This window comes from Thunnus albacares, chromosome 15 (assembly GCF_914725855.1).
Source record: "Thunnus albacares chromosome 15, fThuAlb1.1, whole genome shotgun sequence".
In the NCBI taxonomy this organism is placed as follows: Eukaryota; Metazoa; Chordata; class Actinopteri; order Scombriformes; family Scombridae; genus Thunnus; species Thunnus albacares.
In genome coordinates, this window is record NC_058120.1 from 29,811,154 (window position 1) to 29,872,101 (window position 60,948).

Genomic DNA, 60,948 nt, shown 5'->3' on the forward strand with positions numbered 1-60,948 from the left:
TAAAATGACTGTAAACCCAGTTAGTTCTGGGTTAAAAAGGCTCCATCATTAACTAGACCTGGATTAAAATGGTTTAAGAAACAATTAGTCCTGGATTAAAATGATTAGACTCAGTTAGACCTAAATTGAAATAACTCTCAATTCAGTTAGGCCGCAGTGAAATTGACCAAAAACATAGTTAGTCCTTAAAATAATTAAAAGCACCAAATTGTGGATTAAAAATGTTTAAGAAACAATTAGTCCTGGATTAAAATGATTAGACACAGTTAAACCCGGATTAAATGACTCTAGACTACATTAGTCCTGGATTAAATGAGTCTTCACAGTCGGTGCTGGTTTAAAATGATCATAGACACAGTTAGTTTTGAGTTAAAATGACACTTAAAACAGTCCTGGATTAAATTACTTTAGATTTATCAAATCTGAGACTGAGTTAGTCCTGGATCAAAATGATTGTAGACTGTAGAAAGAGAGGAGCCGTTTAACCCTGTAGTTAGTCCAGGTTAAAGCTATAATATGTAATTATTCCACATTAAAATGTGTAAAAACAACTAGACCTATGTTATATATGTTGTTGAGTTGTGTACTTACATTATCCCAAATGTTTCCAACAAGTTTCAAACCCAGAGAAATCTGTAATTTAATCAAAGTAACGGACCGTTTCATTTGGTCGCCTGTCGATGGCGTCATACCTCCTCTACCAAAGAGTAAACACGTACAAGATGCATACGGCGGCGCTGTGTTTGTCCGCTACAATGGCGTCTACCAAAGAGTAACTTACACACATACAAGATAATACATCGGCGTTGTGGTTGTTCCACACAAACTGTTATAAATGGACTTTTATTCAGTTTTAAGCCACATTTTCATGATAAATTTAGGTGGTTTTTAACTATATCTTTTAGCCGGAAGAAGGATTTTAGTCATTGGACGTCTGGATCTTAAGTTATCAGAGAAATAAACTGGACAAACGTTAGCAGCAGCTCGGCTAACAGCCTGTACCGGACGTCCGGTGGTCGCCGTACATCGTCGGAGAAACACTGATTTTTTAGGTGAAACAGTTTTATTCAGTGTTTTTACCTGTAATCTCCGGGTCCGTTTGTTCTGGAGAGGAGGAGACCTCTGCGGGTAAAAACATCCTGAATGATGAACACTGGTTATTTAACACATGGATGTATGAAGAGAACTGGATACAGCGTCGGAGGCGGGGCCCCGTTCATTCCTATGAAAGTTGCTCAGTGGCGCATGAAGCAATAAAAAAAAAAAAAAAATCGACTTCCCGGTACGAAAGCACCCAGATCTTCCGAATTGTGCGGCCCATAGAGCATGTGCACTGGTGACTTTCGCTCGTTCTCTTTATACATCCATGATTTAACAACGAAGACAACAACTCCCATGATCCCTTGCTACTTCACACCGTCCTCACACAGAGAGCGGCTGAAATTACATACTGTGTGTTTAAAGGGCTCCCCTCATACAGTGTAACACTGAGCTGGTGCTTTATGAGTCAGTCAGATCCTTTAATGGTTCTTACAGTGTCAAGTCTTCACTCTTTACTATAATATTAACTAGTAGTTTAATGTTTCCTGTTCCTGTCTTCTAGTTCAGAGCTGTCAGTCACTCAGTTGGACTCAGTGTTCTGCAGGACTCTACAGTTTTTCATCACCATGGGACCAAACCTCTCTAATTTCACATTTTAATTACAATAGAGAAGCAGAGACGAGCTGCAGAATACCAAACAGCCTCCTCCTCCTCCTCCTCCTCTGCGTGGAGCTGCAGTTCATCCATCCACACGTTGAAGAATAGCATTAATAACAGTGCGTTTCCCTGCAGCGCTGCTCCGTCAGGGAGTCTGCTCAAACAGCTGGGAGGCACAAAACTTTAATCAATACAATTACTACAGAAACCACCCAGCTACACTTCCTCCACCACTGTGTACGTTTAATTTGTACTCACATTTATCTTAAACACACTCTGGGAATTCTGCAGTATGTAAATAACCTCTCTTCAGTCTGAGGCAAAGAACAAGAGCAGGTAGTACCACATAGTTTCACTCTGTTTGTTTAGTGTATTATCAGCATTATTCTCTTTAACTCGGGGGGTCTGAGTCTGATTCTTTGCAGTCTGACAGTCTAAACACACACAAGGATTGAAATCCAGCATCCAGGATGACATGAACGCTGAAACAAAACAGCGAAATGGCACTTCAAATAAAACTACAAATTAGAGCGTGAAAGTTAATTCTTGAACTTGGTAACAGCAGTTTGACTAAATAATGTTTGTGATTTTTTTAAAAAGTGTCTATATGTGAATATGTGTTTCACCTGTGGTATAGGGGAACTTGCTTTCACATGTGATCTCTTACATTTCAGATTAACATGTGCCCACATCATTTGAAAAAAGCTCATGTTCACATACTTGCTTTTTGGCAGCAGAAGTTTCAGAGACAGATACGTCAAACCTCAGGTAAAGCAAAGGGAAAGTGAATGAGTTGACTCATTAAAGATTCTACATTCTGGTATAAAGTCTTCAGAGACAGGTGCGTCTGAAAGATAAGAAAAGATCCCGCAGACTGTCTGAAGCTTCGATTGGCTCTGAACAAAAAGTACCAAACTCTCCCAGGAGCTTGTTAATGGAAGAGAGTGTTTGGCAGAAGACGTCTGGTCGTAAGTGTGTGTGTTCCTGCAGAGACTGTTAACCTCTGAGCATTAGCAGAATAATGCGGCTGTGTGGAGGGTTTGACACAATAATGGTGCTCAGTCTTCTGACGGATGATGCGAGCTGTGTAATGGTCTCTGAAGAGGCCGAGGACGAAGCAATTAGTCAGAGCTGAACAGATGCTCTCTGCTTTTACAGGAGACGCCGCAACAGACGCCACGATGCAGGAAGACAGGAAGACATGTAGATGAAGGAGAGGAGGAGGAGGAGCGGAGGGAGCAACAGAACAGAGAGAAAGAAACAAAAGAAATGCAAGACAGACTCTAGTGTGGCTGTGCTTATAGGCACAAGGCTGATCTTAAGCAGGTATAATGTTTATCATGTCCACCATCTTACACTGAACAAAAATAGAAATGCACACATGTTTTTGCTCCCATTTTTTATGAGTTGAAATGAAAGATCTAAGACTTTTTCTATGCAAACAAAAGGCTTATTTCTCTCAAATTTTGTTTGCAAATTTGTTTAAATCCGTGTTAGTGAGCACTTCTCCTTTGCCAAGATAATGCATCAACCTGACAGGTGTGGCATATCAAGATGCTGATTAAACAGCATGATTACTGCACAGGTGTGCAGCCACTCTAAAATGTGCAGTTTTATCACACAACATAATGCCACAGATGTCACAAATTTTGAGGGAGCGTGCAATTGGCATGCCGACTGCAGGAATGTCCAGCAGAGCTGTTGCCCATGAATTGAATATTCATTTCACTACCATAAGCCGTCTCCAATGTCAGGACCTCCACATCTGGCTTCTTCACCTGCAAAATTGTCTGAGACCAGCCACCCAGACAAATGATGCATCTGTTGATTTGCATAACCAAAGAAACTATCAGAAACTGTCTCAGGGAAGCTCATCTGCATGCTTGTTGTCCTCACCAGGGTCTTGACCTGACTGCAAGTTTTTGACATAACCAACTTGAGTGGACAAAGTTTCACCTTTGATGGTGAAATGTTCTCTTCACGGATGAATACTGGTTTTCACTGTACCAGGCAGATGCCAGACAGTGTGTATGGTGTCCAAGCGAGCGAGCGGTTTGCTGATGTCAATGTAGTGAACCCCATGGAGGTGGTGGGGTTATGGTATGGGCAGGCATAAGCTATGGACAGTGAACACAGGTGCATTCTGAGGCCCATTGTCATGCCATTCATTCATTCATTGCCATCACCTCATGTTGCAGTATGATAATGCACGGCTGCATGTTGCAAGGATCTGTACACAATTCCTGAAAACATCCCAGCTCTTGCATGGCCCACATACTCACCTGACATGTCAGACATTGTTGAGAATGTTTGGGATGATCTTGATCGTTGTGTATGACAGCGTGTTCCAGTTCCTGCCAATATCCAGCAACTTCACACATTCCAACATTCCACAGGCCACAACAACCTGATCAACTCCATGCGAAGGAGAAGTTTTGCACTGCATGAGGCAAACGGTGGTCATACCAGATACTGACTGGTTTTCTGCTCCCCCTCCCAATAAAAAAATGCATATCTGTAGCCCTAGTCATGTGAAATCCATAGTTCAGTGCCTACTGAATGTCTTTTTTCAAAATAAAACTCATTTTATGGTGGCATTTTATTGTGACTAGTCCAATGCACACCTGTGCAATAATCATGCTGTTTAATCAGCTTCTTGATATGCAACACCTGTCAGGTGGGTGGAATATCTTGGCAAAACATGGATTTTACACAAATTTGTGACCAAAATTTGAGAGAAATAAGCTTTTTGTGCTCATATTAAAAGTCTTATATCTTTTATTTCAATGGAAATGGGAGCAAAAACAAAAATGTTGCATTAAAAATGTTTTATCAAAAATGTCCTCACTTTCCACAGCAGGGCTTTGAGCTAAATGCTAACATCAGCATGCTAACATGCTGATATTAAGCAAATATAATATTTTAGCTTTAGTATAACGTTTATGATGTTTGTCACAAACCGAGCCACACGGTCATGACGAAGAAGGGAGACGCACACAACAAAGCCAATTAATAACCAATTTATTCAGAAAAAGAAAGTAAGCTAAGAGAAAAACCCAACCTAACAATGGCATGTGTAGTCCATGAGATCAGTAGTGTAGGTGAGTGCATGAGTGGAACAGTGTGTGAATGTAGTGTTGTATGGTGCAAAAAAACAAATCCAATATCAACCCAAAAGCCAAAAGGTGTCTCAGGGAGGAGAGCACACCAGCAACTGCACTACAAAGGGTTTTTGAAGAGCCCCAGGTGTTGCCAGTGTTCCTGATGATGCTGCCACACCCAACTCCAGTACCTGCAGAAACAACAGAGAGCAGCCACACAAACTGAAGCCATAGGCAGACTGAGAGGGTCGTAACAATGTTCAACCTTTTAGTTTAGCATGTTAGCGTGCCAAAATGTTCTAATTAGCAGTAAACACAAAGTGCATCTGAGGGTGGAGCTAGATGAAAAGTCAGAGGATCAAAGTTATCACAATTCAGCCTGAGGAGAAAATGAATGTGTGAACCAAGTTTCACAGCGATCCATCCAATAGATGTTGAGATATTTCAGTGATGAACCACAACTGTCAACTTTATGATGACGCTAGAGGAAAAGTCAGAGGATGACCAAAGTTGTTAGGATTCTTCTTCTGGGGAACATGAATATCTGCACAAAATTTTATGTCAATCCATCAAATAGTTGTTGAGATATTTCAGTCTGAACCAAAGTGGTGAACTGATTGACTGACATCGCCATCCACAGAGCCGAGCAGCAAGCAGCAAGCTAAAAATAAAGGGTGAAGAGCAGAAAATAAACTGGACATATGAATGCAGAGAAAGAAAAACAGGAAAAAGGAAAGAAAGAAAGGTGTTTTGTTGTGTCATAACTATTACATATGAAAAACAAATGTATCCGCTGGAAGAAGTTATTTTGGGAATGTTCAAGATTGTTTTGAACAATTTATTTGAACTTACCAGACTCACACTTTCTGTGTTTGTACTGTATCTTCGTCAGGACCATTTAAATAATTTAGTTATGTGAGAAACATTTTAGAAAATTAGTATATTTTTAGAACTTCAGGACATTTTCTCACATCTTTGTCTAGACTGTCCTGTTATCTTACCTGCCCCGATTCACCCTCTCAGAATCTTCTGACCTTTTAAAGCCTAATCAATGATGAAAATAATTAGCTGAAAGCGTAGTTCCAACAGAAGACAAACCTGCATGTCTTTCTAAGCAGCAGTAACATTAACTGAAGACGGAGCTCCTCTGCCACTGGTCACACGGCTCCAAGGAAGCTAAAACATTGTGAGCTGAATCTGAAAACTCCTTCCTCCAGAGTTTTGCTGCTGTCACAGACTGTTACAGTGTTCACCGTCTCCCCCGAGCTGCCGCCCCCTTCAGCGCTGAAACACTGCTCTGTTCTGCATTTTATAGTTTCCATGGTGAAGCAAGGTGTCAGCCGATAACAGAAGAGATCAGCACTGTGCCGAGTTTGGTTTGTTTACGGCCCTGAGGGACACATGAAAGAGGAGACAGGGAGGAAAGAAACGTCAGAATCAGCATCAGCATCTCTGCATGGCGGCAAAGTGTCGGCTGGAAATCACCAGCGGCCCCTAGGCAAACTGCACACACTGTTTTAGCTACGACTGGTAAGTTGGTCAACTCTCCAGGCAACCGTTGCTGCTGAGCTGCAAACGTCCAGTCAGCTGCTGAAATTGGGGAGCAGATTCTTGTCATTATCAGCAGATTAACTGCAGTCCCAAAACACACAGGAGCTCTGCTAAAACCTGTTTCCTCAACCTGCACGTAACTCTGTATGTATTATATAATACTCTGTATTGTACTGATTCTTATGGTTATATTCTTAGTAAATTGTTAAACTTTCAGTGTTTTCTTTTAGTATTCCTGTAAAATTAAGATGAAACCCTTGTAAAAAGGATTTTAAAAAGACAGATTTTCGTGATGACTTGTGGTATTTAGCCATGCAGATGGATATTTGTCCAGGTTTACAGATATCTAAGGCTGTGTGTGTGTGTTTGTGTGTGTGTGTGTGTGGGGGGGATATATTTCATTGTGCCACTTTTCGATATGTAGTTAACCTGTTAACTTACGTTCGGGAGCAGAACCACACCTCAACCACACCTCTAATCACCTGCCAAGCCTACTTATGCCGGGTCAACCCATCCTACCCTGTTTCTCTCAGATTTCTCGTCCCACCCTCCCTTTCCTTTCCCTTCATCCTTCCATCCTCCTACCTCATCCCTACCCTCATCCCTTCATCCCCTCATCCCTTCATCCCTTCCTTCCTATTCAATCCGGTGCATACCTCTCCCATGTCTAATTCTAGGCACTGTCTGGTGGCCAGTGATCAGCTCGGGTGGATATATATGCCTGAGAAGGAACCCCCCGGTCTTCAATACATTCTCCCAGACCAGCCTAACAGATGACCTCTCCCTCTAGCTGACCCACATCCATTCATCTGTTCTCAACATTCAATAACTCCTGTATTCCATTAAACCTTTAAACGACATATTGTTGTGGCGTGGTTCTTGCTAGTGAAGTGACAGGTTACTCCTCAGGGTAGCACGCTAACAGGACCTGCTATCTGTTCCTTTTTTTAGCACATTTACAGTCTAAAAGTTTTCTTTAGTGTTGTGAGCTCACGTAAGAGTGAAATACAGGAGAAAAACAATAGAGTTTGATGCTACACAGGTTGGCTGTTAGTGAGAATTATCCGCATCGTTTGATGTCTTTGTCTAATGAGATTGGTTTGGAGGAAACTCAGAAACTGTGTTTTTGCTGCAGAGAATCAAAGATAAATTGACTGTAAGTCCGTCTCTGTTTGCAGTTTTGCTCTGATGTGATGTTTCCCCGCTGTGAGCTAATTAACCAACGAGCTCATCAGAAGAGCCGATGAAACGAGTCCTCACACAACAGATTTAAATCATCACATCAGGACCAAGTCTCTACAAAATGTTCGACTATCTTATTGTGTTCTTCTCCACCTCCACCTTCTCCTCCTCCATGTTTGAACTCTTATTGTTCCTCCATGTAACATTTCCTTCTGCTCCATCCTGTAATCTTTATCTCCTCCTCCTCCTCCTCCACCTCCTACATTTCATCGTTTTCTCCTCCTGTAATTTCCTCCTCTGCAATGAAACAAAGCTAATCCATCCTCATTGTTGTTCCCATCATGTTGTGTGCGTCACTTTGTTTGTTTCTATTGTGTTTTGTTTAATTAGTTCATAAATCATTCACTCTGAGTCACAGCGTTTGTCTGAAGGAAACAAAAGAAGAATAAAAGACGTCGTTCTGCTCATGAAGTGATCGGTTGAGTCATTTTGGAGGCTTGAAACCAGAGAAAATGGATCAAAGAGTTTGAAACGAATCGCTCATTTTTCTCCATTTTCTTCTCACAGCAGCGTGTTTGAATGGAAACCACTTTGAGTCAGACCTGGACCCAGTTCAGCATTTACTGTCTGAATATCCACTGAGTGTTTGTTTGCTGTTGTACTGTTGTAATTCATGATTTTGACCTTCAAAATGAGGACATATTGGAAAGTGGTGACATTTTTGGAAAGTTAAGACAATTTTGGAAAGTTAAGACAATTTTGGAAAGTGAGGAATGCTGTGATTGGATATGTATCAGAAGCCCCAGCTGAACTTAAAGTTTAATGCTAATTAGCAAATGTTAGCATGCTAACATGCTAAACTAAGATGATGAGCATGGTAAATATTATACCTACTAAACATCAGCATGTTAGTAAAGCCTCGCGGAGCTGCTGGGGCTGTAGACTCTTTGCCTGATTTAACACTCTCACATGTGTCTACTGGTGTTTTCTCTTTAAACACACTGTGCTACTGTGCTTTACTCATGAGCCACCCACATGAAACTGAGATCTTGTACAAACTGATGTGATGTGAAATCCTCTCTGAAGCTGCTGATGTTCATTCAGTATTCAACAAGCACACAGCCAGGTTATTTCTTCCTGCAGATGAAACCAGACGGACTCAGCTGGCTTTCATCAGACTCACAGCTCAGCAGAATCACAGAGCTTGTTAGGGAAGAAAAAGAAAAGAATAAAACATTTACAAGTGATCCTCTGAGTCTACAGGAGTGTGTAATCATTCAACTCTACACTGTGATATGGCTTAAAAGGATGTTAAAGATGACAAATAATGTCTTGATTTCACTTGTAAAAGATGATAGAAATAATTAAGAAATAGTTATTGAAGGTAATGATTGTCACAGCACAGGTAGTACTGCTGTCTGCACTCTGATAGGCTCATATGAGATAAACTTGGCAACCAATCAAAGATGACAAATTACTACCTGTGACTGTGACATCATAAACGTAGCAATTTGCTAAACTGCTTTAATCAAGTAAAACACGAACACGGAAAGACACAACAGCAAACAACAAAATGAAACAACAAGTCTTATTTGCAACATGGTGTGTGTAAGAACATCTTTACATAGAAAAACTGTGTCTAAGTGTATTTGTATGTGATTTGTTTCAGTGTTTGTTTCATCTGTTTGTTAAATCCCTCTTTTTCAATTGTAAGAATGAACGCAAGAATTTACCCATTACAACACGTCCCTCCTTTTTTCAAATATTTGTTAATCTACTGTTTGATTTACAGAATAAATTCTACTAAAAAGATGCTCTTGGTAAGATAACACAAATAAAGTAAGGGGCACTCTCTTTAATAAAGATGTAAACATTTTATCTATCATATTAGGTATGTATCAATAAACAACATAGAGTTTTAATTAGGGTAATGCTTTAATAACAGAAAGATATACATAGTATTTCTATTTTTTTCTGTATTAATGGAACATTATGCAACTATTTCACCTTAAAACAAGGGTACCGTCTTAGTTCTGTTGATAACTTTATAGTTATATATATATTGGCGAGATAACAAGTGATTGTAATTCACCAAAGGCCTCATCAGACAAGCCAGCTGTCACTTATAAGCTGAACACCCATCCGCATATACTCATAGAAATGTTTTCATCTGCAGTAACAACATGGCTCTGATAAGGCTGATATCTGAAAGTACAAACATCTATTAGTGTCCTTTAATTACCAATTGTGGCAGCAGAGGTCGCTGTTGCTGCAGAAGTTGCATTGACTTGCTTTAACATTATTACTGACAATGCTGGGACATCAACCTTTTCCCTCACTCACACTGTGGGGACAAAAATGTACTCTAACACTTGCATCGTGGGTACTCATCTCACATTTGGTGACAAAAACCTGGTAATTTACAGTATTTTTGTTCATTTTAGGGTTAAAACTTGATTTAGGGATGAATAGAACACAAAGCAACGTCCTTCTAAATACTCCAAGTTTGTGTGTTCTCAGTGTGTTATTATTCCTCATTACCAGTGACACCAGTCTGCCTCTGGACTGCAGGTTACTGATGCCAGTTTGTGTCTTAATAACATCAAGACGCAACAGATCGATTGATTTTGGCTCGATTGATTGAGTGGGGAAGAGAGAGAGGACGGCGGTTAAACATTAACTCAGCGGCGTTACATATCGACTCCCTCTGTGGAGGTCAGTTTGTTTTCCTGCAGTCGCACAGAGTCAGGAGTTAACTGCAGACTCACAAAATTCAATCAGGAATTGATTTTAGTGCCAAGGTCACATGACAGCAGCCATTATATGAATAATTATATGAAGGCCGTTCAGCTACAAGACTGTGAGAAACTGTTGCTGCAGTCCAGTTGCAGTTGATCTCTTGTTCTCTGTCCTCTCTTGTCAGGTGGATATCAGCTCAGCTCTCAGTACTTTCATTCCGTTCCTGTCAATACTTTTAGATATCAGCCTTATTTGACTTTTTACTAATTGCTGTTATCTGTATTAGAGCTGTGTTTAGTTACTGCTGATGTAAAACCAACATTTCCTGCTGCTGCTTCCCATTAAGCTTTGCTCCAGAAAACCAGTAGAAACCTTTTAATTGTGATGCATGTACAGGAAATGCAGTGTTTTTATCATTGAGCTAGCTTAGCCTCGTTAGCAATGCTATTGTTAAATTTAAATTGGTTAACACAACAATGAATGGACATATTAACACACTGTGTGTATCTGTGAGGTTCAGCAGATGTTGTTGTTGTTGTTACATTTATCTTCTCATAAAATATTTGTAAAGCAGATTTTTTTGAAAATTTTGAAACATCTATTTTTTACATACATGCTTACTAGCTGGCAATCGTCTTCTTTGCGTTTGTTGGCACATTGCTGCGTTTCTTGGTGCATTAATGTCCTCACCTGTTGATCACATTCATTCATAAATGTCCTTCCCATGCATGTGCACGAGGCAAACAAAACAGAACTCACTCAGAAAAACACGTTTTTTTTTAACTTGATTTCTAATTTTAAAAATGTGACCGACAGTAACTCTCCATTAAAACAACTTTAATCTAAACACATTTTACTTCTCATTTTAAGGGGTTAATTGAAAGGTTTCTGGCCACAGGATCATAACAAAAATAATAGTTCTAATTATTTTTACAAAATTCAATTGAGCACCTTTAAATTACAAAAAGTCTAATTGAAGGTCATTGGTCTTTCAGTGGACTTTGGATACATTTAACAGTTTGTGGTTTACTCTCAGGGGGATTCAGGTTGTAATTGTAAAGGTGTGCAGCTGCTTTTTCAGGTAAATTAAACTCATAATGAAAGCTGGAAGGTGCCCTCTGTTCAGTGATTTAATGTGGCAGCCAGCGAAGGTCCCCAAGCGTCTCACACACTCACAAATACATTCAAACAGGCGTTTATACACACTGGCACCAAGACAAATTGGCAATTTCTCCCGCAGGCTAATCACAGCGGCTGGGGTCACAGCAGTTTGTATGAGTTTAATTAAAGAGTAGAAGAAGAGGTGAGTAACTGGACGGTGTTAATTTTCATTGAGGGCAACGAGGCAGACGGAGCTGCCGATGTGGATCTTTGTTTAGAGACAGGATGAGTTATTACCCCTCATTACCAACACTGTCGCGGGTTTTAACCAGTGACTGAAGTCCAACGACTGGTTTTGTAGAGTAGAAGAAGAGTTTGTAAGTTCAATCTTACAAACAGTTTAGCCTTAACTTCAACCTATTTGATGCAAATGTTGTGATCAGCTGGCACATCTGGTTTTTATTAGCTGTTGTTTCACACCTGAACCTGCTCCTGATGATGACACTAAACCCCTAAAACCAAAAGCTTGAAACTCTAAGTATACATGTGTATTTTTATATATAATATCTATTGTGTCTTCTCTCAAATTGAGTCTTTGTACATCATGAACACTGCTGGATGATGCTGTGCGTATGCCATGTGTGGACTATGTCTTGGATTGCCACTGATTGCTTCTTTCTTTCTTATTATGTATGTTTTTTTAATTTCTTTTGTTAGAGTGTATGTTTTCTATTGTGTTAAGTTTTGTGCACACACTACAAACCACTGTCCTCCTGGCATAATAATGAATCTATATTTTGGATCATTTTGGTCTTTATTGAAAGAGACATGCAACAAATGTCCCCAACTGTGATCAAACCTGAGACATTTCAATTATGAGGTTTGTGCTTTAACTAATATGCCACCAGAATGTCCCTCTGTCCTTTTTTTTAAGTAATTCTTCTGTTATGTGTCCTAACGTTGGTGAATGTCCTGGTTAAATGGTTTCTTGCACATTATTTCACAACGTAACTCTCCCTAAATCCTCCCTAAAAACTACAGACCAAAATTTTTGACTGCACCTACTGCAAGATGGATGCTTGTTTCTAAGAGAAGCAATGCGAGGAGATCTGTTGTTATCCACATCTTTACAATTCGATAAGCACTTCTTTAAAAGACCTTTTTCTTCTTATCCAGCCAAAGTAAAACAAACAAAGGAGCTCTCCTTGCTGTCAAGAAGTCGCCATCTTGTTTTGCATGCATGTGTGGGTCAGGTCTTTATGATTTTATTATATATAGAACCACGTGTACGACCATGTCAGTATAGAGATATAAACACACCTGAACAAATCCCAGGTAAAAATTCATCGTCCTCACCAACCGATGATCAAGACATGAATATAAATGTTTAAATATAATATAAACAGTTTGTAGGTAGTCAGCTACTTAGCTAGACATGCTAACACTTGCAGCTTATATTAGAGTAGACAACCATTGTTTAATCCATCTCTTACACCCTTTAGTTTTGGAAGGACTAAAAGCTGGCAGGGGAAAGTTAAACTCTGCCCTGTTCTGAGATATAAACACCTGCAGCCTTCTGATGATTTGCAGCATCAGACCTGACAGACACAATAAAACTGACGCACCATAAAAGCTTAATTTTCTTCACAACCCACTCTTCAGTGTCAGCCCAAAGCAAACTAATAACACTCTGGAGACATTTGATTGATTTGTCGGAGAAGGACACTATTTCATTTAACAACAACAGAAGGCTTTCTAGCCTGTGTTTGGATCAGACAGATGCTGCTGAAACTGACTGAAAATTGAAAACTGTGGCCTTCAGGATGTTTACTGAGCATCAGGCATCCAGACAGCCTCTATGGAAGACCTTTTCTGCCAGGAAAATAAAGAACATTAAATGTTAAGAATGACAAAAATAAAAATATCAGAAACTAATCAGTTAAATTAAAAAGTCAGACATGAAGTTTCAAAAAACTCATGGAGTTTAAACATTAGCATTAGCTAGCCAGCTACAGCTGATAAATTCTGTTAGCTCAAAACTTTAAGAGTCAAAATGTTTGATTAAAAGACTTTAAAGTAAAGATTAAGAGAAATTAAGTAACGATTATGAGACAGGAAGTCAAAATTGATTTTTGTGACATATTGAGTAAGAATAATACCTTTTAAAGTCAAGATAATCTTGGAAACCAATTCAAAATATGATAAGAAAAAAGAGAGATTTAGTTTCTCTTAATGTTGACTCCAAAGACAAAATAACAATTACTAAGTCAAAATTATGAAATTCAATATTCCTACTTATTTAATTATATTTTTGGTTTAAGATCTTATTTTTGTACTTGCCATGAGTATTTAATTTTTTTTTATCATTCTTCACTTTCCTTTCTTTTTTAATTTTGCTTTTCCAGGCAGAAATGGACTTCCATACACTTCCTTTCAACCTGGACTGAAGTCAGACTCCATCAGTGACTTTGCTGTCAGGCAGGAAGCATAAAAACAGATGTGGGGGTGTAAATAAGAGCTGATGTCAGGGCTTTTATTTCTTACAGGAGGTGGTGGCCTTGTGTTTTACTGCTTCTCAGGAATCACACAGCAAGCTTTCATTTGAGTTTAACTCAGTTCCTCTTTGGAGACGAAAGTTCATCATCCCACTGACTCTTAACTCTTACATTATTCAGAAGTGGAAAGTAACTAAATACATTTACTCAAGCACTGTACTTAAATTTTGAGGTACTTGTACTTTACTTGAGTATTTCCATGTGATGCTACTTTCTACATTTCAGAGGGAAATATTGTACTTTCTACTCCACTACATTTATTTGACAGCTTTAGTTACTTTTCAGATGAAGATTTGACACAATGGATAATATAACAAGCTTTTAAAATACAACACATTGTTAAAGATGAAACCAGTGGTTTCCAACCTTTTTGGCTTTTGACGTCTTACAAAAAGCAGTGTGTAGTCGGGGTCACATTTCACATGTCTATGAGTTGTTAACAGCTCCACCAAATAGTGATTTTTCCCTCTAAACTTCTCACATGCTTTCATTTCAATAAATGTTCAAATGATCCAATATTTCAGCAAAAATCAAAGATTAGAGAAAAAGTCCAAAAACTGAAAACAGATTTGTGTATCAGAACTTTGTTTTTTCTTCTTTCCTCTCCCATTAATCATCTCACCACCCCTCAGATTTATCTGCTGACCCTTTGGAGGGGCCCGACCCCTAGGTTGGGAACCACTGGACTAAACTAGCTAACTGTATATAAAGTAGTGTAAACTAGCTCCACCTCCAGCAGCTACAACAGTAACATGCTGCTCTAACACTGATGCTTCACTATTAATAATCTAATGATGTCATATATAATAATATATCAGTCAGAGGGACCAAACCACTACTTTTACTGCAATACTTTAACTACATCAAGCTCATAATACTTATGTACTTTTACTGCAATACTTTAACTACATCAAGCTCATAATACTTATGTACTTTTACTGCAATACTTTAACTACATCAAGCTCATAATACTTATGTACTTTTACTGCAATACTTTAATTACATCAAGCTCATAATACTTATGTACTTTTACTGTAGTAGGATTTTTTTCATCTTTACATTGCTGTATTGGTACTTTTACCGCAGTAAAGTTTCTGAGTACTTCTTCCACCACTGTTCAAGAGAACAAAGTCTGTACATGAGTCACACCCGAGACTGACAGAACAGTAAAGTTACAGCATAATGAACTACCACGTTGTCAGATAATATCTGCTTGTTTTCTTTAAAAACAGAGTGAATTATTCAGCCAATCAGGACTTTGTATCAACAGATGAATCCGACTGTTGAGTTCATTCTGACTCTTCTTCCCTCTACAGTAAAATAATAACAATGTTAAATTAATACTTATCCTGTTTATCTCTTTCTGCTCTGTTGACTTGAATCTCAACTAGCTGACTGCTGACTCAGTGTAAAAGCTGATTCTCATTTTCTTGCCAGTGTGTCAATGTCTAGTCTTTGTTGCTGCTGCCTTCTGTTTCATTTTGTGTATACTACAAAGTATTAAAGATACATTTATTTCATTTTTTGTAAAACCTGGAGTCTGGAATAAAGACATTTTGAGTTCAACTTTTACTTCATTTTTGGACATTCCTCATTTTCTTTTCTTTTCTTTTTTTTAAATTTTGTGCTGCTCAAAGTCAGTGAATATTAATCTGCAGAGGTACTCTCAATAAACCAGCACAAGAAAGGACAAAAGGTCACAACACTCAGTTTTATTGTTATATAGTTTTATAGTTCTCTCCATGCCGGTACAGTATGTATCTAGATCACCTGGTCAGATTTGCCACTCCCTTGCATTTACTGAAAATGACATCTGAATCAACTGAAATGACCTGAGTATGCGTGTTGACATCAGATAATCAGCAGATCTCTGAAGCACTTCTTGTGAAGGAATTTACATGTATGTCATATATTAAAATCCACATATTTTCATATAGGTGCCATGTGAAAATTATAACAATTTATTTTTTTTAATTTGATTTAGTGACAGAGGCAGTGCCAGGACCCAGGGAATGAAAGAGAATGAAAAGAATATGAAATAAGACTGCATGTTTTTGCATGGAAAAAAGTTCATGTTGTTTCAGACAAAAAATGTTTCCATGTTAAATTAGTTAAAGCCTTACAGATTGATTTTTATTGTGATTTAATGCAGGTACAGATGAGTCTCATAGGCCTACTGAAGGAAGTGTAAAGAGAGAGCAGAGTCTACTCAGGGACTGATAACAAAGACAACAGCCCAGAAGCAAACCCCTGAACCACAAGCTAAGAAAAACATGCATGAAGATGAGGCTGGTGAGATATGTAGATATGTACATATGTTTTTTGTTACCATCCTCAACAAACACCAAAACATCCTATACCAAAAGTTTTCAGCAGCAAAGTTGGAACAAACCGAGATTGTTTGACTTACTGGGATCTGTTTTATTTTGTTACTACAAAGTATTATAGACACATTTATTTCATGTTTTGTAAAACCTGTGATTTGGGGTTCAACATTAACTTAACTTTTTGACATTCCTCATTTCCTTTTCTTTTTTTTAAATTTTGTGCTGCTCAAAGTCAGTGAATATTAATCTGCAGAAATACTCTCAATAAACCAGCACAAGAAAGGACAAAAGGTCACTACACTATTACACTTTTATTGTTTTATAGTTTTATAGTTCTCTCCATGCCAGTACAGTATGTATCTAGATCACCTGGTCAGATTTGCCCCTCCCCTGCATTTACTGAAAATGACATCTGAATCAACTGAAATGACCTGAATATGTGTGCTGACATCTGATAATAAGCAGATCTCTGAAGCACTTCTTGTCCATATCTCCTGGAATTTCTGGATTGATGAGCTCAAGATTTCTGTAACACTCCTGTCTTGGCTATTTCTAGCACATAACTCAGCACATAGCACACAGCATTTAGCACTAACTCTAACTGGACACTTTAGAGGCCCCTGTTGTCAGGATAAAAAACTCTTAAAAGGTGAACTCCAGGGATTTTCCACCTCAGAGTGTGTTTCCAGGTGTTTTCTGTTTAAAAAGTACAATAGTATGAAGCCTTCTCTGTCTTCTGTGTCAAGAGTAGCTGATGATGTCATTGATGATGTCACAGCATTGGTTGGGTTTGAAGACTACAAGTTTGAAAAGTAAAAAATCTGGGGTGTGGCGTTAGAAAGAAGTTAGGTTACCAGACATCTGTAGCTCCTCATCTCTGAGCTTAGCTTAGCTGCTACTAGCATTGTGGGTAATGTAGGCAGCAGGTTTTGACAAGAAAGAAGAATGTGTGAAATTAAAAAGACCATGTCTGACAATGTTATGGGTGAGTGTAATGTTAAATCTGTGGAGTACGCCACCTCGCAAAACATTTCTGTTACACAAACTACAGCAGCTGTAAGTCATACATAGGACGGAGAGGATTCAATAAGTAAGTAAAACAACAACACCACAAACCACTAATCCAACTGATCGACTACTCGGCTCTGACACACAAGCAGCAGTATTTGAAGTCCCACTTCAGTTTAAAACCAGTGTTTCTTCTTGTCCCCTCTGTGTGATGTTGTTCTTCTCCTGTGTGCAGTGAGTTTGAAAGTTCGTCTGAGCTCATCTTAAATCTCACTTTAACACCTGGACGCACCTGCAGGATTTGTTACATCACAACTAGTTTGGAGCCAGTCGTGGTCCAGTACAGGCATGGAGTGGCTAGTCAGGAGAAACAGGAAGATTCCCGGTGGGCCAGGCTGGTTGTTGGGCTGCAAAGGCCAGCAACAGGGTTGCTAAACACATTAATTTTAGAAATACATCATATAGGCTATACTTGCAGAAGCCTGGGCTTCTCTGCTTCACATATTCGCACACAGTGCTACTGAAACACTTGTTTCCTCAAAAGTAAGGTACACCAGAGGTCAGCTTAACAGAAATGGAGGGGGTGAAATTGGCCCCAACCAAATCCCAAATTGGTTGATCCCAGCCCAGGAGGTTATGATTGGTCCCCTGTTGGATGACATAATTACAAAACAGCAGAAAATATGAGTAAGACATACAAAAAGACAAGATAAAGAAAAAGAGGGGCTGAAAAAGCCAGAATAAAAAAAGCTTTACAAGATGACGCAGTCAAATGTGCCAAACTGCGAAACTTGTTAGTGATTAAAACCAGTTCTCAGCTGAGAGTGAAGGTGCAGGACAAGCACCAGAAGTTCATGCTGATGACAGGTAGGCTTGGTTAGGCCACAGTGCCAAGATGTCAGGCGTGCAAATATAACGTATAACATTGCCTACAAACCACTATTCAGTTTTAGTGTCAAGGAATAGTGTGGTGTTATGGCGTTATGGCATATAACTTATATGCAAAATGGTATGACCCAACGCCACCTAAGTGTGAGCCCATAACTCCAGACTGGGAAGGTAGGATTGCTCAATGTTAAAGATGAACATAACACTTTTGTTTTGTAGAGAGGGAGGACTTGTGCTGAAAATTATAACAATTTAATTTTTTAAATTTGATTTAGTGTCAGAGGCAGTGCCAGGACCCAGTAATGTGCCCAGAAGGATCCCTGCTGTGGAAGGCACAGGTGAACAATCTAACATGACCAGATATATCAGTTCCAATATCACCTCTACTTATATCCACATATTACTAGTGAACTATTATGCTTTTTATCATGAATAGTAGCATAATAAACATGCAAGGACCACAATTGAAAGGGAATAGAATGAAAAGAATATGAAATAAGACTACATGTTTTTGCATGGAAAAAAAGTTCATGTTGTTTCAGTCAAAACATCAACACATTATCATCCTCAACAAACATCAGAACTTCCAAATGTTTTCAACAGCAAGGATGGAACAAACTGCAAGTGGTTGATTATACAGTTCTTTAAAAACAATCTATGTACTGTACTGTCTGTTTGGCATTTGCACCTTTGGTTAGTGATGGGCCTTTCATAAAGGGAGGCATGAAAGCCTGGAAACATATTCACCAAAGGATAGTGGAACATGAAAAGGTAAGATCGATAAAGATAGTGCGGGTGTTTACTTTTTAAATGTAAAAGAGGCAGCCTGTTGCCTGTTGATTGGTAACCAAAAGTCATTACATAGCGAGCAAGTGAAGAATAAGCGTCAAGTGATGCAGTGCATAGTCGATGTCATTAAAGTTATAGGCAAATGTGGCCTTAGCTACAGGGGAGATAAAGTAGAGGCTGCTTATAGCTTGGAAAACATTGCTGTTGATCACCGCAACATCCTAGAATTGAATCTACACTTGAGTAAATATGACGTTTGCCTCCAACAGCATGTAAACAGTTGCATAGAGAAAAGTAAGAAGCAGCATGAAACTGGCGCAAAGGACAGATGATCACTTGTCACCCTGCTGTCAAGAGACACAATCAACAAAGTTGTGGATGTCATCAGCCCACTGATAAAGACCATTATTGCAGAGGAAGTTAGGCAGGTGGGCATGTTTTTGGTCCAAGTAGACATGACCCAAGATTTCAGCTCAAAGGACTAGTGTTCTATCAGACTAAGATATGTCACAGATGTAATACATGAGAGATTGATTGCTATGGCGGACTATGAATCATCTACAAGGTAGTATTTTGCAGAGCTACTGAAACAAGTATTACAGAAGCTCAATATAGACATCGGCACATGTGTGGACAACTCAATGGATGGTGCACCTCATATGCAGGGACAGTATCAGGGTTCTCTACACTTCTCTCTGAGCATTCGGCTACTCAGATTCATACAGTATGGTGTTACACACATCTTACAATTTACAGTTTACATCAATTTACAATTTACAATGGACATCTTCTGAATCTTGTACTGGCAGACAGTACAGGAAAAAGTACACTGCTAGTGAAAGTGCATCACTAGCAGTGTTCATAAGAGAGTCATACAAGCGTATGCAGAAGTGTGAAGAGATGAGTCAGGACAAGCATCACAGACGACTGTGTCCAATCAGGGAACCCAGGTGGTGGGCTAAAGATCAGACTCTAAGTGTTTGGGTGTTTCGGGAATCCTCAGGAAGACTTGTTTTTTGATGGGCTTATGATTTTAGACGCCATTCTACAAGATGCTAGACTAAAACCAACTGTGAGGACCAAGGCAAAGGGATTCATAGAAGCCCTTTTGAAGTATGAGACAGTGCTCACTGTTCAAATCTTCCTTTGCATTTTTGAGCATACATCCCCTCTTTCAAAATACTTACAGACCAGAGGAATGGATATTCTCACAGCTCAATATCCGGTTGAGGGGACAGAAGACAGTTTTAGAAAGTGTGTTAGGGATTTTTAAGGAGTTAAGAGAGCAGCTGATAAGTTTGTGAGGTGGGCCAATGGAAAGCTGCAAGAGAAGGACTGTGAACTGGTAGTGCAAACTGCCCTTATTGAGAAAAGGGTCAGAAGAAAGAAAAAATAAATGCCAGGAGAGCCCTCAAAAGATGAGCCACTAGCATTATCTGATACTAACTTCAAGGTCAAATTACAAATTGTCATTGTAGACACTGTGACAGACAGTGTTCATAGGAGGTTTTCTGCAAAACTTTGCTCAGATTTTGCCTGTCTAGACCCTAGAAATGCTGCTCAAGTGAGGCAAAATGGGCTCCCCAACTCAGCTCTTACAGAAATAAGCGAATAAAATGGTTACACTGTCAAGACAGCCAGTGAGATGCCACAAGGAAGTGAGGAGGATCCTTCCATGGAGAATAGTGCAATCATATTTATATTTGAGGGTTGGACATGTGCACTTTAACCCAGAGGTAACTGGAGGCATTCATGTTCATGTAATATATAAAGTGCCACAAAGCTTATAATCTGATGCAGGTACAGATCAGTACTGAACACTAGAAAGACTGAACACTAAAAACATTCACAGATCTAAAAGTGTAGGTTTACATCAAAAATGCATGTATCAAATACATGACTTACACACTTCCTCCTATATGCACGAAATACAAAATATAGTCTACAAAGCTGACATGTTAACACTTGTTATTCCAATTACTTTAAGCTTACTCAATATATACGACTCAGCTTAAAAACGAACTGAAGAAATTGTCACAAGCCAGCAACCAGACCTCCTGCAAACTCATTCACAAATCACACAACATCAACAGGTGACTGAACAACCACTCAATTTAAAAGTGGATCAATTCCAAATGAATGAGTGAGTCCAGACAGCTCACTGTAACTTCAACTACCCACAGCACTACCCACAAACTAACCATCAGAGAAGAAATTAGCGACCAAAGAGACAGAGAGAGAGAAGCTGTATCTGACTCACGTTATCTGATGTCTTCTTTCTTTCATGGAGATGAAGTATCCATGTCAGAACGTCCATTTGTGGCTGTTGGTCATCTTGTTTGTTAGTAAAGTAAGGGATAATGTACAGTGAGCGGGTCATTATTGTGAAATGAACTCCGACGGGGTATAAATATATTACATACATTATTTGACAAAGCACAAGTAGTGTTGTTTTGTTTTTTTACAAATATTTGTTTCATACAAATATTTTTAAAACTATTTGTTTTTGGAAAGAAAGAAAAAAACATGTCAAATACCAGCACGTAAGTCGGTAACATCGCTATCTCAGTCTCTGTCCTTGCTCCGCTGTTATGTCTATCAGCAGGTCTCAAGGAGGGGTGTCACATCCACCTGCTACATGACACATTTCTTTTTTTGGACATAACTCCCGGGAGTTGGGGGTGTTCCCCAGAGATGAAGCTGAGCTACTGACACAAGTGAAGTGCTTTCAAGAATAGTGCGCTATTGGAGCGACTTTAAATGATGACTAGCAAAATGTTTATCCCTGCTTAGAGTGGTTGACCGCCAGCCGAGACACTCGAGCCTCCATGTCTGACTGAGCCTACACACACACACACACACACACAGAACTTCCAGTAAAGAAGAAGAGGGAGGAGCAAACGGCAGGTAGGGAATAAAGGTGAAAGTATTCAGTCAGACTCCATTTTAAAGTCATTGGAGCAGAAGGAGGAAAACAGTGTGTCTGAGGCAGGGTGAGTGTTATATTGGAGCGACTTTAAATGATAACGCAAGACGTTTATCTCTGTTTAGAGCAGCTTACACACACACACACACACAAATACATGTGATTTCCAGTAAAGAAGAAGGAGCAAACAGCAGGTAGAGAGTAAAGGTGAAAGTATTCAGTTAGACTCCATTTTAAAGTCCACAGAGCAGAAGGAGGAAAACAGAAAGTCTGATGCAGGGTGAGTATTAATATCAGGGCTGCAATATGTCATTATCGATCAATCCACTGATTATTTTTCAGATTAATTGTTGATTAAACTGTGTATGAATATGAAATCACAGTGTTGACATCTTCAAACATTGTTTCCTTTTTTCTTTTCCTGGTTTCTGCGTCCTCACAGCAATGTAATACGGCACACTGGCACAGCTCTTTTTCTTATTGTTATACACAGACAAGTGACAAATTCAAGGAAAAATCGGTCCAGGTCTGAATTCCTCAAAAAGACATTCCCTCATTAGGTGTTTTCATGATAGGGTAGGAGTAGAATGATCTATCATAACTAGAGACAGACAGGAAGGATGAAACAGGACAAAAAAGCCTGATATTACAGGAGGATAGTCACTGTGTTACACTTGTTTCATTTTTATGGGGGAACTGGAGTTTGTGTTCAGCAGATGGATCACATATGAATGTGCTAAATCACATATGTAGCCTACTTTTAAAATACTGTTGTTTGTCCTTTTTGCTTTCACAGAACAAAAAACACAAGAGTGCACTTTGAGACAAGACCCTCATTTTTAGGTGCTCTCGATTGACAGCTTTCACACCAGAGTTAATGAACCAACCAAAACTTGTAAAGACACCAGAGTTAACTGAACCACAACAGGTGAGTTGTGAAAGCAGAAGACTGACTGGATCTTGTGGTGAGATTGCTTTGTCGATTATTGTTTAAGATTGAACTTTTATTCTCAACATTTAAGCCAGAAAAATGTACATTTTAAAATGCACATTTTCTGGATAACTGAGACTCGATCCAATAGAAAGCTCCAGAACAGCTACTGAGTAGACTTGTAGGGAGACGTTTTTACTGAGGATCGTCTTGAGTTTCCCTGACACTTAAACGACTGCAGCCAAACTGATCAGATCCAGTAGAGACACAGAATGAGTTTCTACTGGCAGATAGACAGAAAAACAACTGTTCTCTTATCATATTCTCTTATTTTACCAGAGAGCCAAGATGGAGAAGGAGAAGGTGAGTGACCTCCTCAACATTCTGGAAGATTTAAACAATAAACAATTTAAGAAGTTCAAGTGGTACCTGAAGCATAAAAAGGTGGGCAAAATCAAGCCCATCAAAGAGTACCAGCTGTCGGAGGCAGAGAGGCAGGACGTGGTGGATCTGATATTGCAGACATATGGATTTGCTGGAGCTGTGGAAGTGATCAGGAGTATTTTAAAGAAGATCAAAAGGAGAGATCTGGTAAACATCCTCTCAGGAGCAGAAGGTCAGTCACAGAAAGAGACAAACATGACATCACATCCACACAGCAGATCTGTTAGGAGAAACAGTCCAGACACTAAGTATTTGGACATGTGCACATACTAATCTTTACTTCCTCAGGTTCTGTGCCTCAGCACATTCAATTTAAAATAAAATAATTATTTCAACATTAAAGTTTCAGATTTAATTTGAGTAGGTTTACATCAACATAGAAAGTACTGTGTGGGAGATATAGACCTTTTAAGACATAGTGCCTAAATTGCAGGGGTTCAAATGTAATGGGACAGATACACATGAAGTCAGACTAAACAATCATATAATGATGTAGACATAACTACACAAACTGATGCCCACAGTATATCTGGTAATATGTCCACCACTGACCAACAGACACGGGCCACTCTGACACATACAGTACTTCCTAGAGGCTGGTTTCACAATGTATGTGTAATTTGGGGGGTCGTTATTGGATTACTGAAAGATTGTGGGTGTAACTGTGGAAAACATGAATGAAGTCTTGTCGGGTGGGCAGTGACATAATTCTGACAGGTGGTCCTACAAATTAAACCGTTATTGGTTACTGTAATCGGGGTTGTGGATCAGTTTCACTATGAATGAAAGGTGCGGTAAAAATTAAATGGATTATTTTATTATTTAGTTCCCCAGGTAGATTTCTCCCGGAGAATACCAATATCTCTGCCATTCATACATGTAACATGTACTTAACAAAAGACTGTAGATAGAGAAGGTGGAGCAGCTGAATGAAAGGGGAGATTCATTACATAGAAAAATTCATTACACAGAGCGATTTATCCTTGTATTTAAAGTCCAACTAAAACTGAAACTGACACAAAGTATCCTCTAGAAGTCTAAATAAGTTGGTTTCCACCACTTAACATTTTACTGTTTGTTGAATTCAGACACATTCACATTGTGAGGTAAAGTTCTGACTCAGACACACAGAGCAAAACAAAACAAAAAGTCAGGACTAAAAAATGTCCTCTATTACTAATACCAATAAAATAAAAAAGGCATGCTTTGAGAATAAGATCAGTGTAGAGGAGAAATATGATCACTGATTTGTTGCTTGTACACACAGATTTACAGTAACTAGTGCTGTGTGTGTTAACACATTTCCTGATTACCCACAAAGCATGGTTTCTCTGAGTAACCTGGTTACATATGTGTGTGTAAACACACTGATAGAGGTTCAAATCTATATTTTTCTTCTCTTTCAGAAGATGGTGATCTGCAGAAGTTTTTACATACATATAAGAGGAATCTAAGGATGAAATGTCAACATGTAATTGAAGGAATTGATGAATTAGAAGGAACTGATGAAGCAGAAACAAGACTCCTCGACAGTATCTTCACTGAGCTCTACATCACAGAGGGAAAGAGTAAAGAGGTTAATAACCAACATGAGGTGTGGCAGCTTGAGACAGCTTCCAAGAAGGAGAACTTCCATGAAACTCCAATCAAGTGCCACGACATCTTTAAAGTCTTACCTGACCAAGAGGAATACATCATCAGAGTCGTTCTGACGAATGGTGTCGCTGGCATTGGAAAAACCTTCTTAGTGCAGAAGTTCACTCTGGACTGGGTTAAGGGCTTGGAAAACAAAAATATCAATCTGGTGATTCTGCTTTCGTTCAGGGAGCTGAACTTGATCAAAAAAAAGCAGTACAGTCTCCTCAAGCTGATCCATCGTTTCCATCAACCATTACAGAAGGTCACAGCAGAGAAGCTCGCTAACTGGAAAGTTTTGTTCATCTTTGATGGACTGGATGAAAGCCGACTTTCACTGAATTTCAAGAACAAAAAGGTTGTGTCTGATGTCACACAGAAGTCATCAATGAACGTGCTGTTGACAAATCTCATCAATGGGAATCTGCTTCCATCGGCTCTCATCTGGATAACTTCCCGACCTGCAGCAGCCAATCAGATCCCTCATAACTGTGTTAACAGGACAACAGAGGTACGAGGCTTCACTGACCCCCAGAAGGAAGAGTACTTTAGGAGGAGGTTCTGTAATGAGAAGCTGTCCAGCAGAATCATCTCACACATCAAGACATCCAGAATTCTCCACATCATGTGTCACATCCCACTCTTCTGCTGGATCACTGCTGAAGTTCTGGTGCACATGTTTACCACAGACAAGAGAGGAGAGCTGCCCAAGACCCTGACTGACATGTACTCACGCTTCCTGCTGATTCAGACAAAGAGGAAGAAGCAAAAGTATGATGAGGGACATGAGCCGAGTCAACAGGAGCTGATGAAGGCTGACAGGGAAGTTCTTCTGAAACTGGGGAAGCTAGCATTTAAACAACTGAAGAAAGGAAACATCATGTTCTACCAAAAAGACCTGGAGCAGTGTGGTCTTGATGTCACAGAGGCCTCGGTGTTATCAGGATTTTGTACAAAGATCTTCAAAACAGAGAGTGTGCTCACCCAGAAAAAAGTCTACTGCTTTATTCATCTGAGCATTCAGGAGTTTCTGGCTGCAGTATACATGTACCACTGTTACACCAACATGAAGACGGAAATCCTGGAGGACTTCCTGGGTGAAAACATGGAAAAACAGTACAAAGTCAAGATACAAAAACGAAAGTCTTCCCTCAGGAAGATGTGTGCTTGTTTCAGAAGCAATGATATTGATACATTTCTGGATGTCTTCCTGATGGAAGCCATGAAGAAATCTCTCAAAAGTGAAAATGGCCACCTGGACCTGTTTGTTCGCTTCCTTCATGGCCTCTCTTTGGACACCAACCAGTTAGGAGGCCTGCTTGGTCAGGCAGAGAACAGTCCAGAAATCATCCAGAGAGTCATCAACAACCTGAAGGAGATGAACACTCGTGATATCTCTCCTGACAGAAGCATCAATATCTTTCACTGTCTGATGGAGATGAAGGAACACTCAGTACATCAGGAGATCCAAGAGTTCCTGAAGTCAGGGAACAGATCAAAAAAGGAACTCTCTGACATCCACTGCTCAGCTTTGGCCTACATGCTGCAGATGTCAGAGGAGGTTCCGAATGAGTTGGACCTGAAGAAGTACAACACATCAGAGGAGGGGCGATGGAGACTGATCCCAGCTGTGAGGAACTGCAGAAAGGCTCAGTAAGTCCAGATGTGAATAGCATTATGAATCAGTGTAGATTAGTAGTGTAGTTCATAAAATATAAATAATTTAAAATTCTTGTTATTGTTAAAATAGTGCTGTACTTGCTTATGCAGAGTAGTAGCAGGAAATACACAGAGGTCTGATGAATATATAAGAGCAGAATGGTAAAATTCAGACTGTTTCAAGAGATCTTATACACATTTAAAGGTCCAGGAGCAGCAGGGGCCAGTGTGCTCGTATGGATCATGCGCTTTCACTTTGAACACGAGCAGATCCATTTCCTCTGCAGAGAAGTGTTCCTTCTTACTACTTGACAAATCTGCCATTATAATAGCAATCCACCAAGGTGCAAGTGCAGCTGGTTTTTAAAGGGAATTGGAGATGATACTGATTGGTTAATTGCATGTTATGTCCAAAACACACCCTTGATTAATTGAGGGACTAAGTACAACCCTTTTGAACCATACACTTGGCACTGTGACCATTTTTCCACTGTTAAATTAGTGAAAGTGGATTTGGACATGGCCTAAATGCACTTGCACCATGTGTTTCAGACCGTGCACTCAGATCGTGCCCTTGGTGTTAACTACATGCACACTCACTCCTCTCTCTCTCTCTCTGTTTCTCTCTCTTCAAATCTTCAAGCTTGTGAGGCATTGAATAATATTAAGATGATATTGAATGATATCAAGGGTGATTTTCAGTCAGACATTGGGGGGATCAAGTGGGTATTCGGTGATAGGCTTTACTTGGACTTTCAGCGACTTAAAAATAAAAATTTCCTGACAGCACTGATGGAGATCAGCATTCATCCATCCAGTAAGGAGCTGCTTTATTACAAACAATTCCACCATATAAACCTGAATCTGTGTAACATCTGACATATGTAGATGTGTAGCAGAACACAGAACATCAATTACCAGATAATAGTCAGAATAGTCAGATCCTGACTGTTCCAGTGATAATGAAGTTACCACTGCTGTGCTGCTGTGTTGCTGTGCTGCTGTGCTGCATGCGCAAAGCCTTGTTCTCAGTTTGGAGAAGCACTTAACATTTCAGCTGCTGTGTAATGCTGCAGCCAGCTATGACACACAGCCAGCTGTGGGCAATAAACAGACACTAATTCAGCACGTTTCAGACCTGCCTGAGTCACATTAATAGCTGTAGTCTATTTTGATGGACATTTCATAGATTATATTATTGATTAAAAATACTAGAAAGTAAAAGAAGCATAATAAATGGATGTTGGTGTGTGCACACTTCTGCTAATTAAAAACATGCAATTTGAGGCTTTTGTGTTCTCTGCAGTTTTCATTATGGTCCAATCTGTGTGCTAAAATGTGGAGAAAAGCATGAAACACTGGAAACAGCTCTGCTCACTCAAACAGATGCAAAACAAGGGCAAATTACACTCAGCTGCAAAACTTTATGGGTGTGTTTGTGCCGGCATATCATTAATGCAAAATCTTTTTGAATCTGGCCTTAAAACAGATTGCAGGTGCAAATGCAATCTCAAGTGCAAATGCTGCGCAATTCATAGTGCTATAAGTGCAATCAATTCTTTGTGGATTTGGCCCAAAGTGTCAACTTTCATGATATGTTGTAATATATTTGTCATGACAGACTTTCTGGCTGTGGACTCTCAGAGACTCATTTTGAAGTTGTGGCCTCAGCTCTGAAGGCCAACCCCTCCCATCTGAGAGATCTGGAGCTGAATAACAACAACCTGCAAGATTCGGGAATGAAGATGCTGTCTGCTGGACTCAAGAGTCCAAACTGTAGACTGGAGACTCTAAGGTCAGTTCACTGGCTGTAGCTTTGGTAATTTTTTTTACATTAGATAGTAGTATAGTATGTATGTATATATATATATATATATATATATATATATATATATATATATATATATATGAATATTTTTTAAAAATCTCCCTCTCACCCCGTGGTGGTGTGTCTTCCTCAAGCTTGGGTCCTTTACCAGAGGCCTGGGAGTTTGAGGGTTCTGCGCAGTATCTTAGCTGTTCCTAAGACTGCGCTCCTCTGGATAGAGACCTCAGATGTTGTACCTGGAAACTGCTGGAGCCACTCTCTCAGGCTGTGGGTCACAGCCCCCAGTGCTCCGATTACCACTGGCACCACTGTTGCCTTTACTCCCCACATTTTCTCTAGCTCCTCTTTCAGCCCTTGGTATTTTTCGATCCTCTCGTGAGTAACCATTACAATGGCAGACATCCAAGAAAGAGTGTCAGGTATGAAGAGCTGGACAGCACCAGGCCCAGATATGATCCACACCTACTGGCTACAGAAACTAACTGCACTCCATGAACACCTGGCAGCACAAATGAATCAACTGTTGATGGATGGGACCCACCTAGAGCAGTAACCCAAGGGCAGACAGTCCTGATCATGAAGGATCCCCAGAAGGGTGCGATTCTATCCAACTACCAGCCAATATCCTGCCTCTGTACAACAAGGAAGCTCCTGTCATGCATCATAGCAGCTAAGATGAATAGGCACATGGCCCAATACATGAGCAGGGCCCAGAAAGGAATTGGTAGTAGTACCAGGGGAGCCAAGCACCAGCTACTGGTCAATAGACCAGTCACCCAAGACAGCAGCATTTTATGAATCATTACTGTTAGCCTTTATGATTTTTAAATGTGCATAATGATGAAGCCCTTAAAATGATACAGGTCTTTTATTATTCTTGTACAACTGTTTTGCACATGTAGGCCTAAAACATATAGATGTGTCATGTTTTAGACCTTTTTCATTTTTACTTGTGTTTGGCTGCATAACATGAGTTTGTATAGATGGAGTTTAAGAGGTGAAGTCACTATGTCTTTATTGAAGTAGCAGCATATTTCCATTAATATTAATGAGAGCTTTTTTCACTGTTTATATTTGACAGTTTTTAACCTGCATCCTGTTGGGTTCAGCTGTTTGGAGTTTCCATTTGCTAAACTTGTTCAGCTCTTAACAGATTATGAAACACACAATGATTTCAAGAAGGAACTTTGTCTTCTAAATTGACATAATTTATTCTTTATTCAGATTGCGTCACTGCAGTTTGTCAGAGATCAGCTGTGCTTCTCTGGCCTCAGCTCTGAAGTCCAACCCATCCCATCTGAGAGAACTAGATCTAAGTGACAACAATCTGCAGGATTCAGGAGTGAAGCTCCTGTGTGATTTTCTGGAGAGTCCAGACTGTAGACTGAAGACTCTGAGGTCATTTCACTGACTGCCTGTTACTATTGTTGATCTTAATGTTTAACAACTGAACCTAATTTATGTACATACATAACTTATACCTATGAAGTATTTTTTTCTCCATATTTTTAATGTACAAAGTTTAGTCTATATTAAGATGACAGATTCTTAAAGAAACTGTTGAAAATGTCCACTGTTAGTTGTTCAAGTCAATTAATGTTTATAATTTTTGGTAAAGAGTGAATCTCTAAACTTCTACATTCTCATTCTACATTACATACATTCTTCTTCAGCTCTGAACAGATTATGAAACACTGAATGATCTCAAGCATGAACTTTGTCTTCTGAAGTGACATAATTTATTCTTTATTCAGATTGTGTCACTGCAGTTTGTCAGAGATCAGCTGTGCTTCTCTGGCCTCAGCTCTAAAGTCCAACCCATCCCATCTGAGAGAACTAGAACTAAGTGACAACAATCTGCAGGATTCAGGAGTGAAGCTCCTGTGTGATTTTCTGGAGAGTCCAGACTGTAGACTGAAGACTCTGAGGTCATTTCACTGACTGTCTGTTACTATTGTTGATCTTAATGTTTAACAACTGAACCTAATTTATGTACACACATAACTTATACCTATGAAGTATTTTTTTTCTCCATATTTTTAATGTACAAAGTTTAGTCTATATTAAGATGACAGATCCTTAAAGAAACTGTTGAAAATGTCCACTGTTAGTTGTTCAAGTCAATTAATGTTTATAATTTTTGGTAAAGAGTGAATCTCTAAACTTCTACATTCTCATTCTACATTACATACATTCTTCTTCAGCTCTGAACAGATTATGAAACACTGAATGATCTCAAGCATGAACTTTGTCTTCTGAAGTGACATAATTTATTCTTTATTCAGATTGTGTCACTGCAGTTTGTCAGAGATCAGCTGTGCTTCTCTGGCCTCAGCTCTAAAGTCCAACCCATCCCATCTGAGAGAACTAGAACTAAGTGACAACAATCTGCAGGATTCAGGAGTGAAGCTCCTGTGTGATTTTCTGGAGAGTCCAGACTGTAGACTGAAGACTCTGAGGTCATTTCACTGACTGTCTGTTACTATTGTTGATCTTAATGTTTAACAACTGAACCTAATTTATGTACATACATAACTTATACCTATGAAGTATTTTTTTCTCCATATTTTTAATGTACAAAGTTTAGTCTATATTAAGATGACAGATTCTTAAAGAAACTGTTGAAAATGTCCACTGTTAGTTGTTCAAGTCAATTAATGTTTATAATTTTTGGTAAAGAGTGAATCTCTAAACTTCTACATTCTCATTCTACATTACATACATTCTTCTTCAGCTCTGAACAGATTATGAAACACTGAATGATCTCAAGCATGAACTTTGTCTTCTGAAGTGACATAATTTATTCTTTATTCAGATTGTGTCACTGCAGTTTGTCAGAGATCAGCTGTGCTTCTCTGGCCTCAGCTCTAAAGTCCAACCCATCCCATCTGAGAGAACTAGAACTAAGTGACAACAATCTGCAGGATTCAGGAGTGAAGCTCCTGTGTGATTTTCTGGAGAGTCCAGACTGTAGACTGAAGACTCTGAGGTCATTTCACTGACTGTCTGTTACTATTGTTGATCTTAATGTTTAACAACTGAACCTAATTTATGTACACACATAACTTATACCTATGAAGTATTTTTTTTCTCCATATTTTTAATGTACAAAGTTTAGTCTATATTAAGATGACAGATCCTTAAAGAAACTGTTGAAAATGTCCACTGTTAGTTGTTCAAGTCAATTAATGTTTATAATTTTTGGTAAAGAGTGAATCTCTAAACTTCTACATTCTCATTCTACATTACATACATTCTTCTTCAGCTCTGAACAGATTATGAAACACTGAATGATCTCAAGCATGAACTTTGTCTTCTGAAGTGACATAATTTATTCTTTATTCAGATTGATCCTCTGCAGTTTGTCCGAGATCAGCTGTGCTTCTCTGGCCTCAGCTCTGAAGTCCAACCCTTTCCATTTGAGAGAGCTGTATCTTAATGACAACAAGCTGCAGGTTTCAGGTGTGAAGCTGCTGTCTGATTTTGAGAAGATTCCACACTGTCGACTGGAGACTCTGAGGTCAGTAGAGAATTGGAGTCAGTCTGTGCTGGTTTCAGCAGTATTGTATTAAACAGTTATTATCAAAGCAAAGATTGCTTTCCTAAGTGGAGCTCTGAGAGGAGAATGGAGAAAGGCTTCAGGACTGGACAGAAAGACAGACAGAGAAAAGTCAGCCAATCAGATCAGCCAGAAGCTTGTTGTGATCATGTGTTTGAGTTGATGTGAAGACAACTGTTGTTGCTGTGTTCATGTCAGGAAATAAAGCTGGATTACAGCTTACAGCTTTACAAGATGTATAGAGACAGTGGTCCTCATCATCAAACTGTCGTACCATCAAATCTGATCTGAAAGTGTTTGTTCTCTCATTTCAACACTAAAGAATTGATCAGTTTATCTTTGTCAGAGCTCTAAGATCAGTCTGGCAAAAGCCTGCAAATCACTGGCTCTGATTTCACAGAACCATCATTACGTTTAGTAACCATGTGGTCTTTATACAGACCAGAACCTCTGCTGAAGTCCAGGAATCACAGCAGGTGTTAAGCTGAGAGCTCCGACAGATGGTCATGTGATGATTAAACAGCAGGAAATATCTTCAAATCCCACAGAAACTCTGTAGCTTTGAAACTTTTCAGTTCACATGTGTCAACAATAAATCCATCAGTAAACTGATGAGTGAATATCTCTGTTCCTGCAGTAATGATGTGTTCATGACTCTCAGCAGTTTATTTGCTCTGTGTACTGATACTGAAATCTGCAGAGTGAACAAACTTGATACCAAAAGTCTTTGCCTTCATTGAGCTTGGAGCTCAGTGTGTTCACTCCAACACATTAACATGAGAGCTGAAAGGAAGGTGGCTGCACTGCACAGTTGCTCCACCTCTGGTCTGAACAGGACTGAAGTCCCTGCTGTTCTTTATACTGGATGTGCTGCATCACTGACTGACAGCTGTTTTATGATCTCTATTGTTTCTTCTTCTCTCATCAGCTGGTGATGATCTCTGTAAGAGTGTGAGTGAACATCCAGGAGTGTGTGTTGAGAGAGGATCAGCTGTATCCTGATGATCCATCTGGAATCTGGATCTGGATTTTGTCATCTTCACCTAAGTCTCTTAACTGATTACAAACTGAACAGTTATCTCTGGATTTTGTTGAAGTCAATACTTTACAAATCTATTATACATGAGCTGTTTGATGCAGAAAAGAAAAAAACAGGTGTTAGAAGTATAATAACTCAGACTCTAACCCTCAGCCCATATTTGTCAAGCATCTCTGTATCGCACTGAGAGTTAACCAAGGACTAAAACTAATTTATGAAGAAGAAGAGAATTTACTCTGACTTTCAGCAGGAGAAGGATTACTCCTGGGAGAGAGTGAGACGTCACTGTTTTACCACAGTCAGAGCAGCAAAGTAGAAATAATGATGATGTGTTGTAGATTTCTCATAGTCTCGGCTGGAAATATTAAACAGTGGTAATTTGGTACATTATGTATATAAGCAAGTAAGCAGACAGGTAACTTACCAAGGTTATGGAACAGAACTATGATGCTAAAATTCATTTTTGTGAATGCTGGAAAGCATTCATAACCTATGTTATTCTACAAAATGTATTATTATTATTCCACCCACTTTTTTGGCACCAAACTCCTTCTGCACTTTTCAATGTAGAAACTTCTTTCAAACATCAATAAATCCAACTCAGTTAGGACATTATTGCTATTACTTTTCTCATTCATACCTTTCATACTTTCCAAAATATTCAACATTTTGAGGCAATTTTGCTCCATTCAACTTAAAGTTTAAAATGTACACATTTTCATACTTTTTCATGCATTTTCGACTCTTAAAGGGGACATATTATGCTTTTCCTTATTTTCAGACATATACAGTACTGTGCAAAAGTTCTAGGTACTCTAGATGTTTAGATTCTTATCCATTATGTAATACCATCAGGGAGGTGTCTGATCGGTCCCAAATTTATTCATGACATGACAATGACCCCAAGCATACAGCTAGAGTCATAAAAAACTATTTTCAGCAACAAGAAGAATGATGAGTCCTGCAACAGATGGTTTGGCCCCCACAGAGCCCGGATCTCAACATCATGGAGTCAATCTGGGATAACATGAAGAAGCACCTGAGATGGCCAAAATAATAAATCCACAGAAGAACATTCTTTCTCCAGGATGGTTACAACAACTTTCTTGCAAGTTACCATGAAAAACTGTGTTAAAGTGTACCGAGGAGAACTGCTGCTGTTTTAAAGGCATAGCTGCTCACAGCAAATATTGATTTCATTTAGATTTCTGCTGTTTACTCAACTTTGTAAGAAGTTAATTGATAAATTAAAACAATTTATAGCAATATTTTTGTAAGCATTCTCACTTTACTTTTAGTGCCTAAAACTTTTACACAGTACTGTATATTATGTCACAATGTCAGATGTTCACGTTAAAAGTGGCTGTCATGTCACATAACAAGGTAAACATATGTAGCAGTTATCTCTATGTTTAACACCAGCTTCAGACTGCTCTGAATGCTCGGTTTTTTTCTACTTTCAGCCCGAGCTGTTGTCAGTTTGTGACAGATTTCTTTTCATGGACATTGCTACATGCACAGTGCGCAAGTTCACTTCTCTGCTCCAGGGGTAGTCATGCTGAACCATGACTTCATTACACAGCAAAGTAAAATAACTAGTTTACCTATTGGAGGTGTGCTGGTTGTCTGCAGCTCTTCATCAAATATCTCACTGTGGCTGTTTCTGCTTGTACTATTCCTCCGTGCATTATTTCTAACTGATCTGCTGAACAAAGAGCTCCAAATATCTCCATATGTTGTTGTTTCTACCCGTTTTTAGCACAGCTAACGAAGCTCTGTTACTTTAGTTAGGAACACGTTTCACTACCTGTAAATTCTTCACAACAAAAGTCTCTTGTTATTTAGTTATTTAAAATTTTAATTTGAAGCAGTAAAACAGGAAATGTTTGGTTTGCATTGGGGTTAAAGTTACACAACTCTAATACGTAAAGCTGCCAATCAGAACAGAGTGGGCTCATCGGGAGTGGGGCCTTAAAGAGACAGGAGCTAAAACAGACTGTAAAGAGAAACTGTGGGGCTGCATAAAGGGCCAGTATGAAATAAATAAGGAACTGTGAATCATGCAGAGTTACTCTAGTGGAGTCCAGAAATAAAAAATTAGAGCTGAAATGAGCATAATAGGTCCTCTTTAACTGTCAGTAGCCTTCAGCTGTTTCAGGTTTAATTCACGATTCAGACATACCTCTCTCTCTCTCTCTCTCACACACACACACACACACATACACACTATCGTCATCACCTCTCTCCCCCTCTTATTTTATCCTCTTCCTCCTCCTGCTGCTCCTCTTCCTCTTCTCTCCTCCTTCACCTCCTGTGTCCTCCTCCTCCTCCTCTTCTTCCTCTTCTCTCCTTCTCCACCTCCTCTGTCCTCCCCATCCTCTTCTTCCTCTTCTTTCCACCTTTTCATCCTCCTCTTCTCTGCTCCTCTTCCTCCTCCTTCTCTTGCTCATCTTCCTCATCTCATCCATTCATACTTTTTGAAACTGTTCAACACAGTTGATTTAGGTTTCCAGTTGAACTCCCATTTTCCACTTTTCCAAATCATTCATTGTCCTTCAGCTTCCTCATCCACAGTAAAGCCATCAATTTAGTTTAGCCCAAGCATTTCAACTATTCATACTGCTTCAGCTTCTTTTTTGTGCATTTTCAACTCTTAGCTTCATACTCCATTCAAACCTGAAAAAGTTCCACATCTTTCATACATTAGGAGTTTTATTCAACCTTTCCAGTCCATTTATACTTTTTGAAATTATTCAACACAGCTGATTAAAATTTGATCATATCAGCAGCTCGTCCAGTCCTGCTCTCACCATTAAAACCATTAAAACATATTAAAATAATATCTATAAAACTAGCACAGAACACTGCTGCTGTCAGACCTTGAACTAAAACCAGGAAAAGAGATCATATTACTCCATTTCTATAATCACTTCACTGGTTACCTGTTTGTTTTTAGGATCGATTTGAAAGACTTGATTGATTATTTTTAGAGGCTCTTCATGGCTCCAGATTACAATTCAGAGATGATCTGTGTGTAAATATTAAAGACATCTAGCTTTTATATGCAAAAATATGATGTCAAAATGAATAGTTTATATCTCATAACAATATTTAACAAGTCACTTGCATCAGGCTGTAAGTAAACACAATCAGGTGGCTTTAACAATAACTATATAATTTAAACTTGTAGGTGAGATCATGTGATTCAGCTGTGTGATCCAGCCCTATCCAATCACATCCTTTACATCTTTAGTTAGTGCAGCATCTTGCATGTATTGTACAACACTGCACATAGTGATAATGATGCAAACGGACTGTGGACAAAACTACATTAAAAACATGAAATGTATCTTCTCTACTGTCCAACTCATCTCCAGCTAAACCTCCTGTTGACTCATGTGTCCTTACAGCTATTTTAAATATATCTCTGCCATCAGCAGTTTAAAACTAATGAATCATTAAATAAATAAAGCCACAATTTGCATGAATGCAGCTTGTTTTTCTATAACTCCACACTGAGTGGTGGGAAATGAATTAGCGCTGATTATATAAATATGGGTCCTGGTCTTTGCTGTCAGGGCTCTGGATCAACCTGTTTGAGGAGCTCAATCTGATAAGTCATTATCTTCCTTTAAATCACTTCTTCAAACTCATTTGATCCACTGATCTAGTGATTATTTTTGTTTTATATGCTGTACATCTTAAATTTGAATCTTATGTCTGTTTTACTGGTTTATTTTCTTCCTGTATGTGTGTGTTAGTTTTGTGTAAAACATTGTGTAACATTGGTTTTAAGAAGTTTTATAGACTTGTGAAGGGAGGGTGGTGGGATGATGGTGGTGGGAAACAAAGACCAAATTCTAACTGCAGAAACATCTGTGAAAATAAATGAACTTTCAGCGTTTTTATCCTGTGCCAAGCTTCAGCTTCATGTATAACATCTATTTTTATTGTAGTTATTTTTTCTGTCTTTGTGTATAAATGAGCTATATTTATTTGAATCTTTGTTGTGGATATCCTTGGATCTGTTAGATTTTTTTGCCTAACCCCTGAACCAACAGGATGCCATCTGAATTTTTGGTCACACTTTATTTTAAAGGTTCATTATTCTTATAATTTCTTAATTATTTTTTTCAAAGTTTCCAGGAAAGATTTGTCTGTGTAATTGGGTACTATTTATAGATTTCCATTTCCACCTGAGTTAATATTTATTCATCAGTCATTTATTATTGGAAATTTTATTCTCACATGTTGAATTGTATGTTTGCATGTTTGGCAGACCTGCTGTAAACTGACTAAAAAGCTTTAGCATATGCTAGCTTAGCAATTAGAATTAATTAATTGGAAGTGTACCAATTGAACACTGTCTTTATTTGACCTATAAATTAATGCTGAAGAACTTGGTTACTTGGAAATCAAGTGCAATATACAAACAAGGAAACAGCACCACCAAGTGACAATACAAGAAAACAGTAATCCACACAGTCTGAACACGCACAGCAAGGAGAAATAAATACATGACAACAGACATTTTAAAACATGTGGGGAGAGGAGAGTAAATCTAGATGTCTCTATTAATCATTTTGTCTATCAGATGTGAAAAAATAGAGAAAAATTAAGATTAAGAGGGAAATCGGTTTGCAGTATGTTCCCAAAACTTAACATACACAGTAAAAGAAACACACACTAAGGAGAAAAACGCAATCCAAGACATCCAGACTCCTGTAGTACAAATATTCAATGTGAGAGAAGACACTATGCAGCCCAGAAATATACACAATACCATACTTTCCACTGTGCAGCACTGACTACAGCACTGCTGTGAGTACGAGGAGGTTTTATGTGCAGGACATACACACCCGCCCTTGTTGTGCTGTTGTGTGTAATAGAGAGTGATGGCTGATGGGAAAAAGGAATTTCTCACTCTGTTACTTTTGCAGCTGGACGCCCGAAGATGTGGGCCTGATGGGAGGGGCTGAAGCTCACTGAACAGGGTGTTGTTGGTGAAGCAGCAGGTTTTCAGTCTTTGACAGGGCCCGGGTTTGGGACATTCCGGTAAGGCTGTCTTGCTTAGTGCCGTTTATTTTTCCAGCAATACTCACAATTTTACTGAGCAAGTCCTTCTGCACAGCAGCACTGTTACCATGCCAACAGAGGATGAATCAAAGAAGGTTAGCTTTCAGAAGAAATACAGCTGTTGTTGATTTTTCTTAAGAATAAAGTCTGTGTGATATTTTGACAGTCCAAAACCCAAAGTTAACAAGTTTATTATCATAGAAGTAAAAACTAAAGAAAATATTCACATTTGACAAACTAGAACCAGCATTTTGGCTTTTTCTTTTTTGGCATAACAATGACTAAAACAATAATCAGAATAGTTCCTCATTCTGTTTGATTAATCTACTAATCCTAGCAGCTCTAAAGTGATGTTTTTTTTTGGTAAATTTACATTTGTGAATGTAAAATTTTGCAATAATAGTCAATAAGAGTCATTTATCATCTTTATCAGAGTCTTTATCATGTAATTTGAAATTAAAAATGATATCTTTGAAGAAAAGGGAAAAGTTTTGAACTATGAAGGTCTTCATGTCTTTCCAGAGTTTATGGCCGAATCTGCAGCTCCACAATAAGTGAGAAACAGTTGGAGGTTGTAATTCACCTCATTCTCACATTCACATTCATTCTCCTGATACCAGAAAAACAAATCTGACCAACCAGAGAGTCGCAGGATCAGGAGGAGATGCTGACAAAGGTGATGTAACTCCACTCCTGAATAACATACAGGTTCCAGATGGGAGCGCATCAGAAACAATAGAGAATTCCCCAGAAGTTACAGGAACGCTGCTTTAGATTCTCTGTGGAAGCAGTTTAAGTTTCTGTGTTTGTTTCTGATTTCCTGTGGAAGAGCGAGCAGATAGACAATAGAAAAGCTTTGATGAACTTGACGGAGGCTGTTGGAACACGTCAGTTAGTGAGAACTCAGAAGACAAATGGACATTTATCCAGATGAAAACACCACCTGCTGTGTTTGTTTTTGTTGTTGACGTAATAATTTCTGCTCTTTCTGTTCTACTGCAGGACAAGTTTGTTCCTTTATCACAGCTGAAGAGTTGAAAACATGTTTCTTTATTAAATCTGTTTGGAGAATCCTGCTCTCTCAGGTTTGTTATTAAGGACCTCATTGTGGATTCCCAGTAAAACCTCAGCAGTTAATTGTTAGTTTTGTACTAGATGAGACACAAAAACATTAACTACTGTTGAGGAAATTAGAAATGAATGAGTAGTTATTAGTTTTGTGTTGCTCAGCAGCTGATTCAGAGTTCATCAGGGACCATTCATTGAGGAAGTGATCAGTAATCAGATATCTATGCACTAATCATGACATGTTTGATTAACAGAGTATCTCAAAGTCTGTTCTCATTAACTTATCTATTATACACTCACCGAGTACTTTATTAGGAACATCTGTGCTCCTGTTTATTCATGCAGTTATCAAATCAGCAAATCATGTGGCAGCAGTGCAATACATAAAATCCTGCAGATACAGGTCAAGAGTTTCAGTTAATGTTCACATCAAACATCAGAACAGGGAAAAAATGTGCTCTCTTTTAGTCATCAGATGTTGGATCTTAAGTTATCAGAGAAACAAGCTGGGCAAACGTTAGCAGCAGCTCAGCTAGCAGCCCCTTCCGGAAGTCTGGTGCTTGCCAAACATCATCGGAGAAACTAACTAACAGCTTTATTCAGTATTTTTAAAAGTTTTAATCCCTGTGTACGTTTGTTTTTGGACAGGACAAGACCTCTGCAGATAATTTCGCTCATGGCAGAAACCTGCTTAACATCGGGATCTTAAGAAATTATCAGAGAAACAAGCTGAGCAAACGTTAGCAGTCCCCACCAGACATCCAGTGCCAGCTGAACAGTGTCAGACATGCTGATTTTTTCCAAAAACTGAACTAAACATTGCATTTTTATCTTTAAAAATAATTTGTCACTGTTCTTAGAGCTCAAGTCAAATTATTTCTACTGTCAGCCTTTCCCAGGAGATGAGTCTTCATATCTCTAGCTGGACAAGGTCTGCAATACAACACGAAATTGTTACGTCCATGTATATATGCGCATGGCAGTTAGTTAAAGATGAAAAAATACTGTTAATACAAATTCTAAAAAGAACTGGACCCAGAGCTGAACCTTGTGAAACACCCTTAGTTATTGGTAAAAACTCAGCTCAACTCAGATCTTGGGAACAAACAGTTCCCAAGATCACTGACTGCTGCTGATCAGAATTTTTGTATGTGTGACTAACAGAGTACAACATCAGGAGAAACCATCTGAAAATGTGCGTATTTAAACAATATCACATCTCATCCCTCCCTCTCTCTAAGCCATTAACTAAACACTTTTGATTTCCTGATGTGGTTGGGCAACATGTTGTACTAACTTGTTCTGATGGAGCTTAAACAGATTCTTGACAAAGTGGTCAGATCCCCACACAGGTGCTTTAACAGCTTCAAAATCACATTCAATAATAAAAAATGACACCAATGTAATATTTACATTATTAAAGATTATTAAACCAAACTTGAACCAGGAAGAAAACATTTACTGTAAATTTTAAAATTAATATATTCATGTACATAACTTGTTCAAACCAACAATTTTCCCCCTGATGAGATATCTTTATCATCAAAAGTCCTTTTGCTCGTTCGGTTCGGCTCAACTGCTGACATGATGACTGGTATGCAGTTTATGTATATGTTTTTTTATACATGTATCAACTGCTCACCCTCACTCCATCAACAACTCCATCAAAGCAAGAGCAGCTTCAGTCCATTGTCATTGTCTGTTCATAGTTCTGTCCTGTAGTTATCCACACAAGTCTGAAGTAGAAACAGGGTTGCAAATCCCTCATTGATTATTTTTAATAAGGGCCTTCCAAACATCATTGCTATCTTGAATCCTGACAGCACAAAGCACAAAAAGGGTTCACACACCCAAATCAACCGGAGATCTTAGAATTAGATCTATAGATTTGCGAGGCGGGAGGAGGTATTTTAGGTGTAAGACAAAGACAATGTTACCTTATACAGTTTGAGCACTTGTACGACTTGGATCAACATGGAATTCAAAAATAAAATAAAAACCTTTAAGGGTACAAGTTAACTACGACTCCCAAGATGCATTTCTGCAAGAAATAGCCAATAACTGAGCTTTAAATTCGGTCACATGCGCCACACATGGCATACATGCTGATTCTAATGTTACTGTTGGCAGCCCTCAGTTTGTAGAGAAGCTCAGGATAGAACAATACTGTTATTAAAGGCACTGAGAGGAGACAGCCTCTAAAACATGTTCAACACCATGCTGAGTGACTGCATTGGCGGGTTTTTAGATGACTGCCTTGAGTGAAGGTTCTCACACCAGTACAGCTTCTCTCCAGTATGAATGAGTTGATGCATTTTTAGACCACTGACTTGAGTGAAAGCTTTTCCACATTCCACACAGCTGTATGGTTTCTCTCCAGTATGAATGAATTGGTGGAGTTTTCGAGCACAGTTTGTAGTGAAAGTTTTCCCACATTGATCACACCAGTATGGTTTCTCTCTAGTATGACTGAGTTGGTGGACTTTTAGATGATCTTCTCTTGTGAAAGCTTTTCCAAATTGGCCACAGCTGTACAGCTTCTCTCCAGTATGAATGCGTTGGTGGTGTTTTAAAGCCCAGTCTCTAAGGAAAGCTTTCCCACATTGCTCACAAAAGTATGGTTTATCTCCCGAATGAATGCATCAATGGACTTTTAGAGTTCTGCCTGTAGTAAAAGCTGTCCCACATTGCTCACACCAGTATGGTTTCCCTCCCATGTGAATACATTGGTGGACTTTTATGTCTTTGTTTGAGGTGAAAGTTTTCCCACATTGGTCACACCAGTATGGTTTCTCTCCGGTATGAGTCAGTTGGTGTGCTTTCAGAACATCGTCTCTAGTGAAAGCTTTCCCACATTACACAGCTGTACGGCTTCTCTCCAGTGTGATGCGCTGGTTTCTTTTTAGATTACTTGGTTGAGTGAGAGCTTTCCCACATTGGTCCCAGCTGTACGGACTCTCTCCAGTATGAATGCATTGGTGGACTTTAAGACAATCGTCTGCAGTGAAAGCTTTCCCACATTGGTCACAATTGCATGGTTTTTCTCCACTATAAATGCGTTGGTGCCTTTTACGGTCTCCAGTGATTGGTCACAGCTGTGAAGTTTCTCTTGTGTGTGAACTCTGATGAATCTTTAAATATCTTGATTTTGTGAAGGCTTTGTGACAGTGCTGACAGCGGTGATGTTTGAGTCCCTTCCCCTCTTGTTGTTTCTATGACAACAGACAAACATACAGACAAAGAGAGAGAAAGTGATATGACATGGTGGAGGAAGTGATCTAAAACCATAAACAGAGTTGCATTATGGGAAATGTAGGATCCAGAGTTTTTTTTTTATCTTGATCCTGACCACAGACATTCACACCAAATCCGGTAATGCAGGAAAAACTGCAGTCCTCCCATTCATTTGACTGGGGGCAGTGCATTTACACTGCAGGAGGGGGACTGCGTAGGGGTCAGTGAAAAACCACAGCAGCCGTCCAGCAAGAAGTTGAAGCGGAATCAACTTTTGGCAGTACGCAACCCAATGTCATGCTGTGGTGATCAATCAGGTAAGTCTGCGATCAGACCAAAGACGCCAAGGGGAAGAAGAACCTTGTTTACCATGTAGAACTGTAGCATTCCACTGTTTACCAAGCAACTGTGAAGATGGAGGAGAGACTGATCGTGTGTGTTACTATTATTATATGATTATTTCATGTAACCAGTTTCAACATCTGCATCTGGCCTGCAGTCTAAGCTGCACAATAACAATAGCAAGAAGCTTCCTTCGGTCGGGTCAGGGGTTAAAGTTCACAACATGACTTCAAACAAATGGCCTATGTAGTGACACACCCACACCTCAAAACATCCTTGCCTACCTAAAACTTGCCCCTGACAAAACTCCCCATATTCATATTAAAAAAAAAAAAATGAAACCAATAAAAACTAAACATTTTTAAACAACAACTAAACTGAAACAAGCAAACCCATTCTGGAAACTAGCTGAAACTAAACTGAATTGAAAACAAAAATGAAAAACAAAATAGAAATAAAAAGTAATGAAAAATATAAAACTATAATAACTCTGCGCGTGACATTTGTGACTTCCCTCCTATTTGTGGATTTTTGTCCAATTTGTAACACAGCTGATCTGTAGAAACAATTCACAAAGAGATGCAGTTACTCGCTACACCAGCAGGTGGTGACATTCCCCCAGATGAGCCGACAGAACTACAGTCTGTACTGGTAACAACTGGGACAGGAGATGAGATGAGGCCAAGGTGCTGGTTTGTGTGTTTGTGTGTGCATGTTTTTTTTAATTTATGTTTTTTATATCAATATATTGGGGGGCATATTTGAGCATATTTCAGTTCATTAGCTATTCTGCATAGTAGTGGTAATATGGGCAAAAGCTTATAGGCCTACTTTTTCAGAATGAATAGCAGATAACTTTCAGAGCCAAATAATTACATCCTGAACATGAACCAAAATAAACAATATAAAAACAAATACAGGATCTAAGTAAGAAGAAAAAAGTCCCACTGTTTTATCAAATTAATGTCAAAGATGGAAGAAACAAAAGACAGAGCTCAGACAAACACATTCAGTACATTATTGAATGAGTACAGTTTCACATTTTGACAAAGAATTTGAACATATGAGATATGAGTTATTACATTTTTATGTAATAACTCATATCCTCATACCCCTCATCAGTACACACACATACACAAATACATGCATAGGATTAATTAAATATATATCAACATTAATGTTGTGTTCATATTCATATTACTGTTATTATCCAAATATTTGGACAAATTGTACTTTGATGCATTTCACCAAAAGATTGGAGAAAAACCAAACCACTACTTTACTTTAATACTTTAACTACATCAAGCTGATAACACTACGTATAAGATCACTTTTAAGTAAGATTTTTCATGCATTTTTACTTGTAATGTAGTATTTTTACATTGCTGTATTGGAACTTCTTCTTCCACCTCTGATAATATATAATCTATATTTTATTGATACAATAATGTATTATAATCATTTTGTTCCACAACAAGTCATGTGAAACTAGATTGTGCAGTTAAATAATGTAACTGACTATGTTTCGGATGAATAAATATTGCATTAACATGTTCTGACAGCTTTTATTCTGATATCATATTATTATAAACACATAATAAAACAGTCACATGACTATTAAAAGCTGCTGCCAGTCAGTATAAAAAGTTATGAAGGAAAAGGAGTTAAACTACTAACTGCACTCAGGGCAGCTTAATACTTCTTAATACTACATACTACTTCGCGGGAGAGTGGAAATTCCTTAAACATAAAGTAAACGGAGATTATTGATCATAAACTCATGAACACTGACCTGTTTATGACCTGTTTATGACCTGTTGGTAACACGGGGGTTGTCGGTGGGTGCGGTGCTCCGGGTTCTGGTTCTCCTCCATCCCGTACTGTAGTGGCCCTGGTTCAGTGAAATCCAGCAGGTCTCCTCTGTGACTGACGGGACCGCATTTCTGACTCAGTTCAAATGCCACCTCCGTTTTCTCGCGGAAACTCACGCGAGATTAACCGTCCCACTTCGTCACTGTTGCCAAGGAGCGGGATCTCCCGCCAGAATGATTTGAAACAAAATGAGTTCTTCATTTCAACATTTACATGACTAAATTACTAAATATACATTTGTGAATATGTAATTTTGCAGGTTCATAAACAGCTTCGGCTGTAAATCCTGTAGTATGTGGCCTTGGTTGATGTCGTAACTCCTTGATGCTCCTGATAAAATAAACATTAGTGCCTACTCAGACATCCGCCATCTTGTCTGCAGCCAGATCTGCCTAGACTTTTATGAAACAAAATGGCTCCTTATTTTCGAGCAGAAGGAGACAAAAGCTGCTTTTAGTTTTTTCAGCTTCACTTTTCCATTTTGCAGATTAATATTAGTTCCATAGTAATAACAAATATTTGAAAATGAGCATATCAATGTTTCCAGCTGAAAATCTGAACCAGCAAAAGGAAGTGAAGACATGAAGAAGCAGCATTTTTTTCTTTTTTTCCCCAACTTTATTGAGTAAATTTAATTAATTACATACATTGATTATACATGTTCCAGGCAGTTTTTCCATTATAAAAGCTGCTGTAAGTATAGTTCACAGTATAAAAATAATATAGCCTAAAAACAAATTAAATTGTACAACAAATGACAAAATGTAGGGAAAGGAAAGAAGACTAACAAAAACCTTCAGGGTCTGCTTAACAACTGGAGTAAATCTGAAATGTCTAATCAAATAGCTTTTGCCGATTTGTAATTTTTGAGTTTTAAGTTTTCAATAGTAGTCAAATACGTTTTAAAATTGGTATCTTTAAACATAAAAGGAATCTTTCAAGCCCTATCAATTTATGAATATTTTTCCAAGATATTAATCAAGTTAATTATGTAAGTTTTGTCTGCCGAGAAGTTGGGATTGTTAAAAATGAATAATATATCAATATTTATTAGTATGATATCTTGGTCAAATTTTTTTGAAAGGAATGAAGTGAATTTGCACTGTTTGTGCTGAACTACAACTGAACTTTCATGCGAGGTGCAAACAGTCACAGTTGAAATAGACAAACACCAGCAGAGAGCCTGAGGCCAGAGCAGAAGTTGTGGTTTCCTGCACCTTGCTGACATCCTTATATTTTAACCGCAATCATTAAAAATGTAGACGTATCATAACTACAACAACAGTTTGCGTCAAGCCTTTTGAGTTGTGATGACCTGATAAAATTATAAAGTTATGATAATAATTTTATGTTGAACCAACAAACTACATCGAGTAAGGGGAATTAGCTTTTCCTCTACAATCAAAGATATTTTTAATTACCACCTACTTAATAACTGGCAGAAAAAACATACACTTTTAAGTTGATCACTCATAAAAATTAAGTTGTTCGAACTAGTTTTTCCACAATATTTAAAAGAAATTACACAATGTTGACGGTTACATGAATAAGCGAGGTTCAAACCATCACCGTGGAAACAGACAAACAGCAGTAGAGCCTGAGGCCAAAGAAGTTGTGGTTTCCTTCAACCGCAATCATTAAAAATGTAGACGTATCTGAGCCGCCACGAATTGTGTTGTTAGTGACAAACAAAGAAGTATCATTGTTTCACCAGCAAACATTAGCCTGCAGCTTGTTGATGTTCAGGCTGATGACCACATATGAGCGTAAGAATGTAAGAAGCCAGAGATGTTTTGAAATGAAAGGGAAGGCCGGGACAGCCTCGGGGGCTTTTTGGTCGTCTTCAGGGGTCCTTTTGCCAGTTTGCCTTTTTGTCTATTTGCCTTAAAGGTTTATTGACTTTTTTAAATCCCAGAGAGGGTTTTTATTCATTTTAACTTGTACATTCATGTTTTTTGTATTTTATTTTTTATATATCCTGTAATACTAATTTTTGTAAAAACCAAATAAAACTGGTTTGTATTTTTATACACTCCAACCAAAGTTCATCTCTGAGGTCTTCTGAGTCGCCCCTCTGAAATATGGCTGACATGAGATCTAAATTTATTTATATTGAAAATGTATAATGGAAATTTCTAAGGATAAACATGCAATATTTATTAATTAACTTTGACTATCTGTATCAAAATTGTGACTTTTTATCTCATAATTTAGATTTTTTTTTATCTCAGCAGTGCAGCTCACCTCCCCTGCACAAGTTTATAGACTCTCACATAATAAAGACATCAGACTGTAAAACTTTACTTTATTTTTATTTTGTTTTCACAAATGCACAATATAGAGAAAGCTGATTTATCATAATGTGGTAAGATTAATATTCACCAACATACAGTTAATGTGAAGGAACTGAGCTGTGAGACAAAAACATTTTGACCAAGTTAACTACTGCTGCTTTTCAACAGTTACTAAAATTTCTTACATCACGATACTCATCATTTTATCTAAACCTTACCAGCTCACAGTTGGATCTAAGCTCTATCCTGTGTAGGGAAACCTGAGGAGTGCAGCCTGTCCGGGGCCGAGCCGCAGGTTTGTCAGGTCCACGCTGCTGTCTGTCGGCATGACGGTGCTGTTGGTACTGAGGACCACCGCCGCCTGCTTGGGCAGCGCCGCATCCCTCAGCTCCAGCAGCGCCGCCTCTTCTGCCCAGTTAAAGGCGGCCAGGTAACGCTCGCTCTGATCCCAGACACGCAGGTACGCCAGAGAGGACGATGAGTTAAAGAGGACGACGAAGTCTCCGAACAGCAGCGAGCGCTCTTTACCCCGCAGCTCGCTCAGACTGTGGAAAAAACTACGACAGGACAGACGCTGATTCCGCTCCTCCTGCAGGGAGAGCAGATCAATATACAGTACTGATAATCATCCAAACTATATAATAATACTACTACTGCTGTTGGTACTACAGTAATACTAATACTGATAAGAAGCTGTGACAGAGAACAGAAAGTGGTAACGGCTCAATAATACTAATCATGACAAGATTACTACAAAGACTGCTACTAATACTACTAATGTTACTGTTAAAGCTGGTATGAGTTATAGGCCTGCAACTATACTACTATAACTGGTAGTGATACTATTTGTAGTTTGTACTGCTACCACTACTGCTGCTGCTACTACTACTACAAGTGGTACCAGCACTACTTCTACAATTGCTGCTACTTAAAATACAAATACTGATACTAAAGTTACTGTTTCTACCTCTAACACTACTATTACTGCTAGTACTACTTCTACTACTACTACTGATACAGATACTTATACTCCCACTGCTACAACCACTGCTACTAAAATTTGCTGTTACTACTTCTAACAGTAGTACTACTGCTGCTGCTGCTACTACTACTACAAGTGGTACCAGCACTACTTCTACAATTGCTGCTAGTTAAACTACTACAACAAAAACTATTACTACTACTAATACTGGTACTTCTATTACTTCCACAACTGATACTGGTACTTTTACTTCTACTCCCGCTGCTACAACCAGTGCTACTAAAATTTGCTGTTACTACTTCTAACAGTAGTACTACTGCTGCTGCTACTACTACTACAATTGGTACCAGTACTACTTCTACAATTGCTGCCACTTAAACAACTACTACTACCATTAATACTGATACTTCTACTTCTACTACTGCTACTACAAATACTGATGCTAAAGTTACTGTTTCTACCTCTAACACTACTATTACTGCTAGTACTACTTCTACTGATACCACTACTATAACTGGTACTTCTACTAACACTAGTACTTATATTTGAATTACTTCCACTGCTGCTTGTTCTACTACTGCTAATACTAGAACTACTACAGCTATTGCTACTGCTTCCACTATTATTAGGATTACAACTACTGGTACTGCTACTAACATAGTACTTATACTTCTATTACTTCCACTACTTATGCTACCAAAACTGCTCCTTTTACTTCTGCTCCTGCTGCTTCAACTACTGCTACTAAAACTTCAGCTGTTTGTACTTCTATCAGTAGAACTACTGCTGCTGTTACTGCTGCAACTTCTACTAAGATTACTATTTTTATTCCTACTATTACTGGTACTGCTACTACCACTACTGTAACTGATACTGCTGCTGTACAGCACATTCCTGTAATGCCTCATACATAAGTAAGTACTATCTTAACACCTCATATGAAGGCTTTGCTTCACAGTTATATGTGTCTGGGTTTTGTTCACTATATACAGTGATGATGATTCTCTGAGTCCTCTTCCTTTGTCTGAAATCTGGACTCAGAACCATGTAAGATGGGAGATGTCAAGACATGATAAGAAACACATTTCCTGTGTGTTCCTGTGCAGACTGCTGTATAAAACTAGGCCAAACAGAGAGGCTGAGGCATATCATGTTGTACAGTGTATTGAATAAAAAACACAGAAAGACATTCTCTCTTTGTGTGTCTCTTATTTATTAGAAATTACCACTACAGCTACTAATGCTAGTGCTGATATTACTACTACTACTATACTACTGCTAGTACTAATATCACTACTGCTGCTACAACTACTGTTTCTGCTATTTTGTACTGCTACCACTATTATTACTGTAGAATTACACCTGTTTCTGCTACTAATACTAATACTTCTATTACCTCCACTGCTTCTGGTATTACTACTGCTATAACTACTGCTTCTGCTATTTCTACTACTACCACTACTACAACAGCTGCTGTACTGTGATTGCTGGTTCTAGCACTACTATTAGAACTACTGCTACTGGTACTAGTACTAAAACAGTTTTTATACACAGTATCTGCAGTATGTATTGTTATTTTTCAGGTGTGTTTACCTGCAGAGTCCCATTCAGCTCCTTGCCAGAGTCCCAAAGCATCTTGGGAAACTTGTTGTCCTTTAATAGAAATGATAAAAATGTCAAAATGCTAACAATTAATAGTAATCAATCATCATATTTGATTAACAGTGTTGAAAGGTCCACTATATCAAACCTTAAACCTACCTCTGACTAAATTATTTAATTATAATTGGTGATAAGTCTAAACATAGACACATGTCTTATACTATTTGTGCTGAACTATAGCTGAACTTTCAAACCAGACAAAGTACACAGTCACCTAGGAAACAGACAACCAGTAGTGGAGCCTGAGGCCAAGATGAAGCTGTGGTTTCCTGCACCAGGCTGACACCCTTATACCCTAACCTCAAACATAATAGAGCAGATGTATGTTAACTGTCAACGTTCCAGACACCGTCTTGTAATGTGACAAAAGAAATGTCAGTAGTGTTGTGCAACGACTGAAAGATGTTCTGGCGGATTACCATATATGGGTGTAGGAAAGTTACAAGAATGAGGCTAGGAATATAAAAAGTAAAGACAAGAGGGCCAGAAGCCTCTTTTTTGAGTCATGAACTAGGGTCCTTTTGCCAGTTTGTCCCTTTTGCATTTTTATAACTTCTATAACTCCTTTAAGTCCTAGAGTTCTACTTTTTATATTTTGTATTACTCACTTTTGTAAAAAACAAATAAAACTGGTTTGTGTTGTTTTACACTCCAATCAAAGTTCCTTACTTGTGCTCATCTCTGAGGTGCTCTCATAGTCGGCAAGGTAAGCAAAGACGCCCCCCTGGGGTATGACTGACATGAGTTTTAAATTTGTTTATATTAAAAATTTATAATGACATTCTGCTAAGGATAAACATGCTATGTTTATTAATGATCAGATTTGGGAGGGTTTAGAGTTGCTGATTGTGATCAACCTGATGCACTTGTGATAGAGGTATAATTTCAATTAAGTATCAGATTGAAGGGTTTATTATATTTGTTTAATTGGTTAAACTGTTAGGCCTGTTTGACCTGTTAGAAGATCATCTTGGAGTACTTTCAAACCTCCAACACCTATTTGCACCCACACACTTCTGTTGTGACCCGGCTGTCCGGACATACTTGACTAAATAGGCCTGTTAGAGCGGTTCAACGACAGCTGATGGTTACAGAAGTCAGGCTGAGCTCTGGTTCCCTCAGCAGACTAAGGCGGTCTTGCGTTTAGATTTTAGGAACTCGTTCAATACCTCGGTCAGAGGTAGAGGACAGCTGTCTGTCAGTGTTTTATCCAACACTGGCAGGGGGTATCGGTTGCCTGTCAGGCAGAAACCATTACAGACAACAGACAATCCAATCCATTAAGAAATTATTGATCATGAATTTATCTGGAACAGATTTAAATACTTTTCACAGGTTCTGAAATGAAGTGAACTCTGGATTTGAAACATGTGAAGGAGGTGTGCTCAAGTTAAAACAAGGTGTTATATTTTCCTTTAAGTCCACCATGTATAGTAACTCACTCTGGTGCCATCTAGTGCTCATATGAAGAATCACAATGTAACAGACAGAACACACTGAGGTTATTATTTTTCTACCAACAATTTGAAAGATGCTACATACGATCTTCCAGTGAAAACAATAAAACATTTTTTTAAAAAAAGGTTGGTAAGAGAAACAGTCTGCTGTGAATATACTCATGTAAAAACTTAATAAAGAAATGGCAAAAAAAAATTAAATGTTCTCTCAGGATTCACAGAAGTCCTCACCTCGTCCATCAAGCCGATCTCGTCTCCGTAGTTGAAGACGGGCGTCCCGGGCAGCGTCAGCAGCAGCAAGTGGTACAGTTTGACCAGCGCCGGGCCCACCAGTGACGCCAGGTGACCCTCAGCCCGGCCCCCCAGGCTCCAGGCCAGCTTGGTCTGGTTGTGGGACGAATACAAGTGCTGGATGAGCTGAGCGCGCTCCGTGGCGTCCATGTCTCCGGGACGGAGGACCCTGGAGATCAGCAAGTCGACTCCAGTGGAGGAGAGGAGCGAGGACACGTCTTCAGCCGAGGATCGATCTGTGACGCCGATCAGCACTCTAGAAGAAACATCCACAGTGGACTTTTTATGCCATTTTATTAGTTTAGTTTAGTTTAGTTTAGTTTAGTTCGGTCATTTTCAACTTGTTCAACTCAAATACATATGTAAATAAATAATAAATAAACAAATAAATAAATAATAAGTCATTACTTTTGACGCAGTGACAAACCAAAGCAAGTTTATACTAACTGAAAAGGTGCAGGATGAAGCCTCAGCTTATCACACCAACCCTCTACATTAATTATTCTGTTCAGATCCCTTTAAATATACACTATTTTATATATGTATGTATATACATGTTTTATATATGTTTTACATATGTATTTTATATATGTATATTTAATATAGCCTACCAAAAAGTCCCAAAACAAAATTCATATTCACACTAATGTTCATACATCAGTTTTATTTTTGTTAATCATGTTATTTTTAGATATTTTTTAAATCCATTCAGTGTATTAGCAACATATTTTAATTTCCTTTTCCAAACTATTCCATAAATGAACTCCATTGACTGATAAACATCTTTGTTTTGCATTTGTTCTAATCTTTGTTTTTATGATCATGCAAATTCCTCTTAGTTCATACTGATTTAATGTTGCAATACAACCTCATACCAAAACAACAGAACAGGTCTATTTCCAATGAATCCCATAATGACTTGTATGAGCCCTCTAGTGACCCATGTGACCACTATAATATAATGATTAATGGTTTTACAACGCTCTGGTTAAGGTCTTTTTAGGTTCGCGCACAAAAACCACTTGGTTAGTGTTAGGCAAGGATAGAAAACCTCAGATCCTGTAGATGTTGATGCAATTTGACGTGTGTTGAGCTGAGAAGTTTGTATGCGTTCATTTCATGTAAAACAAACCTTTGTTCTATAGATATTTCTTGTAATTATTTTGCCTCCTTGCCTGAACCTGATTGTTCACAATATAATAAATTACATTGATCAGTGAGCCATTATGCCCCTTTAGTTTCCCTCCGTCAGTGGATCTTATCTTGACATCTGCATTTTTGTTAAGTTTAGTACTACATCTTAACTAGAAAAGAATTATGTTACTTTGTAAGTTACAAAAAATTGTGACATTACGAGTTATGAAGTGTTTCTCACACACATATACGTGAGAAGACACTGGGTGTCACAGCTTTCCCTCCTTATCTTGTCTCCGGATAGCTTGAAGTCATAAAGCTCTCTTTTGGATCCCTCTCTTTTCCAGGAAGGATGGGGAACCGGACATCTGGATTTGTGTGTTTATTTGTTTTACAACCTGCTACACAACAGCTTTTGGGCATTTTCCTGTTTCTCACAATGACGCAATGCCGGTCTGGTCTATATTGACGTCACCTGAACAGCATCACTTCCGCAGGTCATAATTATAACAGCCACTAGATGGTGTAAACGTAACCATAAGTTGTATACTGTCGTTTTTTTCTTGTGAGGACAGGCTGAATTTGAAACTTCTGGATACAGTCTGAAAGCATCTTATTTTTCTACTTTCTATATTACTTGTGCAGTTTTAAAGTCCTCCAAATCTCTAAATTTAGGAGCATATGAGTTTATGTGGTGTTAATTAAATCTGGATGTTTCTCACCTCTTGCCGGGACGCTCGTTCGTCTGGTTCTGGACGATGGCTCGGATGTCGGTCCACAGAGACGGCACCACGCTGGCGACGCGCTCGACCCCCGACAGCTGCACGCCGTCCACGCCGCCTTCATTCAGCCAGAACACCAGAGCAGACTGACAGGAGAGAGAAACACAACAGCGCCCCCTGCTGTCTCAGATCAACTCTTTATTTATGATTTACAGTTTACCTTCGTTTTTATTTTTGACAGTTTGGAGCTTCTATATTTATCACTGTGCAACTTGAACCGTCATGTTTTCTCATTTGATGTGATTTGGCGTTATTTCTTGTTGTGGAAGAAGTACTCAGATCCTTCAATGCAGTAAAAATGCTAACATAGCAATGTAAAAATACTCCATTACAAGTCAGCAATCAGCAACACAACTGATGAGTGACATCTGTGTTCATGATGAAACTGAGCTTTAACAGCCTCATAAACAATAAATAATAACAAACATTTACTTTAAGTCAATTAGACTTGTGTTTTACTCAGGACAGACCTGCCGCCGACCTTCTGTGACTTTATAGACGTCAAGAGTGAAAACTAGAGTGTAGAGAGTTTATTAAAGTATCATAACCAATAAACAGTGATGGAAGAAGTATTCAGATCCTTTACTGCAGTAAAAGTACTAATACAGCAATGTAAAAATACTCCATTACAAGTAAAAGTCCTGCATGAAAAATCCTACTACAGTAAAAGTACATAAGTGTTATGAGCTTGATGTAGTTAAAGTATTGCAGTAAAAGTACATAAGTATTATGAGCTTGATGTAGTTAAAGTATTGCAGTAAAAGTACATAAGTATTATGAGCTTGATGTAGTTAAAGTATTGCAGTAAAAGTAGTGGTTTGGTCCCTCTGACTGATATATTATTATATATGACATCATTAATTATTAATAGTCAAGCATCAGTGTTATTATTTATTTTTGCTGAAATATTGGATCATTTGAACATTTATTGAAATGAAACCATATCATAAAGACAGACCCACCCGCTGATCTGTTAGCTTTGTAGTAGTGTTACGTTTCTTTTACAGTATCATGTATTTGAGATTTGTATGAAATAATGTATTTCTCCTGTTTACAGAAAGCAGGAGTCTGATGATTTGGGTGAAATTAGGCCCAATTCAAACACCTGGGCCCCCAATTAGGCCCCCAGGTGTTTGAATGGTGGGTGGTACAACAGTTCTTACAAGCGAACACTACAGCAAGAAACAGAAAGCCTGTACTTCATGACAAACATCAGCACACCTTCGGCACTTCATGCTAACTCAACACCACCACCTACAGTCATCTTCTTCAGGTTAGTGTCACTGTAAAGAACAAACTCATGCCATTCATTCACCACCATGACAGCTGGGTAGAGCAGCAGCTGAACATGTTGTCTGTGAGTAAGATCCTCACCTTGAGTCTCTCAGCGACGCTGGTCACAGTGGTGTTGGAGAACCAGGGTCCAGATGATCCCTGATAGTTTGGAGTCAGATCCAGAATCACATTAATACCTGCAGGAAGACACGACAGGTATCGCAGTCAAATATATGTTTATTTCATTTCAGTTCCAACAGACTAACATGAAGTTTTAAACTTAATATTTTACAGGTTTCTGCAGAATCAAGAAAGAGGAAAACACAATTACAACACAACATGTTTTAGGACTTCATGTGCAACACTGCTGAGTAATAATAATAAAAAGCCTGTACTACTTGCAAGGCAGTCACTATTATTATCAGTCATTGTTATTAATCCATTAATAACCCTGTAAATCATTAAAAAGCCTAAAAAACCTCTTACTTACCAGAAGGAATCAACCCTTGAATAAATCTGTTAAAAACTCCTAATACCAGCCTTTTCAGTTTGAAGCTGGCATATTCAATCAATAATTACACCTGATTAGTCTCAATATTTTTATTTTTTGCATCCATGCACTCACCCTTCTTGTGAGCAGCCTGCACGAGACTTTTAAACTGCTCCAGGTTTCCAGCTTCAGAGGAAATCTCCTCAAACCTCAGACTCATGGCTTCGTCTGCCGGAGCGACATGGATCGGTCCAACTACCAAACCTTTAACCTTCAGCTTAGACAAACTGTCCACCTTCTGCTCCACACCTGACAGAGAGGAAGACACATGAGCTGTGACCAAGACTAAAGACCTGACAGTAAACTACGGGTTTAAAGACACTGAATTCAGACACATGTTCTGTCTGATCGTTGTCTCCCAGTCCATCTTAAACCAACAATCAGGAGCCCAAATGAACATTAAAGCTGTTTTTCTTGCTGTAATCATTCCTCCTGTTCATACTGACCATTAGAAGATCCCTTCATAATGACCTTACAATGGAAGTGATGGAGGACAAAATCCACAGTCCTCCTTCTGTGCAAAAATGTATTTCAAAGTTTATCTGAGGCTAATATGAAGCTTCAGCGTCCAAATGAGTCAAATCAAGTAGATATTTTTCAACGTTACAGTCTTTTTAGTGCCAAAGTCCCTCTTTTTGTTACTATACTTCCACCGCAGCTCAACAGGGAAACACTGTCCGAGGAAACACAAAGAGGGAATTTGATGCTAAAAAGACTGTAAATGTGTCAGATATCCACTTGATATGACTAACTCAGACTGCTGAAGCTGAATAGAAGCTTCACACAGACTTTTAAATGCATTGAAAGCACATTTGAAGGATGTTTTAATATCCAGTATGAACAGGAGGAATGATTACAGTGAGGAAAACCTCTTTCATTGTTCACATGGACACTTGACTGCTGGTTTAACACACACTGGGAACACTGGGAACCCTCTTTTAACATTATTACATCATCTGAGTATGTTAAAGGAATCGTCCAACATTGTAGGAATCATTACTTTCTTTCTTTCTGAGAGTGAGAGATGCAACAATTAGGCAATTAATCAATTAGTGAATAGCCAGGATATTAATCAGTAACTATTCTGATCATCAATTAATCGTTTAAGTCAGTTTATTTAGGAAAAATTCTTTGTTTTCAGCTTCTCCAATGTGAAGATTTGAAATGTGACTATTCCTTAATACGGGGCAGTCCAGAACTATTATTTTAGTAATTTTTTAAGGAAAAATACCAAATATTTGCAGGTTGCAGCTCCTCAGATGTGAGGAAACAACTTTTCTTTGTCATATAGTAAATGACAGTAAACTGAATATCTTTGGATGTTGGACTGTTGATTTGAGGACATCACCTTGAGATCAGAGAAATTATGACTATAACATTCTATAGACAAAACAGTGAATCAATTAATCAAAAATGTAAACGTCAGACCGATCAATAATGAAAATAATCGTTAGTGGCAGCCTAATTCTAACATCACATAAGTTTCACAAAGATTATTATTTTTATTGGCAAATCTTAGTCATTTGTGGGAGCTGTGGTTGCTCAAATCTGGCAAAGTGATGTAAATGTTTTGTCTTTTTTTAAATGATTAAGTTTTCTGTTACTGTTGCGCTCAGCAGCAGATCCTTGTTTATTTCAGATATATGAACAGAAAACGTCAGGAACATGTTTCAACTTTTAAAAAGACAAACTAACCAGGAGGAGAGCGTCACCTCTGCTCTGTATACCTGCATCTAGTCGCCCACAGTGTGACTGTGGTGTCTGTTTAAAGTTCAAACTGTGTTTCACTTCCGCTAAATGCAAGCAGACAGACAGTCAGCAACGATACCCATGTTTCCACCACTTCAGAGACTTCACAACAACTTCCTGAGACTTACTTGTACCCTAAACTACAATCTCAATCCAGTGGTTGAAAGCACCAATACAGCAGTGTAAAAATACTCCATTACAAGTAAAAGTCCTGCATGAAAAATCCTCCAACAGTAAAAGTACATAAGTATTATGAGCTTGATGTAGTTAAAGTATTGCAGTAAAAGTACATAAGTATTATGAGCTTGATGTAGTTGAAGTATTGCAGTAAAAGTACATAAGTATTATGAGCTTGATGTAGTTAAAGTATTGCAGTAAAAGTACATAAGTATTATGAGCTTGATGTAGTTAAAGTATTGCAGCAAAAGTACATAAGTATTATGAGCTTGATGTAGTTAAAGTATTGCAGTAAAAGTACATAAGTATTATGAGCTTGATGTAGTTAAAGTATTGCAGTAAAAGTAGTGGTTTGGTCCCTCTGACTGATATATTATTATATATGACATCATTAGATTATTAATAGTGAAGCATCAGTGTTAGAGCAGCATGTTACTGTTGTAGCTGCTGGAGGTGGAGCTAGTTTACACTACTTTAAATACAGTTAGCTAGTTTAGTCCAGTGGTTCCCAACCTAGGGGTCGGGCCCCTCCAAAGGGTCAGCAGATAAATCTGAGGGGTGGTGAGATGATTAATGGGAGAGGAAAGAAGAAAAAACAAAGTTCTGATACACAAATCTGTTTTCAGTTTTTGGACTTTTTCTCTAATCTTTGATTTTTGCTGAAATATTGGATCATTTGAACATTTATTGAAATGAAAGCATGTGAGAAGTTTAGAGGGAAAAATCACTATTTGGTGGAGCTGTTAACAACTCATAGACATGTGAAATGTGACCCCGACTACACACTGCTTTTTGTAAGACGTCAAAAGCCAAAAAGGTTGGAAACCACTGGTTTCATCTTTAACAATGTGTTGTATTTTAAAAGCTTGTTATATTATCCATTGTGTCAAATCTTCATCTGAAAAGTAACTAAAGCTGTCAAATAAATGTAGTGGAGTAGAAAGTACAATATTTCCCTCTGAAATGTAGAAAGTAGCATCACATGGAAATACTCAAGTAAAGTACAAATACCTCAAAATTATACTTGTGTACAGTACGTGAGTAAATGTACTTGTTGCCCCTGGTAACAGTGTGTAAATTAATTAGCTTGTTATTTGACTGAATGCCGGCTGGTCTCACCCTTCAGGTTGTGGGCGTCAGTGAACACCTGGATGTTTCCGATCTGGTACAGCGGGCCTTTGTTCCACCAGCTGGTGGCGGGCAGATCTCTGCAGCGTGGAGCCTGCAGGATGATGAGGACGGCTCCTCCCAGCATCCCCAACCAGCCGAGCCAGAACACCACCAGCAGCGCCCAGCGAGTCCGCACCCAGCTGAGGAGACAGATTTAACCAGCATGTTACTGTTGTAGCTGCTGGAGGTGGAGCTAGTTTACACTACTTTATATACAGTTAGCTAGTTTAGTCCAGTGGTTCCCAACCTAGGGGTCGGGTCCCTCCAAAGGGTCAGCAGATAAATCTGAGGGGTCGTGAGATGATTAATGGGAGAGGAAAGAAGAAAAAACAAAGTTCTGATCCACAAATCTGTTTTCAGTTTTTAGACTTTTTCTCTAATCTTTGATTTTTGCTTGTTATTGATTGTTAATAACTTGTGTATCTTTTGAATGTCATCTGAACATCGTTTTGTTCCAGAAACAAATCATTTGAGACGGTTTTTAGCTAAAGCTCGTTGTGTGTAACACTGGCTCAAAGTAACAGATTGCTAAAGTTAACCCGATGTTGTGTTGGTGCTGTATTGACCCAAACTGGGTACAATTTTAACCCAGTGATATTAAGGGTGTGCAAAAGTTTGTTATTGTGTTATTGACCCACTACAGGAAATTAATTGGTAACGTTTTTGATAATTAATCATATAATCATTTTAACACAAGACAACACAAGGAAATTACTGTAAAATCCTCATATGCTAATATGTTATTTAACACATAAAATTAGACACTGAAAACTAAATATTTTCTGTCAGTAAAATAATTGAGTCTAATTTCTTAAGAATTCTGTTTTGTTGTATAGTTTGTACCAAATGGCACCACTGTCTCACCGTCCACCGTGGAAAATGTCCTAAAAATGAACCGTTAAATATCTGCATATTACTCAGAACATTTCTAGGAAATCAGTATAAAAGTGTTACAACATCAGGTTTAATATTTAACAGTGTGTTGGATTTTATAAACTCAAATGCTTTTAAGTAAATTTTCAATTTGAAAAGTAACTAAAGCTGTCAAATATAAATGTAGTGCAGCAAAAAGTACAATATTTCCCTTTGAAATGTAGAAACATTAAGCAGCATTAATGGAAATATGCTGACAGTACCTAAAACTCTACTTGAGTAAATGTACTTTTAACTTTTACTCACTGACATCAGCATTTACATTATAATAGCTACACATAGTTAGTTATGTTAATGTGCAAAGCTTGTCTTTATGTGGCTTTATGTACGCTTCTGATTCATGAAGTCATTTATAAATATGCATATTTGTCTGCATCAGCTGATATTTTTCTTGATGTTGACTCTTATTTATGTTGAGATTTTATTTCATTCAAACCATTAAAACCTTTATTTCCACAGGGAAGGCTACTGAGAGCAAGCTTCAAGGACGCCCTGATAACAACATAAGAAACAATAAAAGATGAACACATAAGCAAATAAGCAATATAAAAAAATAAGAAACAATAAAAGTAATAAAACACATAATATGAAAACACATTAAGGCAATAAAAGCGCATAAAATTTGCACATATAAGTTAAGCTCAATTAAAACATACACATTCACACTGTGTCAGCTACTGTAAAAGATTCTGTTTAAAATGATTAACAGAGATCTTAATCTTCTGCAAGTTGTTCCACTTGTTTGGAGCGTTATAGCTAATTTAAATAATTTAAAGCTAATTTCTCAGTGCCAACACGTTGGTTTTCAAAGACTAAATAGTCTTGGTACCTTGTGCAACTATAATTAATTAGACATGTCACTGAGGAGGTTTAAACTGCAGTTCACACCCTGCAGTATCTGCACTGAATAACTATGAACGGATGAATATTGTCTGTTAAGTGTGTATTTATTATGTGAGTATAATAAAGATGCTGTATCATGTGTGTATTCAGTGTGTGTTCAGGCCTGTGCGCTCCTCCTCACCCCGGAGTCCCGGCCACCCGCAGCAGCTCCTCCTTGCTCAGCCCGGTGAACTTCACCTCCTCCTCCTCCTCCGCCTCCTCCGGGATCTTCAGCTTCACGGAGCCGTTCTTCTCCGCCTCTCCGCCGGCAGACGACGCGTCCGCAGCCCGCTCTTCTCCTGCGGTCATCGGCTGCTTCTCCTGCTCCTCCTGGTCCAGGTCCGCTTCACTCACGTCGGCCTCCGTCGCATCAGCATCCGAGGCGACCTGCGGCGGATCCGCATCCTTCGGCTCAGCATCTTTGGTTTCCGCAGCATCCTTCAGCTCCAGGCTCGTCTCCTCCGTGTTCATACCGGCGATGATCCGCTAATTAACCGCAAATGAATGAAAGGAAAGAATCTCTGCTGCTCTGCTCCGTCAGATGTGTTCGTGATGACTGTTTGTCTGATGTGAGATCTGTCTGTCTGTCTGTCTGTCTGTCTGTCAGCTATACTGCGGCTCAGGCTGCGTTCAAAACTGTCGGAAATATGACAATTAGACCCCTCACAGCGTCTCATCTCGGGCATATTTGTAACTTATAATTTTTGTGTGTGTGATCAATTGTTTATTGCATAAGTAAGGAGATACAGAACGCGACACAAAATCAAACAGATCACATACACACGTATATCACAGCCAGTGTCGACATGTATTCGTCCATGTTCAAACAACTTTTATACAATAAACAAAAACAGAAATATAAAAATGATAAAACATAACTACCAGTAATTTATACAGTTTCAAAGAAGTGTCTCTGCCCAGCAAGTGATGTTTTAGGGTTTTGAATCACATGTCAAATACAGATTTTCTATGTTGGATTTAATGGTAAATACTGCACAATGTATCCAAACAGCATATCTTAAAATTATTATTGTATAGTCTCGTTTCCATAAAGTGGT

At 38.5% G+C, this 60,948-nt stretch overlaps 2 protein-coding genes across 2 annotated transcripts; one reads left to right on the top strand and one right to left on the bottom strand.

Annotated features, from left to right (window-relative positions):
- Window positions 1-24,614: 24,614 nt before the first annotated feature.
- Window positions 24,615-31,337, top strand: LOC122998731 (NACHT, LRR and PYD domains-containing protein 12-like; the record flags this gene model as incomplete). Its single annotated transcript, XM_044375701.1, has 6 exons — window positions 24,615-26,528; window positions 28,156-28,329; window positions 29,587-29,760; window positions 30,117-30,290; window positions 30,648-30,821; window positions 31,178-31,337. Coding segments are annotated over exons 1-6 (2,688 nt in total), but the record flags the coding sequence as incomplete, so codon positions are not given.
- A 15,510-nt stretch (window positions 31,338-46,847) lies between these two features.
- On the bottom strand, window positions 46,848-60,503 carry LOC122998736 (4F2 cell-surface antigen heavy chain-like). Its single transcript, XM_044375707.1, has 8 exons — window positions 60,033-60,503; window positions 58,025-58,215; window positions 55,055-55,228; window positions 54,529-54,626; window positions 53,095-53,240; window positions 51,179-51,494; window positions 49,422-49,481; window positions 46,848-47,435 (listed from the first exon to the last, which is right to left on the bottom strand). Exons 1-8 carry the CDS (start codon window positions 60,359-60,361, stop codon window positions 47,088-47,090), a joined length of 1,662 nt encoding a protein of 553 aa, XP_044231642.1. The 5' UTR covers window positions 60,362-60,503; the 3' UTR covers window positions 46,848-47,087.
- Window positions 60,504-60,948: the final 445 nt, after the last annotated feature.

Bases quoted from the DNA above. Each gene is read 5' to 3' on its own strand.
- LOC122998736 (XM_044375707.1), bottom strand. From the start codon at position 60,361: ATGAACACGGAGGAGACGAGCCTGGAGCTGAAGGATGCTGCGGAAACC. The intron at 55,229-58,024 runs GTGAGACCAGCC...CCTCTCTGTCAG, and splicing joins TGACGCCCACAACCTGAAGG to GTGTGGAGCAGAAGGTGGAC. The intron at 53,241-54,528 runs GTGAGGATCTTA...CTCTCCTGTCAG, and splicing joins GCGTCGCTGAGAGACTCAAG to TCTGCTCTGGTGTTCTGGCT.